Source organism: Acomys minous (assembly GCF_964271855.1).
Source record: "Acomys minous genome assembly, chromosome: 1".
Lineage (NCBI taxonomy): Eukaryota > Metazoa > Chordata > Mammalia > Rodentia > Muridae > Acomys > Acomys minous.
In genome coordinates, this window is record NC_140483.1 from 3,639,722 (window position 1) to 3,710,264 (window position 70,543).

Genomic DNA, 70,543 nt, shown 5'->3' on the forward strand with positions numbered 1-70,543 from the left:
GGGAAGAACAAAGGCTACATAGTCCTTGGGGAGTGGGTGGGGCACTCCCAGGATAGATGTCCACTAGGCGGTCCAAGGATGCTTGATTTGCATCAGGCAGTGAGCTCCTATCAAATGAACAGGAACACTGTACCTAATTATCCTACAGGCTCAGGGAGGGGGGAGCAAGCAGGGAACTGGGTCAAGGGCCACGTATCAGATGTGGTTGAGGCACCTACATCTAAAGACACTCTCCAGATGAGGCCAGGCAGAGATCAGGAAGCCCTGCTGGAGAGAGGGGGCCTTCTGTCTAGCTCAGTCAGAAAGGCTATCCGGGCGTGGAGGACTGCAACCTCCAACAGCAGGGTCCTTCCATCAACAGGCGTAGTCTGGTCATTTTACTCAGAGTCCCTAACTTAGGGCCCAAACTAGCACTGGGTAGAGCTACTTCCTCCTCATATGAGCTGAAGGTTGCTGTGCCCCACTGCCATTAGACCTGGTCACCTACATCCTTCCTGGGGTGCGTCTTCTCAGGGAAGGCCACAGAAATAGATGCAAGGCTTTGTCATGTTGATCTCTCTGGCTAGACACACATAACCTTGCCTGAGGCACATGCAGCCATGCAAATGATCACTCACTCACCTCACCTTCAACCCATACCTGCACGCACGCGCGCACACACACACACACACACACACACACACACACACACACACACACTTTACCTGACACGCTCCCACTCTGCAGATGGAACAAAGCAACTAACTCATAGGCTTGTGTAGTCACCTGATCAGATGCTTCTGGGAGCCGGCGCACTGTGCACTGAGCACTCTCTTCCAGCGTGATGTAGAGGAGCATGCCTGGTGAGCACTCTCTTCCAGCGTGGTGTAGAGGAGCATGCCTGGTGAGCACTCTCTTCCAGCGTGGTGTAGAGGAGCATGCCTGGTGAGCACTCTCTTCCAGCGTGGTGTAGAGGAGCATGCCTGGTGAGCACTCTCTTCCAGCGTGGTGTAGAGGAGCATGCCTGGTGAGCACTCTCTTCCAGCGTGGTGTAGAGGAGCATGCCTGGTGAGCACTCTCTTCCAGCGTGGTGTAGAGGAGCATGCCTGGTGAGCACTCTCTTCCAGCGTGGTGTAGAGGAGCATGCCTGGTGAGCACTCTCTTCCAGCGTGGTGTAGAGGAGCATGCCTGGTGAGCACTCTCTTCCAGCGTGGTGTAGAGGAGCATGCCTGGTGAGCACTCTCTTCCAGCGTGGTGTAGAGGAGCATGCCTGGTGAGCACTCTCTTCCAGCGTGGTGTAGAGGAGCATGCCTGGTGAGCACTCTCTTCCAGCGTGGTGTAGAGGAGCATGCCTGGTGAGCACTCTCTTCCAGCGTGGTGTAGAGGAGCATGCCTGGTGAGCACTCTCTTCCAGCGTGGTGTAGAGGAGCATGCCTGGTGAGCACTCTCTTCCAGCGTGGTGTAGAGGAGCATGCCTGGTGAGCACTCTCTTCCAGCGTGGTGTAGAGGAGCATGCCTGGTGAGCACTCTCTTCCAGCGTGGTGTAGAGGAGCATGCCTGGCAGGCAGGAGGGATGTGACAGTGGGGAACCATGTGACACAGCAACCAAGGAAGCAATGACAAGGCCCTTTTCTCTTCTCTCTTTACAAAGTCAGTACCTCCCCCTTCCTCAACTCCTGTATCCTTTAAAAAACCCCAATAATGTTACTGCAAATAGATTTGCATCAACACCGCACAAAGACTCAGAGATAAGGAAAGCCACCTCAAGTAGGCTGGACAGAACACAAGGTCCGTCATGCCCCTGCCATCACTGTGTGCTTCTTTGTTGAACCTGTGATCTTGGGGTACCCTGAATGGAGCATCAAGGGACTCAGAGCATGAAGGGGCGTTGCGCTCAAGGGTGTGACATCTGGGCATCTGGATACATCTGTGCAGCCCAGGCCTGGATTGCCCACATCTGACCTGCCTGGACATCTCAGACCCTGGTCAAGCAATGTGCCTGGCCCATTGGGCTCAGGTTTGTGTCTTACTCAGCTTTCATCCATCCCCCTGCCTCTGCCCAGGACTCTAACTCTGCAGGTCTTTGTAGGCCTTCCTGGTGCCCCTCTTAGGCCTGCCAGCTCCCGAACTGGTCCTCGTCTTGCCTGGCAGCTGGTGACAGGGCCCCTCAGAAATCCCTTCTGAGAAGGCCTGTTGCTCAGAGGACAGATGGGCAGGTCAGGGAGTGGGAGGTAAAAGACTCATCTGGGTGGGAGAGGAGTGCAAGGGGCACCTGAAATGTGAGCAGAGAGGTAACAAAACCCAAGTGGCAAGGACAGCGTGGGTTCCCTTGAGGAAGAAGAAACGTACTGCACTGTGGCACTAATTGTGCCAGGAGGGGAGCTAAGGGACAGAGAATGTCCTCTGGTCTCCTCAGGATGGTCCTGAGGGATGAGTGTCTTTGTCTGCTTGTTTGTTTTGTTTTTAGATAGGTTCTCTCTACATAGCCCTGGCTACCCTGGAACTTACCATGTAGACCAGGCTGGCCTCAAACTCACAGAGCTCTGCCTGTCTCTGCCTCCCAAGTACATCAGAGGCGTGTGACACCATGCCCAGCGAGGGGTGGATGACTTTACAGCAGTGGGAAGACCCCTACATGGGCTTTCACAGGATGGCTCATGGGCTCAGAGGACGCACCCCACCCCCAGTGTACAGGCATGGACCTCCTCAACACAACACCAAAGGGTGAACCCGCCTCAGCCTGCCTCATTGTGAGACAGGGTTCAGCGGGCACAGAAGCCAGGTGTGAAGGGCCCAGGTTTAGCCAACCCATGTGTCCTCGCTGTTCATTTAGAAAAGTGCCCACCTTGCCCTGGACCCACCTTCATCTCCTCCCCATTGGCCTTCCCTAGCAATGCCTCCAGAGGACCAGCCTGGCTTTCCTCTGTGTCCTTCAGCCCACTTACTCTTCCAGTCAGCCCAGGATCTTGCTGCCCTTAAAGCCTCTAGGGTCCTGGCCCCAGGAGTCCAGCCAGTGCCTGTAGTGCTAGTGACCCCACCTGCTGCTTCTCAGTGCAAGGTCAAGGGCGTGTCTCTTGTATGCTTCCTTCTGGGACACAAACAAGCCTCTTCGCCTGGCTTCTACCTCCATCTTATTTTTAACCATCATTATGTTCAGTGAGTTCTTCTGCAGACGGTCATGCTGGGTGAGAGCTGTTGGCATGCCACACGCTTCCTGGGCACAGCTTTACGGGACACACCCGTTGGGCATGGCCACTATGTCTTTTAATGCTTCTCCTTTGGTTTTCATACAGCATCGCTTTTCGTTTCTGAATTCTGTCATACAGGATTGCATAAGGCCATTTTCACGCAAGCAGGTAACTCAGGGTTAGGGTATAGAAGGACTGTCTCCACCTCTTCATGCCCCAGCTTCCTCTGCCTTCCTGTTGTGAGCACACCTGCGCTTTTATGCAGAAGGCCCACACCTGAGGGTGTGAACTATTTGTCTCTATGGGACTGATTTAATTCACTTTATAATAGGATTCTCTCCAGTTGCATCTATTTTCCTGCAAAGGACATAACTTCATTCTTCTTTAGGGATGGAAAAGGAATCCCGTTGTGTATGCACCCCGCTTCTCTTACCTGCCCCTCTGTCGCTGGACACCCAGGTTGGCCCCATAACTCAGCTGTTGTGAACAGAGCTGCAGGACACACCAGTTTGCAAGTGTCTCTGTGAAGGGAGGGATGCTGGCTGGAGCACAGCAAAGACAGCATGTGATGGGGGCTCTGTGACATCCTGTGTCAACCCCTCCCTTCTCAGAGCACCAGCTTCCCTGGCTTCCCTTTTGCATCCTTCTCCTGACTTCCTGACAGGGTGATGCTCAGGGCTCAGCCTTGACCTTGGTCCTGTCTACAGCATACTGCTGGGATGCCTCTCACCCTTGGCACAACCCCCACCTCCTCCATTGCTAGCCTAGACCTCTGACCTGTAGACTCTGTGCCTGCCTGTGTCTCACATGGCTGCAGCTCCCCAGCACCCACGCCTGCTTTTCTCCCAGTCCCCACCGAGGATTCTGCATCCCATCCTGCACCTCTGTGTAGCCTTGGCTGTCCTGGACTCACTTTGTAGACCAGGCTGGCCTCAAACTCCCAGAGATCCACCTGCCTCTGCCTCCCGAGCGCTGGGACTAAAGGCATGCGCCACCATGCCGGGCTGCCTAGCTGCACTTTCGTTGTACCTTCCAATTTCTCTTCCTGCTCCCTTTCTGTTCCTCAGATGCACCGGCTTCTGTCTCCTTCTCTTCAGTCTCTACCTGGACAGCTGTCCTAGGAGCCCCCAAGGACAAGGCTGCCCTGACTGCCCTGTCCAGATTGCAGCTGTTGCCAACTCTTGGCCACACCTGCTTAGATCCCGCTCTGCTCTAGCCCTGCCTATAGCAGCTAATTCACTCACGTTTACTGCCTCCCACCTCCACTAGAAGCAACCCGAGGTCAGAGATCGTCCTCCCAGGCATCTGGCACACAGTAGGACTTCGATAAACATCGGCAGAATCAAAGAGCAGGAGGTGTTTACTTTCTCCTCTGACCTCTGCACTGGAACTTTGTGAGGCAGGTCTAGGAGGCTGGCCAGGTGGACACGCATGCTGTCTTAGCCCAGTGACCTGGGAACAAGGAAAGGAAGGGCTTAACAGGACAGGAAGCTGCCCAGGGAAGTTTGGCTGTTCCCACCGACAAAGATAAAAGCCAGCTGCGGATTCCGCGGAACTAGCTGTGACTTTGGCATGGAGAGGACCCCTCCCTTACTTACTGCCCTCCTGTCCCAAACACAAGAGGCCCAGCAGGGCTTATCCAACAGTACCCAGCCTGCCCACACCCCCAGCCTGCAGTGTGCCCCACCTACTGCCCCAACCAGTTTCCTCACATTCAGTCCCCTGATGCTTCTCCAAACATCTCCAGAAGCCTTCACTCACACACATCAAAGAACATCTGTTTGATCTGAGCCAGTATAGACAACTTAACTAGCAGACAGACAGACAGACAGACAGACAGATGGGGACTGCTCTAAAGGCTGTAGGCTCCCTGCAAATTCTACCTCCTCTCGTAGGGAGCTCAATAAGAGAGAAGTCTCTGTGCTCCAAGGACTTTCAGAAACTCCACTGTCGCTGGGAGCTGTCTTGATTGTGTTTGTAAGAAAGCAGCTACTGTGCCCCATCCCCAGGCTGCTCACAAGGAAGTCACCCATCCTGGGCCACCATGTTGGTGCCAGGACTACACCTCTGGAACTGCTGCCAAATTCCAGCCCCCACGTGGCAGACAGAGGGGTGACATGTGACCAGGAAGGACCCTAGAAGCAATCCTAAATTCTTACTGGGAAATGAAAGACATTAGTTAAGAACACCTATTAGCATTCAAGAAATCTGTGGGGCTCACATGTGAGACCCCTGTAGAGTGTGTGGGGTGTGTAGGGGCGGGGAGGGGGCATCTGGCAGCCAGGCAACGTAGAAGAATGTTAATTCAGAACATGGCTGTTCTGGCAAGAGATTGCATCCAAAGATCTTCTAGGTCTGTGTGATCTGGCTGGAATACAACATGCCTTTAATCCAGGAGACTGAGGCAAACAGATGAATTCAAGGCCAACTTGGTATAGAGCAAGTATCAGGTAAAGAAAAGCTTAGATCCAGGCGTGGTGATACATACCTTTAACTCCAAAGAAAGGTAAAGTTAGTTTGTAGAAGGAAGCACCCATGTTTGAAAGTGATGTCTAATTGAGTGGCAGAAAAGATGATGAATCAGAGACGATTTGACAGAATAGGATACGCCAACTCTCACGAGAAGAGAGAGGAAAGGAAGCTACTTACAGTTTTACAGAGAGAGGAGGCAGTTTTACCAGGACAGCAATAGAGAGATAGGTTGCAGAGAGAGAGCTCAGGTGAAGATGGAACGAGCCAGAAAATGAGAAGAAGCAGATTGCTGAGTTAGTTTGAGGCCAAGCAGAGCAATTTCAGGCCGAGAGAGAAGCCAGATTGAATAAGCCAGCTGGGAGAGGAGTTTGAGCCAGAACAGCTGAGTTGAACCAGCCAGCCCAGAGCTCAGAAAGAACAAGTAAGGGTGAGCTCACTCACTAAGCAGTAAGTCTCAGAGGCTGAGAACATTCTAGGCCTAGATTAGATTGTGTGGAGGCCGGAAGCTTCCGGGACTAGGCCTAGGACAGCAGAAGGAGGCAGTTAGCCTCCCAGATAACAACTGAGCCAAGAGAATAAAAGTTACTTTTACAAGGCAACCCTGCGCCCAAACCTGGTCTAAAACAACGCACTGCTCTGTGCAAGGTTTACCCATCCCTTTCATCACATACTGGTGGCTAGGAATGTCACAGTATGTTGTCACCTCTGGGTCCTTCCCTAGCACCAGGAGAGTGCCCAGTGAGCAGGAAGGGAGGGCGGCATGCTGCATGTAGAAGTCTTGACGTCCAGAGAGCCTCAGGGCTGCTTTGCACCGTATTCTTGTTAAGCCAAGAAGCCATGGAACTTGTAACTTGCAGCTGTCTGGGTCAACTCAACCACATGTCTGGATTTTTATTTTGCTTTCTTGTTTTTGATTTATTGTTGTTGTTGGTTTTCCAAGACAGGGTTTCTCCATGTAGCCCTGGCTGCCCTGGATGTGCTTTGTAGACCAGGCTGGCCATGAACTCATAAAGATCTGTCTGCTTCTGCCTCCCAAGTGCTAAGATTAAAGGCGTGCACCGCCACGGCCCAGCCCCACAAGCCTGTTTTAGAAGCCATCACAACTGGGAGTCAACAATCAAAAACAAAAACAAAAACAAAAAACAAAAAGGAAAGAAAGAGACAAAGAAGAAAGGAGGAGCGCCCCACAGCTGTGTGCCAGTGCTCAGCCCCCTCCCCCTGCACGGCCTGTGTCAGCCCCCTCCCCCTGCACGGCCTGTGTCAGCCCCCTCCCCCTGCACGGCCCGTGTCAGCCCCCTCCCCCTGCACGGCCCGTGTCAGCCCCCTCCCCCTGCACGGCCCGTGTCAGCCCCCTCCCCCTGCACGGCCCGTGTCAGCCCCCTCCCCCTGCACGGCCCGTGTCAGCCCCCTCCCCCTGCACGGCCTGTGTCAGCCCCCTCCCCCTGCACGGCCCGTGTCAGCCCCCTCCCCCTGCACCCCTGCACGGCCTGTGTCAGCCCCCTCCCCCTGCACGGCCTGTGTCAGCCCCCTCCCCCTGCACGGCCCGTGTCAGCCCCCTCCCCCTGCATGGCCTGTGTCAGCCCCCTCCCCCTGCACGGCCCGTGTCAGCCCCCTCCCCCTGCACGGCCTGTGTCAGCCCCCTCCCCCTGCACGGCCCGTGTCAGCCCCCTCCCCCTGCACGGCCCGTGTCAGCCCCCTCCCCCTGCACGGCCCGTGTCAGCCCCCTCCCCCTGCACGGCCCGTGTCAGCCCCCTCCCCCTGCACGGCCCGTGTCAGCCCCCTCCCCCTGCACGGCCCGTGTCAGCCCCCTCCCCCTGCACGGCCCGTGTCAGCCCCCTCCCCCTGCACGGCCCGTGTCAGCCCCCTCCCCCTGCACGGCCCGTGTCAGCCCCCTCCCCCTGCACGGCCCGTGTCAGCCCCCTCCCCCTGCACGGCCCGTGTCAGCCCCCTCCCCCTGCACGGCCCGTGTCAGCCCCCTCCCCCTGCACGGCCCGTGTCAGCCCCCTCCCCCTGCACGGCCCGTGTCAGCCCCCTCCCCCTGCACGGCCCGTGTCAGCCCCCTCCCCCTGCACGGCCCGTGTCAGCCCCCTCCCCCTGCACGGCCCGTGTCAGCCCCCTCCCCCTGCACGGCCCGTGTCAGCCCCCTCCCCCTGCACGGCCCGTGTCAGCCCCCTCCCCCTGCACGGCCCGTGTCAGCCCCCTCCCCCTGCACGGCCCGTGTCAGCCCCCTCCCCCTGCACGGCCTGTGTCAGCCCCCTCCCCCTGCACGGCCTGTCCTCCACATCCCTCTCCTCACTGTCCCAGGCTGCATTTTCATGCTGAGTTGTGAACCTTCACATTTACAGTTACCATGACGTAGACTAGACTCCTGACGCTTCCCATGTCTCCTAAAGATTACTCAGACCCCTACCTCTCTCTCTCTGTTTCATAGGAAGCTGGCTTTGACAAATGCCTCTTAAAACTGTGCAAATGTTCTCAAGAAGACAACCCTGGCGTGTGCCGAGGAAGAGGCTTCTGCGTCAAAAGTGCAGCCGTGGGCCTTCCTTTTGCATTAAATGCTGTGTGAGATGGGAAAGGCAGATCCTCGGCCCTCCGTGCAGCTGAGCTCATGTCCACTCTGTCCTGGTGGGGAAACGGCCTTGTGTTTCCTGTTTGTCTTCTACTTCTGAACCCCTGAGAAGTGCCTGTTGGTTGTGGAGACCTAATCAGCAAACAGTTTCAGGAAATACTGTGAAGAGCAGAGAAGGAGCAAGGGCCACCATCAACTGCTGATCCAGAAGCTCTGTGTCCCTGGCCTTCCCTTGTCAGGCCACCTCCCCGTCAAGGGCTTGTCCTCCACCTCCCCTGCTACTCAGTCCCTGATTATTAGATGCATCACTTCCTGTCTTGTTTTGCTTCCTGCTGTTCTAATAAACCTCTCAGACCAAAGCAGGTTTCAGCTTGCAATTCCAGGTGCAGTTCCTCATGACGGAGAAATCACAGCGGTGGACCTTGGGGGAGCTAGTCACATGGCACCTGTAATGGGGGGGAGGGACACAGGGAACAAAGAATGCACATGCGCGTGTGGTGTGGTCCTCCTCTCCATTTTTACCTAGTCCTGGGTCCCAAGTAAGGGTTGTCACTACCTGTTATACAATGAAAGTGACAGCACTACCACCTCCCGCCCTGGGCGGGTCCAGAGGCCCTGGCTAGCCTCTAGATTTCTTCCCATCTTCTCGGCATCACACCGCCCACTCAGGCCAGCGTCCCTACCTTCCCAGGCCACTCCCTCTGGGTCCTTCAGTTTCTCAAGATTTCCCCTTCTCTTCCCCTCCCCTACCTCCCACGCCAGGTTAGGTGTGACCTCATTGATCTGATGACCTTAAAAAACAGCAGCTTTGGTTAAATCCTGGTATTTATTTCACACCTACTCCACATAGAAAGCACCTATGTGAAGCCAGGCATGGCGGCGCACACCTGTAATCAATCCCAGCACTCAGGGAGGCAGAGGCAGGCAGATCGCTGTGAGTTTGAGGCCAGCCTGGTCTACAAAGAGAGGTCAAGGCAACACAGAGAAACCCTGTCTCAAAAATCCAAAAAAGAAAGAAAGAGAGCAAGAGTGAGCGTGAGAGAGAGAGGAGAGAGAGAGAGAGAGAGAGAGAGAGAGAGAGAGAGAGAGAGAGAGAGAAGGAAAGGGAAAGAAAGAAAGAAAGAAAGAAAGAAAGAAAGAAAGAAAGAAAGAAAGCACCTACGTGGCTAACCACTCTGGCTTTGAACTTCTAATCTTCTGCTTAGAAACCAGAGTCTGGCCTCTGCCAAGAGGAGGGTCAAGAGGTGGAGGTGGGGTCGCATAGCGAGGACCTCATTAAGTGAAAGGAAGTTCCCAGCTGATCCAGAGAGGCCCTGAATGAGTTGTAGAGGTTATGTATGTTAAAAGATAGAAAACAGGGCTGGATCATGCGCATTAGTGAGGTGAAAACTTGGAGACCATCCGTAGCATAATGGAGTCTGCCCATTGTCCAGTGGGCCACTTAGAACCCAGGGTCTGTGATATCTACTCCATGTGGAGTAGAAGGTTCTGGCAGGCCAGTTGTGAGGTGGTTAACTTGGTCCTCAAGTCAGCATTTTGGCAATGGTGTGGCACCATTTCAAATTGAGATCTTTTCTCCCTCACGATTTGCCTTTCATTAGAACACGGCTTTGTCTTGGTCTCTCCTAAGGCAGCACTCTGACAGGATCATTTTTTGTCCCATCAGTCTTAGAGCCCTTCAAGTATTTCAGCTGATGATGGTGGTGGTGGTGGTGGTGGTGGTGTGGGTACACGTGCGTGTGCATGTGCATGTGTGTGAGCTCTTCCTCTGGAACATCCAGTGGCCATGTGAAATGCCCAGTGGCCACGTGGAACAAATACCCAGTGGCCACATGGATTTTGTATAATTCCAGATGCTATATTTTCCCCAAGCCACACTTCTGATGTCTTCCTATTTCTCCATGGACCAACTCCACCCCCATGCCCGGACCAGCATGGGGGGAGGGAGCAGAAAGTGCAGAGCCATGTCTAACTCCTGCATTTCCCTCACAGCCATAGCTGGTCATTGGGAAACCTGTGGCTCTATCAGTGAATTCTGGAGTTAGCCTCTTCTCTAGCTTTGCCACCAGGACTGACCGGAACCTCCGTTATCTCTACCCTACCCCCTGCTGCTTACAGGCTTGGGTGCTGGCTTCTGTTCTGCTCCTACAAAGCAGTGTGGGGGCGGCATTTAAATTTTAAATGAGAGTTGGGAGTGTGTCATTACTGGGTCCAGAACCCTCCAGTCAGCAGAGGGAGAGCCGGCCTGTGAGTGCCTGGAACACCTTTGACCCTCCCTGTTTGGCCTCGGCAGCCTCCTTGTCATTCCCAGCCTCTCCCTCTGGGGCCCGCTCTCTCCTCAGGTGTCTGACAGGTTTCTGTTCAGGGCTCGCCTCACTGGCAACGCTTCCTTTGTCACTCCTTCCACTTCATCTCCGTGCTGAACACTTCAGGCCATCCTACTGCGTAAACTGTGCTGTCTCTCTCTCCTGGGATACAAATACACAAGGACAGGGCTTCACCTCGAAAGTTCCCTGTACCCAGGGCAATGCCCTGCTCAGGCAAGGGGAGTGTTATCTGCTGCCTTCATTCCGTGACTGGGGGTGCAGGTGACAGGTGCGAAGTGAGGCAGAGGTGTGGGCAGGAGCCAGGCCAGCAGGCCCTGTCAGTCTTGCTACAGATCTGGAGGAGGGCTGACACGGTTGTGTTTGGAACATCTCACCTCCCCCCCCAGTGTCCCACCCCCTGGGTAGGGGGGAGGAGGTGGGGAGAGGACACTGCTACAGTGATGACTTTGGCCTATGGGCTAGTGTGTGGAGAATTCTGAAGATTTGCTTTCTGGAAAATTCTCTCCTTCTCAGAAGAAGCATTGGGAGTGGCTGTTGGAGCAAGAAGGTTCCTGCGTTTTTGCAAGACTCAGGTCCCCATGGGCCTGTAATTATGGATAATCAGCCCTGTGCTCTGAGTCACTTGCTGCACCAAACCCTACATAGGTTGCAGGGTGCTGCCCCTTGCCAAGCATCTCCTGCAGAAACTGGCCGCACCGTGCAGAGGCCTGCCCGCCCAGGGAGCTGAGCATACCAGTCCTTCTGTACCACCCCTTCTCCGCTCTTCAACCTGGGCCGAGTGCAAGGGGCTTCTCCACTGCCCAGGTGGTAGGAGAGGAGCCACCCAGGCATGGGGAGGGGACCAGAGGCTGCCTGCAAGTGCTCTAGGAATGGAGCCATTGGGGCCACCGGGATCAACCCTGGTTGTTCATAGCCCTAAACTGCCTCTCACCCCCACTCAGCTATCCAAACAAGCAGAAGAGTTACTCAGCATTTCCTCGCCCTGCTGGGCCCGCACATCACCTTCGCCTTCTGCACATGCCTTGAAGGCTCTGGTAACTGCTGGTAGAAACAGCAGTGCCATGTTGACTAACTTATCAAGTCAAGCCAAGGTAGAAGGATGTTTCAAGGGCCCCTTCCTTCTAGCTCAGCTGGACTTCCTTTGCAGAGGGTAATAAAACGAATTTCTACTTCGGCCAGCATCCACCTATTTAACTCAGCTTAGCCAGAGACGCAGGAATCCTGGCTGGAGAGGAGTCAAGCTCCATGCCCAGATACTGGGGAGTCAGGGCTCTTTTCCACCTTCTACGGCTGCAATGCAGCATTCCTGACAGTGTGTCCTCCCAGGACCTGCACTAGTGCCCTTGCTGTGCACGCACCACCTCACAGGCCTGCCAGGGTCAGAGGCCTGAGCCAAGTTACAGGGCAACCCTAGGTCAGGGCACCCAGGGAGGTGGAGTCCCGGGGACAGAGGAGATTAGGAGCAGCTCCCAGTCAGAACACTGTCCACACAAGAGAGCCTGCGGTACAGACCCTGTCACTCTCTGTCCCTGAATCTATCCCCCCAGGTGGAGCAGACAGATGCTCACAGCTGAGCTCCTTCTATGACGTCCAACATTATCTAGTCTGGTCCAGAGCCTGAGCTTGGGCTTGAACCTAGACTTTGCCGGTACTGACCACATTCTATAAATAGCCTTGTGCATGTGCAGGTTGATACAACTATAGGTCAAGGACATCCATTAAAAAACAAAAAACAAGGGGGCTGGAGAGATGGCTGGAGTTAAGAGCACTGACTGCTCTTCCAGAGGTCCTGAGTTCAATTCCCAGCAACCACATGGTGGCTCACAACCATCTATAATGTGATCTGATGCATACTGTATACATAATAAATAAATCTTTAAAAAACAAACAAACAAACAAACAAAAAACCCAAAAAGAACCAACTGTGCCTGAAGGGTCAAAAAGGCATCTCAGTGCTTCTGGAAGACCCAGGTTCAATTCCCAGCACCTACACGAGACAGCTCACAGCTCTTGTAACTCCAGTTTCACCAATACCCCCTTCTGACCCTCAAGGGTTTCTGCCTGTGTGAGCATCATCCTGTACATACACATACATACACACTCACTCAAACACACACATATACACACACATGCATGCATAAACACATGTATGCACACATATACACATACAACCCACACACATACACACACACTCACACACACATGCAGAAACACATGTATGCACATATATGACACACACACACAAATCTTTAAAAAAAAGAAAAAATTATTTAACATTGACAAAACTAGACAGAGAATTTGAAGAAAATCACAGGAGAGAGAATATTGTAACTAACTAACACAACCTCTCTAGACTGATACGCAGATATATGCAAATTAAAACAAAACTGCAATACCACAGACACCTTTGGACAAAAGACACAGTCTGTAAAGACTACGGGGTTGGGGCTGGAGGGATTGCTCAGTGGTTAAGAGTACCACCTGCTCTTCTAAAGGACCCGGGTTCAATTCCCAGCACCCACATGGCAGCTCACAACTGTTTGTAACTCTAAGATCTGACACCCTCACACCAGTACACATAAATTTAAAAATAAAAATATTAAAAAAAAAGACTACGGGGTTTTGAGTGTTCGCATATATCAATATGGGAGTTTAGTTGGCACTTTGTAGGGCAATTTGGCAGGTGCTGTGGTGATATTTATTGGGGGCATTGAGGAGTGAAGTTTCCTGCAGAGGGTACTGTGCAGCAGTTGCAGGTGAGCCAGAGCCCTGCAGACAGGATTCTGTCCGAGACAAAGCCAGTTGCAGAAGACTGGCCTCAGAAACACTCTATGAGCACCCTGAGAGATAACAGGGTGTCTCCCGCCCTCGGAGAGACAACAGCTGGTGCTCACACAGCACAGAAGAAAGAAGTACAAAGACCCGGACTGGCTACACAGTCTCAAGTGTCAAATGTGTGCTGCTGCGGAGGCATAGTAGACTCTTGAGGGCTGCTCTCCCCAGCTGTTCCCAAACAGTGGAGACAGACCTCTTGGCTGTACAGAAGCTTTAAAGCACAGGAACTGGGCAGCTATTTTGCTATTCTCCAGCTGCACACCCCATGTCACTTCTTGTCTGGGATGCTTCTGCCCATCAGGCCAGCCCTCATGGCACACGCTCATGGTCCACACTGCCCCACGGCGACTCCCTTCTCTCCAGCTTCCTCTGCTCCTGCTACATTGGCTGCTTTCTCTCTCCTCCACCCTGCCTCTTGGTCCCTCTCCGACCCCAAGCCCAGGGGCCTAAGCCACGCCTCCTTCTCTTCTGCCCAGTTACAAGCTTCTCGCTATTTTATTAACCAATTAACTTTATTTTTTAAAAAAGATTTATTTATTTTATTTATTGCATATGAGTGCTTTATCTGCAGAAGAGGGTATCAGATTACATTATAGATGGCTGTGAGCCACCATGTGGTTGCTGGGAATTGAACTCAGGACCTCTGGAAGAGCAGGTGGCGCTCTTAACCACTGAACCATCTCTCCAGCCCTAACCAATTAACTTTAAATTAGGTAGAGCAAAGCTTACATAACAAAGACCAATGTTTGTGAGAATGTGATTGTCTGGGCAGCAACCAGATCTTGAGGGCCAGTAATTAGCATCAGAATACATAACACCAGACCAACCCCCAACATGTGATTAAACATTAATTTACATCTTCAAATCCCAGAATTGAGACAATCACGGGTACCCTGACCTAGGGTGCAGTGAGCAAGGGCAGGCGGCTGGAACACAGGTTTTAATGCCTATGAGCCTTGCATGGCTGTGACCAGAGCAGGTTGGTGACCTCTCCGGAAGGTCCATCCCAGGCAGGTGACTTGCCCTCCAGCTTCTGCAAACTGGTTAGCTTGGGAGAGGAAGACAATGCTGAAGTCCTCCAATCCATCTCTTCCTGGGTAGCCACACAGGGCTCTGCAGGGAGACAAAGGATTCTGCAGACAGCTTCTGAAGGTCTGATTTAGTGAGCAGATGTTTTAGAATAGTGTAAATCTGTGTGGTTTTAAAAAAAAACATCATTTTTATGTGAGTATGCATGGCAAGGCTCGTGTCAGGGTAAGAAACAGACTTGCAGGCATCACTTCTGTCCTTCAACCCTGTGGATTTGGGGGCATTGAACTCTGGTCATCAGGTCTTTCCTTGCTGAGGCCATCTAGATGCACACCTTTAATCCCAGCACTTGGGAGGCAGAGGCAGGCGGATTGCTGTGAGTTCAAGGCCAGCCTGGTCTACAAAGTGAGTCCAGGACAGCCAAGGCTACACAGAGAAACCCTGTTTCAAAAAACCAAAAAAAAAAAAAAAAATAATAATAATAATAATAATAATAATAATAATAATAATAAATAAAAAAAAAACCAAAGATGTTATTCATCGAAATCCATTTGCAGATGATTTACCTAAAGAACAGCACAAAGCGACCATGATATCCTGAAGTTATGTGGGAATGACACCAGGCCCTTCTGTTAGGGGACAAGAAATCAGAGGCAGACCTAAGATAATTAGCCTATCCAACATGGCCCCGCCCCACCTCAGCCTCAGTCTTCAGGTACTCAGGGAGCAACGGTAGCCTGTGTTGTGCTCCTGGGCACTCAGGGCCCACAGTTTCACCAACAGCTGGATAATATGAGACCATGGACAGAACAGTGATGGCCAGACTGTTACCACGAGAGGACAAGAGGGCCAAAACATTCCCAGCGCTAGTTCACTGAACTTCTACCATGTGCCAGCACCGGGAGAGGCACGCACATCCATCACTTGGATGGAGCTCAGTGTCCAAAGACATAAACACCATGTCTTGGTCCCTCGGGTCAATACCTTGCTTAGGGTTTTACCTAACTTGAGAGCACCAGGGTGAATCCCTGTTTCTCTGCTTTCAGTACAGTCTCCTTTTTCCCGGGAGGCTTCTCGTCCTAGGGAAGAAATGTTGCTAGACAGTTCTGCCTCGAAGGGCTCAGGTGTGGAGATGCTGAGAAATGGCTGCTTCTCCCGGCTCTGTGGAGCTTCTGAGGGCCTGGGACAACTAGGGCTGGAGCTGGCCACCACTAGCTTGACTCTCCTCCTCAGAGCAAAGCGGGGTCATCACAGCCACCTTTATTACATAACAGATCAGAATGCTACAAAGCCAGCCTGGCTCCTAACTGCACAAGTGACCCAACAAAGGGACAGTGGCAGCCTAACCCCAAAGGTGGAGGGTCTGCTTAGGGGACAAAGGCTGCTTCACAGTGTGATCGGAGCATAAATAGATTCTTCTCAGAAAGCCAGTCCCACGCACAGCCTTCCTTTGCCTCACTATCTCCTGAGCTCTTCCTCAGAGACCCTGCCTTCTTCAGCTCTTACACACCCCTGTGTCTTTCATGGAAGCACTCGCGGGTTGGTGTGACAGCAGGCCTCTCCCCTGCTCTCCTTCCTTGCTTGGCCCACATCACAGCCTCATCTTCAGTCACTATACCACAGAGCAGGAGCTGACATCTGTGCTCACCACTAGATCCCTCAGCCCTGATCAGTGCCTGTCGCCCAATCTGGTGTTCAATAAACATGCGTAGAGAGAACCAGCTGCTCCGTGTGCCAGAGGACGGGCAGGCTGGGAAATGGCTGCAAGGGTTAGGTGTGGCATCAGTACAGGACAACAGCGACGCCCTCAGAGGCCAGGCATTGGATGGACAGATGAACCACTTAAATCTCACCATGTTCATTTTGTGGCTGGCCAAAGAAGGCTTATCAGAGGCTCTGGGGATTGTAGTGACTGGGCGGGAAATAGCACCAAGAGGCACAGCAAAGACTGTTTCCAGAGTTGTGCCTGAGCGCTGGCAACCATCTGGTATCCCTAAACAGTCAGTGTGGTTTGCCCAGGGCAATGAGCTCAGGAACAGATAGGATAGGACCAAAGTCCTGGACTGTGTTTCTACACGTCATGCCCTAACTCTTACATGATGCAGTTAATCTGTGTGTGTATGTGTGTAAAAGTGCTGGGTATAAAAATACTAGGGCCTTGTGGAGAAATATTGCAGATAATGTCCTTTTATTTCCTTCCTCTGAGCTTTCCACAGGATCGCTGTGGACCAATAAATGTTAGGTTATGCCACATCTGTCCCTGAGAAGAGCTGACAGTCATGGGCTAACACGCTGACACCTCCTCTGTCCTTCCAGGCTGGAGACTCTACGCAGCCTCGGAGAACGACAGTTCTGTCACTTTGCTACTTGCCCAGAGTCTTGGCACAAGGACCAGTTGTGCTTTTGCATAGAGCAGAAGAAAAATGCTTTAGGAAAACAAGAGCTTGCGGCAAGGAGGGCGGAGGGATGGCCAATCAGGAAAGGGATTGAGATGGTACTCAGTGTGGACTGTAAAGGAGATAAACCTGTTTCTGTTTGATCCCAAGTGTAGGATGGGGAAAGAGCAGGATGTTTACATTTAGATGTGAGAGCAGGATGGTTTTTCCACTTAGGAGTCAAACTACTTCATGGGGGGAGGGGGGCACTCGGTGAAAAACATCCTTGAACTGACTGAGAGGATATATATATGAGCCCAAACTGGGGCTGAGGGCTTTCGGTTGGGACTTGGGTTTTGGCTGTTCATCACTCCACTTTGAGACAGTGCTCCAGAGAAGGCTTCAAGGCTGTGGACTCCAGCTGAAGCTTTAGGTTCCAGTTGCTCCAGGTTCCAGCAGCAACTTTGGTTGAATTGCTGATCTGCTGAAATCTTGCTGACTAAGCCAGAGAATCGTTACTGGGAACTGATACCCAGGTTTAATTCTTGTTTTCCTTAATCTCCTTTTTCTCTTATTTAGGCTAGTCGGGTTATAAGGGAGGTACTGTCGGTTAATAAATTCATAATAAAATATAATTGTTAAGAAAATTGAGCCTACAATGGACTATGTCTGTTTCTCTTTTTCCTCTTTCCCTACTTTGGGCTTAGTTTACCAGCAGTGCCCAGGAATGTTCAATGCGTGTTTTTTTTTTAATTAATTTCTTTATTTTTTTATTTTTTCTTAATTTTTATTGTATGTGCATTGGTGTTTTGCCTGCCTGTATGTCTTGTGAAGGTGTCAGATCTTCGCGTTACAGGCAGTTGTAAGCTGCCATGTGGGTTCTGGGAATTGAACTCAGGTCCTCTTGAAGAGCAATCAGTGCTCTTAACCGCTGAGCCATCTCTCCAGCACCCTCAATGCATTTTTTTCAATGCTTGCTTGCATCTTTGCCTGAACATTTTCTATAGAACTAGATCCCTTTGGTGTTTTAGGGTTCCCCCCCCCCATTTGTTTGCTTTTGTTTTTGTTTTTGAAGGACTTGACCTTTTGATCTTGATGTTGATGGTTTTAAGTCTTTTCCATTTTTGGATTGATTTTTACACATTTTTGGCTAGGGTATCTTATATAAATCTCTCTCTCTCTCTCTCTCTCTCTCTCTCTCTCTCTCTCTCTCTCTCTCCCTCTCTCTCGTTTATGAGACAGGGTTTCTCTGTGTAATAGCTCTGGCAATCCTGGACCAGGCTGGCCTTGAACTGATGAGGATCCATCTGCTTCTGCCTCCCGAGTGCTGGGATAACGGTGTGTGCCACCATGCCTGGCTTTTAGATTTCTTCACTGGAACTTTTTCTTCAGTTTGTTCCTCATTAAAAATCATCATCATCAGAGCTGAAGAGGTGCCTCAGTGGTTAAGAGCACTGACTGCTCTTCCAGAGGTCCTGAGTTCATTTTATAGCAACCACATGGTGGCTCATAACCATCTCTAATGTGACCTAATGTGTACTGTATACATAATAAATAAGTAAATAAATCTTCTTTTAAAATCATCATCATCAGGCCGGGTGTGGTGGTACACACCTATAATCCTAGCACTCAGGAGGCAGGTAGATCTCAGTGAGTTTGAGGCCAGCCTGGTCTACAAAGTAAGTCCAGGATAACTCAGACTACACAGAGAAACCCTGAAAGCAGGAAAAAAAAAATCCAACAACTAAAAATCATCATCATCATCTTCATCATCCTTGTCAAGTTTTACTTTTTTCTGTGCAACCTTGTTACCACCTCCATGGGGAGATTGCTTTCCAGAGGCGTAAGAGTTTTATATCCTCCTTCATCTTCTGACTCTGCATCTTTCTCTGCAGCTACTAGGTGCTGCCCACTGATTGGCCAGTGGCCGCTGCTGCGCACAGGCCCTGAACCACACTCCAACTGTAGGATCACAGATGGTGCAATCTCAGAGCCCCCAAGGGAAACTGTTGGCTGTGCAGCCATTTTCACAGTGGCCGGCGTCACTTTAGGTGGACTGCCTCATAGCTCGTTACCTCGCCTGCACTGTGTGTCACCGCCTTTTGTCCCTCTCCCAACGGGTGCTTGGTTTCATCATTATCTACTTTACAGTGATAATCTCTGTCAGCTCACACCCGAAAAGGAAGTTCTGCGGCCTACGAAGGCTCGTGCCCAAGTCCATGGCGTCTTCCAGGAAGCAGAGGCACACACTCCGGTGTGAGAGGGTGTGAGAGCAGTCAGACGGAGAGATCTGCCCACTGCTCCTCAGAGCAGACACGAGGAGTGGAGTCTCACCGGGGACGGGGCGGTGCTTTCGCTCATCAAAACTGCTCTAAACTCCCTGATATTATCAAATGGAATACGTTGCTTGATAGAATTTCACTCATTTGAACAAGAAAAAAAATATATGTAATCCATACACAGATGAGTGCATGTTTATACCGTTGTTGAATTCAGGCTGACCCTGTGTGTCATCACCACGCAATGGATAACATGCTCTAAACACAAACTCCCGCACTGAAGAGATGGCTCAGGGGGAAGGTGCCTACCACCCAGCCTGAGGACCTAAACTTAATCCTGGGTGGAAGGAGTAGAATGAACTCCCATGTGCTGTGACCTTCATCCACACACCGTGACTTTAGTGTGTGTGTGTGTGTGTGTGTGTGTGTGTGTGTGTGTGTATGGGGGGGAGCCGACTCTTGTCCTCTGACCTCCATCCATGAACTGTGACATTCATGTGTGTGAGTGTGCACAAATAAAAGTGATAAAAAATTGAAGACACTACTTATATGCTTAACAAATCCTCTGTCTACACACAGTGTGTGTGTGTGTGTGTGTGTGTGTGTGTGTGTGTGTGTGTGTGTGTGTTTGCCTGTCTGTCTGTCTGTCTGTCTGTCTGTCATGGGGTGTCAGGGTAGCTAGTGTCTTGTTTTAAAGGTGAAGCAAGTGTTCCCCTTACACTCTTCTCTGCACACCCCACACAGGTGAGGTTCCTCTCGCCCAAACCCAGCAGTCCGTGTTGGATGGAGGCAGCGCCCAGCTCTGCCCTTCTGCATGTGTAATATCAGTTGAATGTCAGTGTGTCTATGTCTGTAAACTGAACAAAGTGATCTCAGGACACCAACACAGAGCAGACACGCGGAATCGACCAATCATTGATTCTTGTTGCTGGTTAACTTTTATCCCAAGTGGGTGTCAACTCTGCGGCACACATGCCTGGCAGAGCACACTGGCAATCCTAACAGTGGAGAGGCTCCGGCAGGAGGGCAGCCTGGGCAACACAGTGAGACCCTGTCTCCAAGACCAAACAAGCAAATATCATACTCACAGAAGGTTGGTGTCCCGATTCTATGAAGCCACTCTGATTCCAAGATGGAAATAGCCATGCCATGCCAGGAGGGAAGAGTTCCGCTGCAATTACACATGCAGAGCTCGGCACGGGTGTGTGCTCAGTAAGGAAGAACGGAGCAAAGGGGGCAAGAAAGGAGGAGAAGGAAGGAAGGAAGGAAAAGAGGGACAGGAGGGAAGAATAGAAAGAAAGAGAAGGGAAATGGGAAGAGGAGGAAAGGAAAGTGGTCCAGAGAGGACACAGACACAGTGGGACGGGCTGGAGTGGCCCTAACAGAACACACAGTGGTCACTGTCCAAAGGGAAGGAAATGAAATATGTGTGCAGTGGGAGTGCACTCATCACCTGAGGGTCTGTCACGGGAAAAGGCCAGTGTGCAGTGGGAGTGCACTCATCACCTGAGGGTCTGTCACGGGAAAAGGCCAGTGTGCAGTGGGAGTGCACTCATCACCTGAGGGTCTGTCACGGGAAAAGGCCAGTGTGCAGTGGGAGTGCACTCATCACCTGAGGGTCTGTCACGGGAAAAGGCCAGTGTGCAGTGGGAGTGCACTCATCACCTGAGGGTCTGTCACGGGAAAAGGCCAGTGTGCAGTGGGAGTGCACTCATCACCTGAGGGTCTGTCACGGGAAAAGGCCAGTGTGCAGTGGGAGTGCACTCATCACCTGCACAGGGACACAGTCTGAGTCCCTCATGGTCTGCAACAGTCATCACCTTCGATGAACACATGTACTGTGCACGTCACCAGTGAACGCCTGCGTTTCCTGGAAGCCACCACCTTGGTCTCCAGAGTCACTCATTTGTTTGACACCTCACTGGACTATGATTGTAAGAGATTCCTGGGCAGGGGGAGGAAGCAGAAGAGGGAAGGGCAGCATCAGTTCTAGAATTTACCTTGTGTCTGGGAGATGGGCAGTAACCAACATCTTTTTGTTCTTTTGTTTTCGACACAGGGTCTCTCTGTGTAGCTCTGGCTGTCCTGAAATCACTCTGTAGTCCAGGCTGGTCTCGATCTCAGATATCCACCTGCCTCTGCCTCCCGAGTGCTGGGGTTAAAGGTGTGCGCCACCACCGCCTGGCTAGTAACAAACATCTTAAAGCAAATCTGGATAAATTTCCAGCAGAACGTGGGGTGGTGGCTCTCGCCAAAACTCCTGAGCAAAATTAACTTGACACCAAAGCAAAGGTTCCAGCAGCCACATTGTCCCTGAACCAAGCTCATCAACCAAATGTTTAACTTCCCAAATGAGTGGAACTAGTTTCTGTATACCTCACAGTAAAGGGCTGAGCTGTAAACACCCATGCTCCGTCTTCTTCACGCTGCCAGCGTTTGTCCAGCAAAGCATCTGCTGCCTCATTCACACCCAGAACCCTACAGTAGAGACATCTTATCTACAGGTGACCAACCTGTCACCGTGCCATGCCCTGAGGCACAGAGGCAGAACCCTGGCACGCCCTGAAGATGAGGTCATCCAACCCCTTATTTACACTTGAGGGAACCAACACAAAGAGGGCAAATGTCCCCCATGGGGTTGTGGTCACCCTAAGGGCTACCCTGGTAGGAAGCTACACTGAATGCCACAACACATGCAGAAAGACCTGTCAAGATGTCATCATGTCCAAGCTTGTCTTTCACCGAGGTCACTACCAGGCCTCCCAGTGGCAGGCGTGTGGGCAGTGTGCTCTCAACGGCCATTGCCTCATCTCACCACCATCCTCCAACGGCCTACAGAGATTGTCGCAATTGTCCTTTTTGCTCCAGAGGCAACAAGCTCCTCCCTACAGCTCCTTACCCCTAGACCTGACTCATAGAATCCTGGGTGAATTCCTGCTACGCCTTGAGCTATGCCTTCCTTGTCACGGGGGTGGGGGTGGGGGTGGGGAATCTCTCACATCATTTGAAAAAATTGAGTGTTACCATGGAGTAAGATATGTCCATCAAAAAACTTAAGGATCAGTAACTGGGCTTAGGGCAGCATAGAAAGGGGAAAAAAAGAGGGAGGCGGGAAGAAGGGGCGAGCAAGAAACAGGACCAGAGTAAACATGGCTAATATTTAACACTGGGTACTGTCTCATGTATCTTCAAGGCAACTCTGAGAGAAACGTTATAAACATTACTGCTTTGATATTTTAGATGAGGAAGCTAAGTCAGTGAATCTAGGGTTCAGACCCAGGCTCCCAACTCCCAGGCAAAACACTCTGTGGTGCTGTGGAATGCTGAGTGGCCATAGCGCATGTGTGTTTGTCCAGTTCAGGGCACAGACCTGCCGAGCCAGCACCATGGTCTCCGTCCCTCCGCCTGCTGGGTATTTGAAGGACACTCATTCTCTCAGCCCCAGCTCCTAAGCCGGAGCTGATAAGGATGCATCTGGATGAACAACAGAGAGAGGAGAGGGGAAATGTAGGGGAAAAAAAAAGCCGGAGAGAGGCCAGCCGGGGCACACGACTACCTTAGGAGGCTGCTGGAGGTTTGGAAATGACTTCTAACCATGCCTGTTGCCCTTTACTGCCGGCGGGCGGGCTCCTCTGTAACATGAGGGAGCTTGGACTCTCACCCTGCCTCTTATTTATCCCTTTAGTTTGGTGTCTTAAAGATAAACCCACAGCCAGGCATGGTGGCACAAGCCTTTAATCCCAGCACGTAGATCTTTTCGAGGCCTGCCTGGTCTGGTCTACAAAGTGAGTCCAGGACAGCCAAGGCTACACAGAGAAACCCTGTCTTAAAAAAAAAAAGCACAACCCACAAGTAGAGTTAAAGAAAGCTGTCTTCGTATTTCACACCACCCCAGCCTCACCTTTCTGAGAGTCCAGATTCAATATAAGCTCTGTCCCCACTCATTGTGTCCAGATCTTATTCTGGTAAAATCTTATATATAAGTCAGTCTGTAATTTAACTCCAGTGAGAGGAATCTTTGTAAATAAAAGAGTGAGCATACCAACAATAGTGTTCATGTGCCTATTTGTGTGTTTTTCTTATTGCTGCCATAACTTTAGCAGCTTAAAAAAACAAAAGCTTAGGGCTGAAGATGTGGGTTAGTCGGTGGAACGTTTGCTTAGGGTGCAGGAGCCCTGGACTCAGTCCCCTGCCCTGCACATACAAGCAATGCCTTAGAAAGAGAAATTAGCCTGTCATTACACATTTTAAGACTATTCAATTTTATATCTTAAAGGTTGCTGAATTTTTAACTCCTTTTATATTGCCAGAACCCCACTTTTACTCTGTACTTCAAAGGAGCTAGCCAAGGTCTCCAGGACGCACACAGCAACACCTGCTTTCTTGGGCCGATGCTTTTCCTGAACACTTCAGGGGAGCCTTCCGCTACCTGTGGCAAGCCTTTATCAGGACTATAAACCTGGACATCCAACGGAGACCTTCAGTTTGACTCTCCAGAGCCAAGCTTGGTTCTTGGTGAAATCAAAGCTTGTGCAAGAAGAGATCTGGAGAGGACCTGCCTGCCCGGCCTCGCTTGGTCTCTGAAGTGCAATGCCACCTCTTAGGGGGTGTTCAGAGCAGGGGAGGTGTCCTGTCAGTGGGCAGAGGCTGGGAGAGAGCCACAGGAGTCTGTCGTGCTATGAACCTGATACCCTGATGGGTCATGGGAACATGGGATGGTCTGCCTGCTTACTCATGTGTTAAAAAGCAGAGGGTGTTCTGTGTCTCCCTGGCTGCGCACGCACCTGCTACCTCTGCCCCTCAGGCGCACGGCTGGGGTTCACCACCACCACTCGGCTACATGAGCCCCTGTCCCAGGCTCCAGCAGAAGCTTTCATTAGGAACACGTAGCCAGTTTCACCAAGATTACAAACAAATACCACCACCCTATTCCTCTCTCCCACATAATTCCAAAAACAAAACAAGACAAAAAACAACAACAAAACCGACACTCAACCACAACTTAACAGACGTCTAATTCAGAACAAGGTGCCGGTTTAAGTCCAGTGATTGCTTTGACATTTAAAGTATCAAATGATTTTTAAAAAACACCTCCCCATTCCTTTGGGTGGTTGTTCCTACTGGGCCAGACTCATTAGACTTCGTTGTCAAGCTCACTGGAGTGAACCACAGTCTTCATTTTGAACGTTTAGGCAGTTATTGAAAAGTCCAGGGAGACAGGAAACAAGCTGTTCCTATCCTGTCTCCGGCTGCATCACTAGGTGAGGTTTAAAAAAAATGTTTTTCAGAGAATTATGAATAAAGGAATACACCTGCTCTGCAAGGCTCAGAACGTATCTGAAGGGCACCAAGCGCTCCCACCCACATAGCTAATGCCGTGTCTTTCCAGCCCTGCCTGCCGTTCCGCAACAGTCATCCAGACACCTGCAAGTACCCGCAGCATCACCAGTCAAAGCTGCGGAAAACGGCACCAGCCTCAGTAGAAACGGCTTCTTAAGCAAATGCAGGTATCATAAAATGGCTGGACGGGAGAGATATGGCTGTATCAGAATCAGCACCAATCCTGGATGCAGAAGAAACACCTCAATTGTAAACATGGCTGACTTTCAAGACAACAGCTTTCAGCTGTTCGACCCACAGGGTTGTTTGGGGACAGATGGAGAGATTTTGGGACACTGTTGTCTCAGAGGGCAGTTTCTTCACAGTAGGTAGAGATGAAGAGCTGGCCAGCAGCAACTCTACAGTGTCATTGCCTGTAACTCCACTGTGAAGTCAGTGGTTTAGCAGGATGCTAGCATGTGCCGACCCAAGCCACGTGACACATGGGTGCACATGGATGTGTTAGGGCACCAGTGTGGGTGGCATTGCTTTCCATATTTATCACGTGCAGTCCTTTTTCTACTTTATCCACTCAAAAACTGAGCTTGGGGTGTGGAGAGATGCCTCAGTGGTTAAGAGCACGTCCTGCTCGTCTTGAGGACCAGAGTTTGGTTCCCAGGCCCCACTTGAGGAAGTACAGGCTCTCGTAACTACAGCTCTTACAGGCATTTGACCCTTCTTCTGGTCTCCACGGCCACTCACACATACACGTAAAAGTTTTTAAATAAGTATACGAGGGGCTTAAAGGGATGGCTCAGCAGTTGAGCACTTGTTGCTCTTGCAGAGGTCCTAGGTTCGAACCCCAACACCAGCATAGCAGCTAACAAAAATCCCTGTGCTAGAGGATTCTGAGGGCACAAAGCACAATGGTGTAGAGATACCTGCAGGCAAAATACCCGTAAGATAACCTTAGGAACATTTGAGTTTATTTTCCCCGTAAGGCCCAATTCAAGCTCACAGGTGTGACATGGCCTATGTCATCCTGCCCAACTGTCTGCCTCCCAATCCCACCCGGCCTTAGGCTCTGTCTTCTCTCATTACACCTACCCTTTTTTGGAGCGGCTCCTGTACTTGCCTGTTCCCCTGAGCATTTGCCTCCCACTTATTGTCTATTTATTTATTTAAATAATTTACATATTTTATTTGAATTGGCATTTTGCCTGCATGCGTGTCTGTGAGAGGGTTTCGGATCCTCTGAAACTGGAGTTGCAGACAGTTGTGAGCCGCCATATGGGTACCGGGAATTGAACTCAGGACCTCTGGGAGAACACCCAGTGCTTTTAACCGCTGAGCCATCTCTCCAGGCCTTATTTTTAAACCGTTGTCTCCCAGGCAGAAACACAAGTTCTTGAAGCTTTTTATCTGGTTATCTATGCTGCCCCAGAGTGGACTCACACTGAGGTGCTACCTTTTGCATTAGTTTTAGAAGCCATACAGGCATAAAGTAATTCCCATTTGTAACCTTGCTTAAAACCAAAAAATATAAATTACCAATAGAAGCAGGTTAAACATTAATGACACCCCACAAGTTTATGCTTATGCCCAAACATTGTCACAGCCCACTGGCCTGCAGTGAATGGACCCGCTCTGTCTCTATGACAGGCTTTTGGTCATTTGCTTTCTTTCACACCACTTGTCTCTTGTATGCTGGCAAAGTCCATTTCTCTTTTACCCACCGCAGTGTAAGAGGGGAGGGCCACATGAACAAAACAACCCAGATATTAAAATTAGTTTATTTTTCTACTTAACTTTTAATAAATGAGAAGAAACACAGTAGTCTTGTCTCATATAGAACACTTATAATACATAGTAATCCATAAAGCCTCATGATGAGGTAGGAACAGCTTTGGAAATAACACACAGTCATAAAACACACAGAAGTCGGGAAAATGCTGTCGCACTTGAGTTCTGTCTGCACCGGCATTCAGCGAGATGAGCGCCCATCAATTGCACTGTTGGCCCAGAGGGCAGGCCGCAGCAGACAAAACCAAGGCGAGGACGTCGCAGAGAACCACAGACACACTGACACTCCACTGTGCTGTTTCAAGGCAGACCCATATCATGGCGGTTTGTGTCTTTTTATATAACCACATATTAATTCTATGTTACATTCTCCTCAGCATCCTTTTACCAGACACTGAACCTTAGTATTTTTTGGTTTAAAAGTTTAAATTGATTAATGTACAAAAGGCTCTTGTGCCAGTGAAAATGACTGCTAAAACATTCCAGAGCTTGTTAGTAAAACAAAATAGCATTACCATATATACATCCGTATGTATATATGCAGCGCAGTTTCAAAATGGCGCAGTTACAGTCCCACTCTCCAGACCATGAAGCATTAGGACAGTTTCGATTACAAAGACAACAACAAAAGCCTTCCACCTCCTCCCCAAGACCTCTTAACACTGTTTATCACTTAACTCAAGTGCAGTATTAAAATAAATATTTTCTATTGTAGAATCACCCTCCACATTTGTGTATAACTACCTTAAGATAGCAAGTTAATGACATTTATTGTTCAAATAGTATCTGCTCATAAGACAACAAAAACATTCAAAACCATTTACCTACCAAATACTTCACATTACGTTTGTTTCCTTTCCCTCAAAACTTTCAGATACTCAAAATACCAGAACGGTGACAAGACAAACACACATAACCAGCTGCTGAGACTTTCCAAGGGGAACTTGATGGAAACCCTTCCAGTCACACATCTCAGCATAAAGCTATTCAGCATCTTTTGTTTTGAATGTGGAAATAACAGCCAATTGTTTGAGGATTGTTTTTCATGTTCTAGCTGTACTTCTACAATGTTCAATGCTGACCATGGGAAATAAGGTCCGGTGTTCCAAGGCTGCACACGGCCTGGAAGGACTTCTGGTTGAGTGGAGTTTCGGAGCACACAGCACCTCCTCACTCGGCTCCAGATGAGACAGGTCTACACTGACCTGGCTCAAACAGGAACAAACCAGGGAAGCCTCAGCTCTAGCTAGAACCCAAGCACGGAAAAGAAGTGCTTAAGAGGGCTAGTCCTGAAGAGGTCAAGGTAGCTCCTCATTCTCTCTCAAGAAATAAGCTATTTTGGAAAAAGACACTCAAATCCCACAACAACATTTAAATATAAAAACAGGGTTTTTTTTTTCTTAAAGATAATGCTAATATAGCTAAGAATGGGTTAGAAAGTGCATTGTAAAGAAATAAATACTTCTCTAAAACTCCAAGGTGAGTTGGCGCCCATGGGCTTTGATATGACAAACACCTTTGAAAAAAAGCCTACGGTACCACTTTTTACATAGAAGCCACTTAACCTACAGGCCACCACCACCTTAAAGCACGTCTGAAAAACGTATCGACACAATCCTTGTCCCACTTACTTGGGCCCTCCCACCCCACCCCCCACCCCGGAGCATTCTGGAGGGCACCCACTGGATGCCACAGGCTCGCCAGTTATCCTGCTGTACCATGTAGAAACCACTGAAACTTTCTACATGGTGTCATTTCAGTCAACTGGAGTCCTCTCTCATAAAGATCTCCCTTTTTTTTTTAAAGCAAACTTTTGCAAAATTCAAAGTAACCAACCACCCATCAAGGGGTTAGATCACACATTAGTGAATCATTATGTAAGTTGATGGTTGGCTCAGTGTAGTAAATGTGAACTTACAAACTGTGTTCCAAAAATTAAATTTCTCATCAGAAAACCCAGCTGTTCCTAAGCAGGCCCATTGCCAGCAACAGGCTATTACACTAGGGGCGAGACCATCCCTCAAAAGTAACTGTCATACTATAATACTTCTATTTTCAGATTATTAAACAATGAATTATTTCAAATCCCAAAAGTAGTCAGCTATAAAAGTTATTGAAGTAGTCAGAATACTTTGTCCCTAGAAAAATAGAGCTATACATAACTGATACTAATAATTACTCTTTTGAAGACAAAAATCTACATTTCCTTCACAAAGCATTAACCTTTCTCTATCAAGGAAAATATAACTTAAAAATCTTCAAATGTCTGCATTGGATTTGAAATCAGTGGCAATGGAAGGGCCGGGAGTGACTTCCTGGGTGCAAAGTGCGACCTCTTGCAAAATAAGCACTGGCGGACACTGAACGTGTCAAGACATGATGGCTTAAAGACCTAATAAGAAAGACCTTTTCTTATTAATTTTGCTTTCTAAAATAATATCCAAATTGCATGAGCTATCTGCTTTCTTTCTTTCAAGTCACTGGCCCTTGGCAAAGCACAAACTGTGGTGGATGTTCATAAGAAAGGTGTCCAACCCATCTGAGGGTTTTTTTCAAAGACACAATTTAAGATTAATAGTTTGCACTTAAGCCAAGACTAACTCTGCATTCCCAAAAATATTCATGCATTTAGAACCTTTTGTTTTAATTGCTAATAACAATCTTTGAAAGAAAGCAACACTGGCAAACATGTTTGGGCTGACTTTGGTAGAATAAAGCCATTTGAAAATTTCAAGATAATTTAGAGATGTAATCTTAACGTATAATCATCTACTTAGCTCGCCTTCTTACCCGCTCTTATCCCTTATGTGCTCCACTATGTGTAAACTGTACTCCATCCTGTGAATTATCTCACGGTGTGAGAGATTACTACTGAGTAAAAGAGTCCAGAATAGTAGCTAACCTTACTTCCTGGTAATAGTCATGAGCCATTCTGAAAATATGCTGTGTTTATGATCTCAAAGGGCAACTAGCTATTCCCTAAAACATCAGAGGAAACAAACTTGGTGATGTTAAAGGTCTAGCAATTATAATTCTAAGAAATAATATACAACAATGGTGGGGAAAGAAAAGCAGAGAAATTCCAGTAACAATTTTATTTACCCCTCCCCCGCAACTTTTATCATGGGAAAACCAGGAATCAAATGTCATCATATAAGGTTTATACTTACTTTAAACAACAATGTAACATAGTGTTAAAACTGGCTCTCAAAACATGTTACAGCACAGCTGCACTACACTGATGACCACAGGCTGTAGTGCAGAGCACTCTACTGTGCAGTCCCCTACGCTCTTACAAAAATAGAATTAAACTGTGCGACCAGACAAGGATGTCAGTTACACTACTTGGCAAACTTAGTATTTCAATGGAGTCTATTTTCTCTTGCAGTTAAAAAGCAAAAGTCAAATATCTCATCTTTTTCCTCGAGACTCACAAAGATGATTCGGGCTGCTTTTTTGGCACGTTTTTAATCTCTATCACCACAGCGGGGAGGCCGCCTTCAGGGTTAGTCCTTCGGGTCCTCTTCTCCAGGTTCTCGCTGAGTTCTAAACAAGAGATGCTGACTGTGGGGCCCTTCTCTGCATCCTTCCCTGAATGGACCTGAGGCCGCGTCCCGCAGCACTGCTTCAGAGCACACTGAGTTCTGCAGGCAAGCTCACACGGGACGACACTTGACTTGGAGCCGACGCTAGCAAATTCAGGCTGGATGGTGGTGGCGTGGATCCCGTGGTCGTGGAACACATCTTTAATGGTTTTGGCCACCTGCATGTACGAGGCTGGGTCTTCACATTTGATGTGCGCGGTGGCGATGATTCTACTTCCGGCGAGCTGCCAGACGTGTAACTCGTGGACTTCCTCAACTCCTTCAACAGCGCGGAGCTCCTTTACCAAATGCTTGATGTCAATCTGCTTGGGAACGGTTTGTAGAAGAATAAGAGCAGACTCCTTAAGCAACGGGTAGGTCGTGTAAAGAAGTATACAAACCATTATAATACAGAGAGTTGGGTCTAGGTAGAGAACCCAGCACGGCCCAGCCTCGTGAACTGGGGCCTGGGTGCTGTTGACTATCTCCACAGCCGATCTGCAGGGGTCAGGAAAACATGGGTTCATACAAAAGTCCTCTTCCGAACAGCCCTTCCAGTAAAAGAAAAATAGCAAGGCATTCACCACTACGATCACGGAGCCCAGGGCGTCTCCGAGGACGTGTAGGAACACCCCTCGCATGTTCAGCTGTCCGGCCTTGCTGTCTTCTGACTCCAGGCGGTCAGGCTGCTGGATCAGATTCCCGTTAACCTGTACATCCACTGGGTCATCGTGCCTGGACTTCTCTGGCTCTACAACGAAGCAACACGACTTGAATTAAACACACTTCAAGTGTTCATAGAAACATCATCTAGCTGTGAAGACAGGGAACCTTTTTCATAAGGCACAGTAACAATGTGTGGAGAGCCGTGCACAGTAAACTGACATTCTGTGCACTGCCGGGACGAACAGGAGAGACCCCACGGTGTCCCCTGGTTATTGTTGCTGTATGCTGCCTTCCACCCTCCCCCCCACCCCCGCCCCTTCTCTATTGGGCTGCTGTCCTGTAAACTTTCTGCTTCACTTTCCTGACACATACAAAAGAGAAATAGCATTTAAGGCTATCAGCTAAGCACAGCGGAGGATAAGTCCTATAACGCAAACTGACCTGATGTGGGGCTCTCTATGGAGAGTTAGTGGCACTACAGACTGAGACAAGTGGCTTTAACTTTAAATGTTCATCATGAATATAAAATTTAGTGTCCTGGCAGAGGAGGGGGGTTTTACAAACTGACAACTCAACAACCTGGGGCTATGGTGGGTGGCCACCACTCCCACAGCAAGCATCTTTGATCCCAGCACTTGGGAGGCAGATGCCGGAGCTCTCAGAGTTGCAGGACACCCAGGGCTACACAGAGAAACCCTGTCTTGGGAAACCAAAAACAAGCCAACAAGCAAAACATGCAACCCGAAGCTATCAATAATGCTGGAACCTAATAATTGCTAAGTGGCCTAAAAGTCCAAGTCGGAGTGCACACCCCAGCAGCTTCGTTTTCTTCAGAACTAGAGAAAAGCTTTCCTATGCACCATCTGAACTTCCTAACATGCTACTATGCACCGGAGAAGTTAAGCTGCCTCCTGATGTGATTTAACCGGATTTAAACGGCAAGAAAAACTGGAAGGGACACACAATGTTAGCATCGAGCGTGGCCAGCACTGGCTTGGTTCTTTCTCATTTTTTTTTTTCAACACTTACCTTCCAAATTTCCAGCCAAGAGCACACGTGCTCAAGACGAGAAACGTTCATTTAAAAAAACCACCAGGGAAATACATCACCATCAGGTCCAGCACCATTATGCCAAACCCTGTGATTTTTCCGGATTAGGCGGTCAATTCGGGGAGGCGCAGACCGCCGGTTCACAAAGGCCGCCTTTAACCAGGGGCCCACACACCCTCAACGCATCATTATCAAACTTGTCCGGTGGGCACCCAACCACCGCGCACCCGGGCGCGGGGCGTGGCACCCACCTCGGTCGCCAGGGGGCGCCCGTCCCGACCCCTCCGGCGCTCACCTGTCGGGTCCGCCTTGAGCCCGTTGGAACTGCTGGTGTTGGCCACCAGCGTGTTGGTCTCCTCCTGGTCCGGCGTCCGGCCGGGCGTCGCGCCCGCCTCGCCCCCCGCGCGGCCCGCCTTGCGCGCGCCCTTGGCGAGGTGGCCGTGGCCGTGGCCGTGCGAGTGGCCGTGGCCCGCGCCCTGGCCCTCGCCGCTGTGGTGGTGGAAGAGGCAGAGCCCCAGCACGTTGACCAGCAGCCCCGCCACGCCGACGCACAGCACGATGAGCGGCTGCTGCATCTCGTGGGGCTCGATGAAGCGCTCGACGGCCTCCAGCAGGATGGCGAAGCACAGCCCCGTGAGGAAGATGGCGTTCACCAGCGCGCCCATCACCTCAGCGCGGATCCAGCCGAACGTGTTCTTCTGCGTGGCGTGGGTCCTCCGGGCGAAGCGCTCGGCCACCAGCGCCACCACGAGCGCCAGCACGTCCGACAGCATGTGGAAGGAGTCGGACAGCATGGCGAGCGACGCGGTCACCCGGCTCACCACCACCTCCAGCACCATGAACATGAAGGTCAGCAGCAGCATGCACAGCAGCCGGCCGCGGTTGCGGCCCCAGCAGCCCATGGCGGCGGCGGCGGCGGCGGCCTGAGGCGCGGCGCTGACGCGGGAGCGGCGCTGTGGGGAAACCGCCGGCCGCGCAGCGACTCAGGCGCCGGCGCTCGGCCGGACGGGCGAGGCGGCGGGCGCGGGCGGGACACTGAACGCCCAGGGGCCGCCGAGCATCGGACCGAGGCGCTCGGGAGACGGTGTCTGCGGCGACTGCGCTCGTCCCGGCGGCGGCCGCCGTCTTCGCCCCCCCGGCCTTTGCAGACGGTTTACAAAAAAACTTTGCTTTGCACTCGGAACCCCCGTTTTCACACGGACCCGAGCGTGACAAGGCCCCGGCGCCCCGCCCCCCCGGCCCGGCTCGCTTCCCCATTGGCCGGGGCCGCCTCACGACAGCCGCGGCGTCCCGCCCCCCCGCGGCCTCTATTGGCTGGCGCGGCGGAGGGGCGGGAGGGGGCGGGGCGCGGCCGCGGGAGCTGGGGGCGGGGCCTGTGCACTAGGGAGCCGGGCGTGGGCCGGGGGCCGCGGCCGGGTGCAGCGGCGGGCGGGCGGTGCGGGGGAGGGAGGGTGGGCGCGGGCCGCGTGCAGCAGCGGCTGGCCGGCGGGCGGGCGGTGGCGCCGAGCCCTGGGGCGCTGCCTCGGGTTCCCGCTCTCCGCGCTGCGGGTCCCGGGCGCCGGTTCTCCAGCGCCGGGCCGGGCCGCCCCAGACTTTGATCCTGCTAGCCGGGTGCACGTGGGGGCGGCTGGGTGACAGGTCGGCGCCCCGGAGGGGCGGGGGAGGAGTGCGGGCTGTGCGGGCCGGCGGGGGCGCGGCCGAGCGCGGAGCTGAGCTCTGGACTGGCTTGCTAGTGGGCCAACCCCAGCCTCGGGAACACTTTCCATCCAGCAGGTCACCCGCAGGGCCACCTCCCCGGGGCAACCGTGTGAAGTCGGCCTGCCTGCCTGAGTGTCGGCTGACATTCTTTTTTTTGTTTGTTTTGTTTTTCGAGGCAGGGTTTCTCTGTGTAGCCTTGGCTGTCCTGGACTCCCTTTGTAGACCAGGCTGGCCTTGAACTCACAGCGATCCGCCTGCCTCTGCCTCCCGAGTGCTGGGATTAGAGGCGTGCGCCACCACGCCCTCGGCTGACACTCTTAAGGTGTGGAGTGCAGACTTGGGGCAGGAGCCTGCTGCGTGACTTGGGCAGGCCACCTAATCTCGCAACACCTGTTCATCAATAGGAGGAAGGGTTGGCCAAGTGGAACTCTTGCACTTCCTTCTAGCTAAAATTCCAAGGCTCTGTGATTTCACACTATTTATAGGCTGCAAACCTCCGAACCCTTGTGTGGGCTGCTTAGAGGGGGAGGGGCGGCCAGAATACAAAAGAGGGGAGGCAGGGAGGCACCACGAACCAAACACCCTTATGAGTTGGACGAAGATTCCTTGGAGTTGGTCCTCTAAGTGGTGGCTAGAGTCAGACGGGCCTCCTTTGGGCCACCAAACCTGACGAAGAATCGCCTAGGTGCCAGCCCTGCACTGAGATGTACATGTCTGGCGGTGTTCTTTTGCATGGAATATTCCTTTTTGTTTGTTTGTTTTTGAAAGACCGTTTTTTCTGTGTGGCTGTGGCTATGCTGGCACTCACTCTGTAGACCAGGCTGGCCTCGAACTCACAGAGATCCACCTGCCTCTGCCTTCTGCGTGCTGGGATGAAAGGTGTGTCACTGACAAAAATTCTTACTCCAAGATTGCCTGTGACTTTGTACACAATGTTTCTCATCCTGGCACCCAGCCTGCAAAGCGAGGTGGGTCCTAGTGGTCAGTTTCCGACTGACAGGAAAGCGAGGGGGGAATAAACGGCAGAACTGGGCTGCGACTGACTGGGAGGGAAGAGAGGGCAAGGGGAGAATTAACACTTAAAGGGGAAATACTGCCTTAAATGGTATTTTATTGGATGAGGAATGGGACCAGAAGCTGTTTTTAAGGGAGAAACACTGAGGTGTACTTTGAGATGCTGAATTTGTAATAATACCTGCATGGTAGAGGTGCTTGGATTGCTGGACTCGGGGGCTCCAGCAGTTGCCCCACACATCCACCCACCCACCGAAGTGCGGCCTCAGACTTCTAGCTTGCCTATATAGAAGCCTAAATTCGGAAAATATTTAAGGTTAAGGTATCCTTATGTGACTGGGCAGTTGGGGACCATTTTGCCTCCTACTGTGGCCCTTTATTGAGACACATTCCTTTAGAACAGTGGTTCTCAACCTTCCTAAGGCCTTGGCCGTTTAATACAGTTCATGCTGTGGTGACCCCCCCAACCATAAAATGATTTTCATTGCTACTTCATAACTGTCATTTTGCTAGTTTTGAATCGTAATGTAAATGCCTGGTTTCCAGTGATCGTAAGCAAGCCCCCTGCCTCCCCATGAAACGGGTCCTTTGTCACCCTCCTACCCCAAGCAAGAGGTGGCAACCCACAGGTTGAGAACCACTGCTTTAATAGCTCTTGCTAGCAAGAAAGAAACAGTAGGTAAATATATAAGGCAGGCTTGCCTTGACAACTGGTCCTTGTCCCCACAGGGGCTGGACAGGCCATACTGGAAGCCTTAAAAGCCATCACAACCTCAAACGGTAGCCACCTGCAGCGTTTCTCTGTCACATTTAAGCTGTCTCTCAGGGTGCTTTATTCCCTCACTCCTGGTAGGGGGCGGGGCAGTACAGTTCCAGGGTATGGAGAAGTCACAATGGCCAGCCAGCTCCAGAGATTAAGGCAGGGGAGGGGAGCAGCTCAGGGTTTGAGTGATTGCAAAGGCCCTGACCTCTGAGAGAACACAAGCCGCCTGACTGTTCAGTCCAAATTACCTTCTCCCTTATGTCGTTTTTTTCAGTTTTGGTTTTGGTTTTTTGTTTTTGTGACAGGATTTCACTGTTGTTATCCTAGCTGGCCCGAATTCTGTGTAAACCTGGCTGGCCTCAAACTCAGGGGCACCTGCCTTCTGTACCCAGTGTTTAGGATTAAAAGCTGTGCACAGCCTTGACCAGCCCTCCTCTCCTTTGTGTGAGCAAAAACAGCCCAGTAGTTTGGCCCAAGTTTGTTGTTTGTTTTCCTTTTCCATGAGTTGCCCTAGTAATTTAGGTTTCTTCTTGTTTGGTTTTTGTACCTGAGGCAGGATCACCCCGTGTGGCCCAGGCTGGCCTTGAACTCACCATTCCTGAGGATTTTAGCACAGTGCAGAGTAGGTTTAACTGGAGGGCCATGTGAGCTCTTGCTGGCACACCTTGGGAATGTGCCCCTGGTTGAGAAAAACAGCTTATTCTTCCTCTTCCCAGAGACTTTGCTTGATAATTTCTTCACATCTGAGCTGACTAAATCTAACACGCTTTAGAGGTAAAATACAGGCAGTTTGGGAAATTGTCAACATGACTGAAAGGAGAAAGTACACCGGCATGCTACACCCAGCCCTCTGAACCTGCCCTCTCTCCTGGTGGGATTTGGGGAAACTTTTTTTTTTTCCTTTTTTTGAGACAAGGTTTCTCTGTGTATCCTTGGCTGTCCTGGACTCACTTTGTAGACCAGGCTGGCCTCAAACTCGCATCAATCCACCTGCCTCTGCCTCCCGAGTGCTGGGATTAAAGGCATGCGCCACCACGCCTGGTCTTGGGGAGACCCTTACAGGATTGTGAATGCCCCAAAATCAGTGTAGGTGAGTGTGCTAGTACTTGTTTTTAACCCCTGCCCTTCAGAGACAAGCAGGGGGATCTCTGTGAGTTAGATGTCAGCCTGATCTGCAGAGTAAGTTCCGGGCCAGCCAGGGCACATAGACCCTATCTTTTCAAAAAGAGGAAAAAAGTATAGGGCCAACAAGATGGCTCAGCTGGTGTATACACAGAGCCTGGTGACCTGAGTTTGACCCCAGGGTCCACATGGTGGAAGGAGATAACCAGCTCCCTCAACTTGTCTCTGACCTATGCACACATATTGGTTTCTGTTTAAGCTTTAAAAATCACTGTGTAAAGTTGGGCCCCACAGAACCGTGTGAATACCAGATTGCATTTGACTTCAGTTGACACCAAGTCACGTCCAATGTTCAAGCTCAAAGGAAAGCTGGGGGGGGGGGCAGGGAGAGGAACTGAGTTTGTTTATTTCTGTCTTTCAGAAAGCACTTGAGATCTCTAGCAACAACAGGAGCGCCAGGGTTTGATATTTGTTTAGCTGCCTCAGAGGAATAAGCAACAGAACAAAGAGTAAACTGGGAACAATGCAGCAGTAAAACTCAGGAATAGCACAAAAGGTCTCAGTGGTCCAAGGGAAACGTGTCCAGAAACCTGGAGCAAGAAGCCGACTGGAGCAGAGGGGAAGGCCAGCTGAGCGGAGCAGACCTGTGTGGCCACGGCTGGGAGGGTCCAGCTCTTGTCTCCCTTGCAGCTGAAGGGCCACTGGGTGAGGCCAGCAGCAGAGAAATGGTTGGTTTGGTTTAGTTTGGTTTGGGTTGCGTTTCCCCAGGAATACTGAAAATGGAGCCCAAGTTCTGCAATCACGGCAGGAGACCAAGTCACTGGCGCCCGTATACCAAGGCTCACTAGAAGACTTAGGGGCTCAGGCCTGTTAGCCTAGCTGCTCTGGAGGCTGAGGCAGGAGGCTTGAGAATTCTGGATCCGCGCAGACTACCGAGTGAGTTTTAGAATGGCATGAGCAGCTTATCCACACCCTGTCAGCAAACAGGGAAAGAGGAGCTGTGGCTTGGGGGTGCGCTGGTTGCCTAGTGTAGGAGGCCGTGGTCCCCAGCGCCACAAAAAAAAACCATATTTGTGAATTTTTTGTTGCTTTTATCTGTGTGCACATGAATATAGAGGTTCCAAAGACAGCTCCTGTGAGTTGGTTCTCTTTCTTTTTTTCTTTTTAAGATTTATTTACTATTTATATAGTGTTCTTGTCTGTATGGACACCTGCACACCAGAAGAGGGCACCAGATCTCATTATAGATGGTTGTGAGCTACCTTGTGGTTGCTGGGAATTGAACTCAGGAACTCTGGAAGAGCAGCCAGTGCTCCTAACCTCAGCCATCTCTCCAGCCCCGAGTTGGTTCTCTTCTACTGTAGAGACTCCAGGCCATGAACTTAGGTCTTGGTGGCAAGCATCTCTCCCCACTGAGCCAGCTCATCCACCCTGTATTTTAGGGACTGTATTGTGAACAACAGAAGCAGGTGAAGGCGCGGGTCATTGGAAGGCTTGGAGTGCTCATACATCTCTGATCATGGTGGTTTGGGTTTTGGTTTATTGTTTATTTTTGAGACATGCTTGAGATAACAGCCAAGGGTAGCCTTGAATTCATAATCCCCCTGTCTCAGCCTCCCCAGTTCCGAGATTACAGACATGAGCCATCACACCTGTCTCATCTTCTTCTATAGTCTTTTCCACTCTCAAATTTTGGAGGTCACAAAGCACAAAGGCTGTGTTTTAAAAAGACATTTGTCAGGCATGGTAGTTCAAGGCCAGCCTTGGACATATCATGTCCCCTTCTCAAAAACTAAAATGAAATAAAGTGTCTTTGGGGGGCGGGGGGAGTGTAGCTCAGAGTCTGTGCCTAGCACATACGGGTTTAATCCACAGTACTGCATAAGCTTTGTGTCTCATTCCTGTAAGCCCAAAACTAGAGAGGTGGGGAGGCGAGAGGGTCAGAATTGCAGTGTCAGCCTTAGGTGTGCTTGAGGCCAGCCTGGGCTATCTGACACCCTGCCTACGAAGGACAGGAGACATGCCCTGTATAGAGAGGACACTGACTAGGGGAAGACAGCACTCTGAAGAACTGTAAGAGGGGATGGTGTTGGCCCTGAAAAGCTCCTGGGTGTCTGTGCACAAGTTATTGAACACCCCCGAGTCCTTGAACACCCCGAGTCCTTGCCCTTTGGGTGAGGGATACTTGTCTTCTGGACTGGGCACTCGGGATACCCCTTTGGGCTCCCTGTGTACTAGGGGGATGCTGTACCACCAAGCTACAGTGCCATGGGATAGGCAGCCCTGAGCCTATGATGAACCTTCCACCTCAGCCCCTCCAAGCATCTGGGATTTTTAGACCTGGCATCAGGCCTGGCAAGGTGGCTGCTTTATTGAAGTTAAGAGATGGGGGGACAGAGTCACCTGACTGGTGCTCTTACTGCCTTTTAGGCCAACTTTCCTTGGGGTCCCTGTGAACCCAGAGCTGAGTTCTCAACTAGCAAATCAGAAACTAGATGCACCTTCCCCCCAATTTCTCTTTCAGGAAACCGGTTCTCAGGGACCCAGAAGGATAGTTTGTCAGCCACCTCCCTAGCTAGCGCCCCTGACTACAGCGGTGGCTCCTGGGCTACAGCTTCCTGATTTCCCTTCTGGTGGAAGACTGCTCGGGAGGACAGAGCTGGTCCTGGAGGGGCACCTTCTGTGCAGGGCAGTCTTCCCAGCCTCTGTTCTAGGTCCAGGGTTGCCTTCCTGCTCCCAAGCTGCAGCTGCCACAGTGATCTTGGGACGGGACATGGTGGCACACACCTTCAACCCCCAGCACTCAGGAGGCTGAGGCAGGTAGATCTCTGTGAGTTCGAGGCCAGCCTGGTCTCCATTGAGAGCTCCACGTCAGGAAAGGCAACATAGACATTGTTTCAGACAAAAGCCAAAAACCTAGATCCAGTCACCAAAGACCCTCCTCCAGTCCCATCGTCGTCGTCGTAGCACAGTACAACCTGATTGATGCTCCAGACTGGCAGTCCTGCTGTCCTCTCCAGCCGGGGACCAGCCTCTCCTACTGCTGTCAATCCAGGGACACACTTCCGTCCCTCTCCCTGGTGAATCTCACTCATCCTTAGCGGTCAGCGCCGGGGTCACTTCCTGGCATGTCTCCCGACTCCCACCAGCCCCCCATTGGAGTGCACTGCTTTGCATCCTGCTCTCTTCGCTGTGCCTGGCAAAGATGCGTTCTGACGTTTATCCGAAGGCTTGCAGCGGGCTCTAGCTTGGCAGTATACACATGATACCCAGCCTAGCATGACCAGGCATGACCAAGCCATGTGCCAGCGATGCCATGGAAGGCCAGAAGTTGAGAGTCATCCTTGGCTACATCGTTCAAGGCCAGCTTGGGCTACATGAGACCCTGTGTCCGGCCAACCAACCAAGGATCACCGGCCGTGCTAGGCTAGCACCCTACTGCTGCCCTGCAGCCCCACACTGTAGGCTTTCCACAGCTTTCTGTGTAGTTGTTTGTTTTCGATTCATGACGCTGCTGTGAATTTGTGAGGCAGAATATACAGGCAGTGGGTGGCGATGCCATACAGCTAAGAAACTTGATCCATGCCCCCACAGCTTGTGAGTGTGGGGTGACTGGGGGGGGGTCTATGGCCATGAACTGTGCCTTGTTTGTAACTTCACACCTTTACTGTGGTGGCAGGCCAGTCTGGAGCTCAAGGCCACAGGAAGCCCTACAGACTCTGGCCCTCCTGTCCCCTGCTGCTCTACACAGCTGGCTCTGTGAGTCTTTTGTTAATTTATAATTACTATAAGCACTAAGGGGAGGCGGCCTACTTGTGAGTGACACCTCTCTTTAACAGGTCACTCCAAGGTCTGATTCTCTAGTGATGTGTCCCAAAATTGGGTCCTGTTCACACGCAGTTCTGTAGGGTGAATTAGTGTTCTGTCAGTGTAACCACTCCTTGCAGTTTCTTTGACAATCTGGATGTCTTCCAAAGGACTTGGTGAAAACGCTGTCATCTCTGCCTCCAGCACATGCACCGAAGTCACCTGGGAACTTGCTCGGATGCAGATTCAGATCCTGAAGGTCTGCAGTGGGGCCTTGGACCCTTATTTCCGGCTCCTGGGGTCTGTAGTCCGCAGGCTATACTTTGTGTCCCTACGCAGTATAAATTCATAGCAGCTCATTGTGTTCCCGGGCTGCCTTGTCGTCAAGTAATTCCTCACAGCAATGCGCCTGCCTCTGCCTCCCGAGTGCTGGCATTAAAGGCGTGCGCCACCACGCCTGGCTCTAGGCACTCTATAAGGAGCACAGGTGACCGCTACCCTGGAGGAAGTGGGCCTTATTGTCCCTCTTGCCTGCCTCCTGGTGTCCCAGGTAGAAGGACAGAGAGCTACCCTTGATGGGAGAGAGTCTGTCCCATGCACCAGGATTATAGGAAGAACACACTCCCGAGACCGAGGGGACATTCACAGCAATCTTGTGAGCATTTCCAGGAAGGCCGCGTGGACCTCCTGCAGTCTCCTTTCTACCCGCTGCAGGCCTTTCCTTAGCATTTCCATACCTCAGTCTGGCAGCAGTGATATTCTTGTATACAATGGACCACAGAGAAATGGGAATTTCCCCAGGAATCTCACACTGGGAGAAGGAAAAAAAAAATGTCTGTCAGAAGAGGAACTTGTCTCCTGGAAAGAGATTCTATGGTTGTGAAAACTTGCCAGCCCATCTTACAGGACAAGGAGGAAACTTAGACAAAGCTAGATCAGTGGTGAGCAGGGCCACACCTTGACTGGGACTACAAAGCCTGGGCCTCCTAGGTAAGCTTTTGTTCGTTTGTTATGTAGACTAGGATGTTCTAGAATCCACAGAGGTCTGCCCCTCTGCCTCCCAGTGCTGAGAATAAAGGCCTGTGCAGTCGTGCCGGCGCCCAACTTTAATTTCATTTGTGGACCCCAAAGACAGACTTGGAGGGCTCCCTGGTTCTCCTCGCCCCTCTTCCCAATGCGGCTGCACCAGATGTCTTCTTTCTGCTCTCCTCTTTTAGTCTGGCTCTTTTTGTTTTGTTTTGTGGTTTTATTTGTTTGGCGTTGAGAAAGGTTTACCTGTATAGCCCTGGCTGTCCTTGAACTACTTCAAACTCAGAGATCCTCCTGCCTCTGCCTCCGAGTGCTGAGATTAAAAGTGAGTACCACCAGGCTTGGTTTGATTCTTTTAATTGGTTGGACCTGGCTTAGGATACAAGTTTTGGCTCTCAACTTTGAAAACAGTCTTAAGCAGTCTTCTCAAACTTAGTTCGTACAGCTCCTCTCTCCAAGACCCGCCTCCAGCCGCTGGCCTGTGTGATGCTTCCCAGTTACTTAATAGGCCCAGAATAAAACATATCTCATTGGCTCGTGTGGACTGAATCAGTTTTTAAACACAAAATGCTTAGCACAATATTTGCTAAATGCAAAAGGCCTGAAGTGGGTTGAATGACGGCACCTAAGGCTATATATGCCCGTGTCCCAACTCCTGGGAACTGAGGGTGTTGTGACGAAAAACCGTTTTCTGCGGATGTAAGGGTCTTGAGATGAACAGACCATCCGGGATCATCTAGGTGGGCCTGAACTTAATCCCAGGTGTCCTTACACACAAGGGAGACTGTGAGGATGGAGGCAGAGGCTGGACCAATGCAGCCATGATCCCAGGAAAGCTGCCCACCTTTGGGAGCTCAGAGCATACAAAGAAAGGCTTTCTCCCTGGCCCTCTGAAGGGAGCAGGGCCTGGCCAACACCTTATTTTAGACTTTCAGCCTTCAGAACTGTGAGACATCATGTTTCTGTGGTTTCTAAGCCATCAGGTTTGTTAATAGCAACCATTATAAATTGTTCTAGGGCCCAGTTCAGTTTCAGCTACTGCCCCTACCCCAAGACAAGGTCTCACTGTATAGCCCTGGCTGTCCTGCAACTCACTGTGTAGACCAGGCTAGCCCTGAACTCACAGAGATCCGCCTTCCTCCTCCTTCCAAGTGCTGTAATTAAAGGCATGTTCCACTATACCTGGTTTAGCTTTTAGCCATCATTAACAGATCATATCATATCATATTAACAGATCAAACCAAACAAATGAAATTTATTGATTAAGTGAATAGGCAAATGGATGAATGAAAATCCTACCCCTACCACTGGCCACACATCCTCCCTGTAGCTTTTCCTAACCACTTGCTCGGGAGCATTGAGGACTGGCATTTTGATTTGTTGCCCTGCAACACATCACTTTTGTGAGCTGCTCTCCCTCTTCCCAGAATTCCTTGGGACAGGCAGGGGAGACCTTTTGTGTATCCATAGGGCCTAGCACACAATAGTGATTCCAGATGGCAGTTGACAAGCCAAGGATGTCCCTGCTGGGCCACCTGCCACACAACACATCCCCAGTACAGGTCAAATCCAAGCTCTAAAGGTGGGTTACACATGCTGGTCATTCTGAGTGGAAAATGTTAAGTAACATTTCCTCCCCCCTTTCATCCCAGCACTTGGGAGGCAGAGTTCAAAGACAGCCAGGACTACACAGAGAAACTCTGCCACAAAACAGGAAAGATTTTCCCGCCTAGAAAAATTTCCCTAGCACACTTAAGATGTTGGTTTTCCTGATGCCTTTGTGTGGGTTTTGTGGTAATCCAAGTGATCTCTACTAGGTTGGTATTTGCTGAGCTGCTAACCAGAAAACATCTCAGCCTTGAGCTGAGTGACAGAGATTAGCATCATGGCTTCATGCCAGGCATCCTCCCTGATGCCACCCAAGAACTCTGCTCCGACCACCACCCCGGGAGATGATGTCATGGTGATTGGAAGAGAAATGGCTAATCTGGACATACAGACGGCCATGGCTTACCGTCATCTCCTGACTGTGCAGGCAGGCACTCAGTAGAAACCATACTCTGGTTTTTCTGATTTGGGTATTTCCCACACTTTGAACTGGCCCTTAAGCCAAGCTCCTAGGAGGATCAGCAGCCGGAGGGGGGGTGGGTGGGGGGGGGGTTGCTTGTCTGGTTGGTAGCTACTGCCTTCTTGCCACAGCAAAATCCTTGACAAAAGCCACTTAAAGCAGGACTTGTTTGTTGTGGCCGCAGCTGGAGGGCACAGCCTGTCCTAGCAGAGAAGGCCAGGCAGCCGGAGCTTGAGGCCCTGGGGCCAGGAAATGGAGAGTATCATTGGTGGTGCTCGGCCTGTGGTGTCCCTTTCCTTCAGTCTAGGACCTCAGCCCATGGGATGGTGTCATCCCATCTCTGTCAACGCCATCTAGAGACTGCCTCACAAACATGCCTACAAGTTTGTTTCCATGGTGGCTCTAAATCTGTCAAATTGACTATCAACATTAGCCATCATGGGTGTGTTAATTATATTTTATGATGTTTCCAATTTACAGTGAGTGTATTGAGAGGTAACTCCACTATAAGTCAAAGAATATCTGTATCCCAAGATTCAGAGGATTTTTACCCAGGCTTATCCACTGTTTGCTTCACTTGGGCTTTTGTGCTTACTCTCCCACACGTTTGTTTTTGCTTTGAAATAGGCTCTTGCTGTGCAAATCCAGCTGTCCTAGGACTTGCTAAGTAGACCTGGCTGCCCTTGACCTTGCTGCAATCCCCCTGCCTTCATCTCCTGAGTGCTGGAATTACAGATACCATGCGCACTGTCTTTGTCGCTTTAGAGGGATGTGAAGCAAGACACAGTTTATAAGGAGAGAACCAAATCTCAAAAAGTTGTCCTTCAATCTATACACACACACACACACACACACACACACACACACACACACACACACACACAGAGTAATCCAAATGTAAATACCTGAGTATGCATCTCAGGAAAACAGGGCTATTCTGTTACATAGCTGTAGTGCATTTGCCAGCTTTGTAAGTTCAGGTGACACTGTAAGCCTTTCGCCATTTGAGGCTTGTCTGGCTTCTCTACTGTATAGTCAGTTTTTTCCCCCTGAACTGAGAAGCAGTCTTCTGGGGAGTTGCTTTATCTTATCCGTCAAACAGCGTCAGTAGTGGTCCCAGCCTGGCTGCACCGTCGCTTCCTGCTTCCCCTGGCTCAGGGTCTGTCAGTGTTCTGAAAGCAGGTGCTCACCATGCCTCCACTCACTCAGCTCCTGATCATCAGTAAGTGCCCAAAGATCCCCGGTTCTCAGTGGCTCATCTCTGTGCTTGTGTTGGGGTCTGCCTGAGAACCTCACTGAGCTGACTGATGTCAGATAGCATTTGACGAGTGTTTCTGGTTTTTGATTGAATGAGGAAAAAATCAAGGGGTCTATAGTGATTCTGTCCACCCTAGCATGACCGGAGGAGACCCTACAGCAGCAGTCCAAGACTTGGAATTCAGAAAGACGCTCTCAGTCCTGACTTCTCTGTTTCTAACTAGTGGGTCTTGGCTAGGCTGGACACCCTTCAGTTTCCCTGCGGCAGGAGTTGGCCATCAGGACTAAATGAGATAAAATCCATGCTTCAGAGAATGACTGACACACCAGTACCTCACAGGTGTGAGTCTGTACACTGTCCTGGTTCCTCGTATTATATAGTTCATGCATGGACCAGTCATCCCTGCTCTTGTCCCTGCTGCTCTAAAAGTCACCCCAAACTCACTCATGTCTGCCCCTTTCCTACAGCTTGGCTAATCCAGAGATAACTAGCCTGGCTACTCTTTTCGTGGAAAGTGTGGGAGTGAGATGGGGAGGGCAAATGGCTCACTCCAGGCCACCCACGAGGAGCACCCATCTCCTGAAACACACCTAGGACCGCCGGAGTTCTCTCTCCCTCGCCATCAAGGGCTGCACACGCTCCTCGCTTCTTTTCCCCTGTGAAGGGTGTTACTCAGAGCCGCAGTGGGAGAGCAACTCGTTCTCTGTGTGACTCATCCTCATCCCGGGATAACGCGTTCCACTTTCGTTCCCTGCCTCCCACTCAGTTTCACATCCCTCTTCCGAGCCTCCGGACCCCTCTGTGCTGCATCTGCCTCCCACGCCCGTCCCCACCCTCTGCTGCTTTGGCCTCCGTGCCCCAGACTGCTCCACCACCCTCAGATTCCACTGGCTGCTTTGGGCGGACTCCGGTTTATGGCAGGGCATGCGTTGCTGAGATGCCGCGCTGATCCGTGTCGAAAATAGCATGAAGATGTACAGGGACAAGTGTTTGTGTGTCCAGCGTTCTGCAAGGATCTAAGCGCCGCAGCAGAGCCAAGGGCTGGGGCACCCCCATTTCATGTCACTTCCTCCAAGCCCCTGGGAGTTCTTCTGAGCCCCCCGGATGCTGGTGAGCAGAATAGAACTGGGAATAAACACGGTAGGGGCCTGGCCTGGGGGTGTGCACATTGTGCCAAGATCTCCAGTTTCGTGATTTTTTTTTTAAATGCGCTCTGACCTGTATAATTTGAGCTTGCTCACATCTAAATGCTAATAAAAACAACTGAAATATTTACGGATGAGGTGATGTGATAATTCATTTCAAAATTATCCAGGGGGCGAGGAAGAGGGTGAAGAGGTGAGGGAGGTTCTCGGGGGCCAAGCCAGGTTAGTAAAACTCTGATAAAGGATGAAGATGAGGGAGGTGGGTGGCCTTGCTTTCTCTAGGGTCCAAGAGATGGGCGGTGATGCTTGCTACTTTACGTTGTGTGGTCCCAGCTGTTTCATTTCTTTTCTTACCGTTTGCTTGGTTTCTGCTCTGCCCGCCCTGCACCGCCCCCCCCCCTTTTGACTTTTCTGGGTAGCTGGTTTAGGCTGTGTACTTATTAAATTGCTGGCTACTGTGCTAACCTACTGACTGCAGTGCCTCCTCTGCCTCCCACACCCATACCCGTGCCAATCCCGTTCTGCCTCGCCCTCCTGGCCCCAGACCACTCCACCACCTCATAAGGTCTCCTCCACCATTCAGAGCTAAATGTCTTTTTCCTTACACTAGCACCCGCTGTGGACTATGGCTGTTTTACATCCCCGCCAACCTCAGTAGTTCTTTTTACATGTGTAGTGTTTATCTAGTGCTGCTGGGAAGCAAAGGGTCTCCCTCACAGGTGCTAAGCCAGTGCACTCTACTACAGAGCTACACCTCTGGCACATTTTAATTTTATTTTAAGACAAAAGTCTTGCCAGCACCCGGAGCCTACCCAAGACCAGGCTGGTCTTGAATTTCCAATCTTGCTGCCTCAGCTGGGGCTAGCTGGGGTTACAGACAAAAGCATGTCCAAAGCCAAACACTAGACCTTGGCTTCCCTCCTCTGCCTCATCCTCTTCTCCTCTTCGTGTCTCTCCTGGTCCCCCACACTTTCAAGGGGGGAGCTTTTAGCCTTGTACCTTGAGCTAAGCCCTTCCCTGCCTGGAGTCAGCCGGGCTCAGGCAATACCTGGAGACTGCTGGTGTGGCGCCCAAGTGGCAATTTGCCTGGCTTTTTTCTTTAGTGCTCTTTTGCATAGAGTTTGAAATATCATGTTTTACCTTTGGTAAAACTGGCTTTCAGAGAAGTTTCTTTGCAGTTAAAGCATTTCATGGTAACAGCTGAAAAGCAACTGATTCATACACTCGTGGACAGTTTACCCCTAAAGGAGGCTCCACAAAGCAAGCTCTTGTGTGTGGGGTCCCCTCAGAGCCCAGGTCTCTTCTCCCAGCAGCTTCAGCTGGAGAAGGTGGGAGGGTGGAAAAATGTCAAGAAAAACCAAAAAACTGGTGGTTGTAAGTGTTCAAAATTTGGCCTCAGCAGCTGAAGAGCTTTGCGTTTCAGGCTTGTCCAAGCTGGTCCAGTACAGGGCAAGAGCCACAGTCAAAGAGGGTCTCCTTCAGCTGTGGTTTGCCTGTTAGTTTCCACACATGCTGCTCTTTCGAAATGCTTTGAATTGGTGCTTTTGAAGATAGAGGGAAGAGCCACTGAGAAGCCAGAAGGCGTTTCAGGCAGGTCTGCCCATCTTCCTCCACTTTAGAATGCCTTGAACCCACTCCAAGGGCCAGACCGTCTCCCATCAGCAAGCCTTGTGAATCGGAACCCAGCGTGTGAAAACCCTCTTGTCAGGCCCAGAGCCCTGCACCCTGCAGCTCACTGTGGCCACGGACGCTGTTGCTCAACCCTGAGAGGGTGGATCAAGGAAGCGCCTTTGCCTGGCGTTGAGGCTGAGCATAAAAGAGTCCACATACAGAAACATCTGCCCTGCTCACCACAGAGCCTGCCCAAGCCGGTGGTTCGGGCCTTCTTGGGAGCTGCCTGTTAGAATAAGCACACGCTCTCCCACCAGAGAGACCCTGTCCCTGTCGAGGTCTGGCTGGGAGGGTGGTGAGAGCAAGCGGCGCTGGAGCTGGATATGGAGCACAGGTGAAGGGTGGAGGTGCTCAAAGGCCTTTGCTCCCAGACAATCATTAGCTCCGGATAGGTTTATTGTCCACCATAGAGAAGCAAGTGACCCAGTGGCCTCTTGCAGTCCTGTCTAGTATTGTGGCCTTTGATTCTAGAAGCCTAGCAAGTTTCCCCTTTGCTCTGTTGTACTCTGAACTCCATGCCGGAGATCTTGGTCAGGTCCCTGCTTTCCTCAACTGCCAAACATAGGAGTCCACGTGCCCAGGGAGGTACAAGACTCACGGTAGCCAAACTTCCGCTGAAGAAGGTGACACTTAGGACATGGGTGGCAATGACATGTGGCTGAACTAGTAAAGACCAGCCTGGCCTAGAGAAGCTGCACAGAGAATTTCCAAGGGGTCCTTTGTGGTGCTCCTCTGTAGCCCACTACCACAACCCCAGGTGCTTCCAGCCCAACTGGATTAAACCAAGGCGGATGCATACAAGTCCTCTCTCCTGGTTGCATTCACTTTTTAAAAAACCGCGGTCTTGCTGTGCAACCCTGGCTGTCCTGGACTCACTGAGGTCCTCCCGCTGAGACTGAGCGCGTGCACCACCGTGCCTGTCATCCGTGGATTGTCAGCGCTGTCCTTCTGTGTCTCTTTGGGATGAACTCTGACTCCTCACTTCACTGGCTCACACCAAGGCAGCCTCCAGTCCACCATACTCCAAAGTCCGGGTGTGTTCTGTTTCTCTGCAGTCACTTAGTTTTTGAATGGTGTTTTAGGACGTGTCTCCTGCTTTGGGTCAGGACAGCAGCAGGCATCTCTATGGGACACAGGAGCATAGATGGTGAGTTCTTTTTTCAGTGGAGATTTCAGCTGACCATGGTTTTGAGTCAAGTTCTCAACAGGCAGGTACAGCCACAAGCCACAGGGTGTGACGCAGCATGCACAGGAAACTGGGAGAGATACACACAGCTCTCTCTCTCTCTCTCTCTCTCTCTCTCTCTCTCTCTCTCTCTCTCTCACTCACTCTCTCTCTCTCTCTCTGTGTGTGTGTGTGTGTGTGTGTGTGTGTGTGTGGTGGGTGTGTATTTGAGTGTTTGTGTGGGTGGATGTGGTATGTTATATGGCTTTATATGTGAGAGTTTGTGGTGTGTGTGTGTGTGCGCGCGCGCGCGTGCGGGGGTGGGGGGGCGGGGACGGCACATGGAAGCCAGAGATCAATGTCAGCTGTCTTGTTTAATTGTTCTCCACTTTATGTTTTGAGACACAGTCTCTCGCTGTACTCAGATCTCATTGGTTCAGCTAGGCAGTGTGGCCAGAAAACTAGCGAGTTCCCCTGGTCTCTGTACTGCTGGAATTGGAGGTGCTCATTGCTGCGGTTGGCTTTATGAAACTTGGGCTCCCATGCTTGTCCAGCAAGTACTTGATCAACTGAACCGTCTCCCCAAGATCTCATCTCCATCTTGTCTACCAGTGGGGTACAGCCAGCACACGTGGCCACTCAGCAGCTGCTGGGTCATGACAGGCTCCCAAGCGCAGGCTGCACCCTGCTCCATGCTGCACGGTGTCCACCTGAGCCATGGAGGGTCACGTGCTGCCGAGGGTCAGAACGACGGCTTCCTTGCCCTTGTAGAAACCTGCATCTTTGATGACTGGCTGCTCTCGCTCTAGGTCTTAGCTCCAAGCCTGGGACCCAGGATGGTCTTAGGCGGCGCGGCAGCGTCTCGGATTCCGACCGAGACCGACTGGGTCAGCTTTCAGGAATGGAATGTGACAAGTCACACAGCCAAACTTCCTCAAAAGACTGTGCCGCGCACATGGCAAGAAGCTCTGTGGGGCAGGGCACAGGGCTCTGCCGGGTGCTCTAGAAGGCAGCTGTGGAAAGCTGACAGTTCATCGCCTACCTCAACTCCTTCTCAAGTGTGGTCTGGGCTCTTTGCTCATCGTGTGGTTCTGCCAGACTTGGTGTGGGGAGCTTGTACTGTGGCGCGGGTGAATACCTTAATAAATAATTAAGATAACTCTGCGATCACCAGACGTGACTTCATGAGCTGCCCTTGTGTTGATGGAATCTGCTGAAGGAGCCTTTTCTAGTCCATTCTGGCGATAGGATCTACCAGCTCAAAATTTCCTATGAGAAACTTTGGGGAGCCATCCGGCTGAGCTAGATTCGTGAAGCAGGGTTACACCCCCAGTTCTCACCTGTGAAGTTTCTCCAGGAGGCCTTGGCCACGTCTGCATCTGTCCAGTCCTTGTGAAAGTAAGGCACTATTTGGCCAGAGCGTCCAGGAAACTTCATCCCCCGTGTGTGGGCCAGCGTCTTCTCCCCACAAAGTCCCCAAGAACAAACAGCAGCACTCTCTGAGCCTCTCCAAGGAGGAGCCCTTGTAGTCTGAGGTGTGAAACGGTCTCCTTGCTTCTTGCTCTCTGTCCACACCTGGCCCCAGGGCTTTACTGTGACCAGTGGAGAAGAAGGTCTCGGCAGCAGGAAAGTGTTACAAGACTCTGGATGTCATGGCGACAGGAAATTCACATCCCTCCAGGAGCAGAGCAGCTCTGGACTCTGCTCCAAGCCTGCCAAGGGGAGGCAACCACAGCCTTTTTGTCTTGGCACCCCATGGAGGAGCCAGAAGGGGAGACTCCAGAGAGGCTAGGGGGAGGCCCTGGCACCACAAGCCATTTTGTAGCTCTGACCTGTCAGTACGTGTGCCCTCTGTCTCTCTCCCTGCCTTAAGCAAAGGCTGAGTTTCTGCTAGATTCACGTCATCGGCCTTGGGTTTTTGTTGCTGTTCTTGAGATGGGTTCTTACCCTGTATCCCACATGAACTTGGACTTCACCGTGTGGTCCAGATTAGCCCTACATTTGGGTATCTGAGTATTTCTCCTGCCCAAGCTTCTGAGCGTGGGGTTGCAGGCATGAGTTTGCTTCACAGAACTGAAAAGTTTAGATCTACTGAAAGGCATGCCACTGTCTCTGTGTATGTGTACGTGTGCTGCGGCCACCGAGGCCATCAGAGGGACAGGCTGTTTCTAACCACCACTGACGTCAGGGGCAGCTCTCTCACCTCTCTGCTTTGCTCTGCGCTGACAGAAACCTCGGCAGCGTCTCTCTACCGTGTCTCCCAGCTGCTCCTCAGCTGCAGCTAAGCATTGAGCTCCATATCCGGGTGCCTCTCACTGGTCTCGCTCTGTGGGTGGATTCCCACTCTCTGCAGGCTGTGGGGTTGCGCTGACAAGATCCCCAGTCTCTGCAGAGGGATGAATGGGTTGACAGGGGAAAGCCACGAGGCAAGGTTTGCTTAGACAGCTGGGAGGTTAGGGTGAGGGCTGTTAACTTGCCTCTAGCTGGCTGGAATCTTACAGTAAGGGCTTTCGGAAACACTTCTCCTAAAAGCCACTTACTTCTGGTTGTACAACCTCACAAATTCCCATGAGAAAGAAATTTGTTTTATAATAGGCCAGAGGTTTCTGTGTTGTGTGTGTGATACCTATTATTACAGTCACTTTGTGATGTGTTCTAAAGATACCAGCTATATTAGGCAAGTCTGGGGTCCTGGCACTCAGATGGAGGGGGGAGGGGTGGAAAGTTCCAGGCCAATTTGATCTACAGAGGGACAGAGGGAGGGAGGGAGAGATAATGAATGAATGTTGGCCAACGTCTCATATTTATGCTATATTATGATACAATTGTTCCATAGTATTATAATGGAGTTGAAACTTTTTTTTTTCAAATTTTCACTCCTGTAAGCAAAGCTCCAAAGGCAAGTCCTGAATTTAAAAAAGAAATATTTATTTTTATTCAAATATATGCCTGCATACGTATATATGTTTTGCCTGCATGCATATCTGTGTACCACACATATGCCTGATGCCCACTGAGGCAAGCAGAGGGCATTGGGTCCCCTGGAATGAGGGTTACAGACAGTTATGAGCTGCCATGTAGGTGCTAGGAATTAAACCCAGGTCCTTTTGAACAATAGCAAATGCCCTTAAGCACTGAACCATCTCTCCAGCACCCCCATATATTTTATTTATTTATTTATTTGGTAAAGAATCTCATAGTGTGGCCCTGACTGGCCTGGATTCAACCAGTAGACTAGGCTGGTCTCGAAATCAGAGACCCACCTGCCGCTGTCTCCAGAGTTCTGGGATTACTTCACTTGCTCTTGAATATTTATTTTTTTATATACTTCTGTAAAGTTATTCCTCTATGATAAATGTGTAGGATGCCCTTGCTGAGATGTTTTACAAATGCACTTAACAACAATGTTTATCAAAACTGGTTGTTCTTTATTGACTTGTCCATTGTCTTGTTGGTTCGTGATAATTTTTATATTGTTAAGGATGTTATCTTAGATTGAGTTCCAAAGAAATAGGCTCTGAGACAGAGTCCCATAGGCGTTAGTGGGCAGGTCTTAGTATCAGCTGTTTCATGTTGCTGTGACAGAACATCATAACGGAAGCAGCTTGGGGAGGAAAGGTTCCTTTGGCTTACAGTCTGTCGTCAGGAGGAGCCAGGCAGGACCTCAAGGCAGGATCTGAGGCAGAGGCCATGGAGGCGGGCTGCTCACTGGCTTGCTCTATGTGGCTCGTGCAGCCTGCTTTCTTATAGAACCCAGGACCACCAGTTCAGAGATGGCACCGCCTACTGTGAGCTGGGCCCTCCCACCAATCATTAATCAATACTTTTTTGTTGTTTTTGTTTTGTTTTGTTTCGAGACAGGGTTTCTCTGTGTAGCCTGGGCTGTCCTGGAACTCACGCTGTAGACCAGGCTGGCCTGGAACTCAGAGATCCTCCTGCCTCTGCCTCCCAAGTGCTGGGATTAAAGGTGTGCACCACAACCATCGCCTGGCTTAATGCTTTAAAGACTTGCAATCTGATGGGGCCATATTCTTAGTTAACTCTAGCTTGTGTCAAATTGAGAAAAAAACTAATCAGGACAGTGTGTGTGTGTGTGTGTGTGTGTGTGTGTGTGTGTGTGTAAAAGCAGTAGGATAGGTAGAAGGAAGGTCAATTCCAGCACCCAAAATGGTGCAATTGACCATTGTAACTTCAGTTCTAGTGAATCTGACTCCCTCTTTCGGCCTCTTTTGATACCAGGCATGCATGTGGTACACATATATACATGCAGGCAAAACATCAAGGCACCCAAAAAGAAAACTTACTGCCACACATACACATATACTTACAATGTCTGTTACCTCAGTTAGGAGAGTGAAGTGACCTTATCATCTTGCTCTTTCTTCCCCCCCTCCCCCCGCTTCTTGTTAGTCTGAAGTGGCCTTAAACTTGCTAACCGATCTTCAAGAAAGCCCCTGCTCCTGAGTCCATATGCCTCTCAAGCCTGAACCACAGGTCACCCAATAGCTGCTAATGTTTGTGACCTTGCACGTTGTCCCAAGTGCACAGCAAAGAGCAGGTGTCTCCACCATTAGCTGTGGAATCCCAAGCTCTGTCTCATGTTCATGGAACAGTGAAGACCCGGGCGGGGCCACTTCCTCTGCCCTGGGGCCCAGGTGGGGCCACTTCCTCTGCCCTGGGGCCTTGGGTAAACATGGCTTCCTGAAAGCCGGGGCAGAGGTCCCTGGAACAAGGTCTCTGGTAAAGTGTGCACGGTCCTGGAGAGTGGCTGTCGGTGACTGTTCTGCAGGACAGGGCGGCCTCAGATGTGGCATTCAGTGTATGTGCTGGTGAAGGCCTCCCCTTTCAGGTTGGAGAAGGGTCTGGGGACTCCTGGGGGTCTTGTCTGGAGGCGGTGGGGGCGGTTCCCACGTTCAGTGGGTGATAGCATACACTCCCTCACTTCCCTCAGAGGGTCTGTGTGTCCGTCCTCTCCATTCCGGGGCCTCACCAAAAATTGTCTTGTTCCCTTTTCAGTAGATTTCCTTCAAGCCCTTCCTTTGAAATGAATCCTGCAGCGTCAGGCACTTCCACCCCACTTCCAACTGGGAGTGCAATTATGCTGTTTATCCACTTGGGTCTACAGCACTGAGGCCGGGACCTCGGGGACTTCCTTTTAATTTGTTTGTCACCTTCCGCTAATTGGATAAGCTAAGTGAAATGAAGTGGTTCTTGCCGCAGTGTCTTCGCTGATGTCATGGTGCATGTTCATCAGTGGCATCCTCTAGTGCTGAGTAAAGGCAGAGGGACACAGAGGAAAACTGCCCTGCCCATCTCCTCCTGTGCCCCACAGGACTGTGGTTTTGTGTCATGCCTGTGTCAGGAGAGAGCCAGTTGGGTTTTGTTTGTTTGTTTGTTTTTGTTTTTTTTGAGACAGGGTCTCTCTGTGTAGCCTTGGCTGTCCTAGACTCACTTTGTAGACCAGGCTGGCCTCAAATTCACAGCGATCCCCGCTTGCTTCTGCCTTCCAAGTGCTGGGATTAAAGGCCTGCGCCACCATGCCCGGCTAAGAGAGCCAGTTTTAAGGCTTCTAAGGCCCCTGGCCCCCAACCTTTTCTGCCCACCCCACACCTTCCAGTTTACAGTGGCATGGCTTTTGAGCAGGACACTGCTGCGCCGCAAGTTGTGTCGTTGTGGTGGGAAAAGAGCTCACACAAACGGGCTGCAAACTGTGGCAGCGAGATGAGGAACGAAGGCTCTGAAGAGAAGCCAGGAGGGAGCTGGGGTTTGGAGGGGCTACATGGTACACGGGCTTCTTAAGATCAGGCATAAGGGAGCTGGAGAGATGGCTCAGTGGTTAAGAGCGACCTCCTGCTCTTCCAGAGGTCCTGAGTTCAATTCTCAGCAACCACATGGTGGCTCACAGCCATCTATAATGTAATCTGATACCCTCTTCTGCAGATAAAGCACTCATATGCAATAAATAAAATAAATAAATCTTTAAAAAAAAAAAAAAGATCAGGCATAAGCCACTGGTGCTTTCAGGGCCAAGTCAAGAGTTCAAGGCCAGCTTGGTCTACAATCAAGCTCCAGGACAGCTAGGACTACATGGAGAGACCTTGTCTCAAAAATGGGAATGGCAGCACTGAGGAGATGACTTACAGGTTAAAGACACTTGTCACCAAACCTGAAGATAGAACCAAATCCCCAAAGCTGTCCTCTAACCGTCTCCCACACTGCAGCGCCATACACAGACACAGTCTCTCTTTCCCTCTCCCTCTTCCTCTCCCCGTCCTCTTCCTCACACTGCAATGGCACACATCTCTCTCACACAAACACAATAAGTAAATAGATGTTTGGTTTTTTTGTTTGTTTGTTTGTTTGTTTTTTAAGGAAGGAGAAAGCAAAAGTTAGACCCACAAAATTGGTTTCCATGGTCATTGAGGGAGCTTGAAACCTCAGATTCTTTTTTTCTTAGAAAGAAAGAAATCTTATCTCCAAGTATATCATAACTCGAAGGCCAGACTGTGGTACACAAAACCTCATCCAGAAATAATAAATAAAAACGAAGGGAAAGGCCAGCCTGGGATATGTAAATCCTCATCTAAATAAGAAAGAAAGATCCTCTTTAACACGAGGCCTGATAGGGCACAGCTTCCTAAGCCCCCTCGCTTTATACCACAGGCAGTTTGCTCAGGACCCTGAGTGGACAGGTCTATAGAACAGGTGTGCAAGTCAAACATTTGCAGGTAGCAAGTCGTAAGGAAACGCATGTGACCACAACTCTTTGCTGTGCATATAAGTTCACCATTTATTAAAGCTGAGTTCTAATATCCAGGCGCTTGACTGTCTCACATAGTGAGTTAAGTCTTACCTGAGGATTCGCTGGGATAGGGCGGAGGTGTGTTTGGCATCTTGCAGAATTAATCAGTCTGCTGATGTCACTGACCATCAACCCTGAGGACACCATTTCATGTAAACATGGAGTGAAATGGCACAAGTGTGCTCAGGCCTTTTCGGAAAACGTTGGAAATTCTGTCCCAAATTTTAAGCCAAAGACTTTTTCTTTTCTTTTTTTGAGACTAGGATTTCTCTGTGTAGCCCTGGCTGTCCTGGAACTCCCTCTGTAGACCAGGCTGGCCTTGAACTCAGAGATCTGCCTGCCTCTACCTCCCAAAAGCCCTAACCCTAACTCTGAGTGCTAAAGGTGTATGCCACCACTGCCGGGCAGCCTTTTTTTTTTTTTTTTTTAAATGAAACTCAAGTCAACTAAAATCAAACATTCCAACACAATACAAAGCAAAGAAAGGCTAATTTGCTATTACATGTTAAAGAATTACGATAGGAAAATATCCAAACATCTTTGTAGCTGGACATGATGGTGTGCACCTTTAATCCCCGCAGAAGACGCAGAGGCAGGGGGACCTCTGAGAGTTCAAGGCCAGCCTGGTCCACTTAGCCCAGTCCTGGACAGGGATGTGAGTGCGCATGCTGTGATTTTTATGTGCCACAGTAGTGAAGCTGAGCCCAGGTGTTCCGGGCAGCGCTGGTCGGCACCCTGTGGTGGGATGTCCTGTGAAATCCTATGTTCTCAGAGCTGAAGCTGCACTGAGGTCATGCATGCTGTCACATGCACGATGCTGAAACACACATGAATTAAGAATTAGTTGTGCACTCAGAATCCCTTACCGTTGCCAGATTTTTCATTTTTCAAGTCTTAAATCCCAGCTGGTGATCTTGGGTAATTTGCCTGGCCCTTCCCTGCGAGACGAGAAAACAGGAGGATAAAATCCACTTTACGTGGTGAGTGAGGCATCCAGAGATGAAGCCGTGTTCAGCACAGGACCAGACCCGTGACAGGTGCTCAGCACGGTCCCCATCACCAGGAGAGCAGCTGGTGCTACAAGGCCCCCTCCTAGCCACAAACCCCACTATCCCAGCAGCTCCTTACAAAGAGAATGAGGTCCACGTTGCGCACGTGCGTGCGTGTGTGTGTGTGTGTGTGTGTGTGTGTGTGTGTGGTGTTGTGTGTGACTGTGGAGCTCAGCCTCCGTGTAACTGTCATGTCACCTAAGGGGACAGTGAATGAGCCCCCTGCCAAGAGCTGACTCCTTCTAAGGTCATCACACCATCTTAATGGGTAGGCGTGTCCAGTGAGCTCAGCCTTCCTTGGGTGAACTGTGAAGTAAATACACTTACACCTTTTCCAACGTGCAGTTGTTGGATTGGTGCCCACAAAGAAGGCCACTTGGAAACTCTTACATTCTACCCTGTGTACTCATGCGGCACATTGCTGACTTGGATGCCAGGGTGCCCTTGTGATGTGGGTAAATAAAGCTTTCATGTTGATAGTTTTTCACTTTTTTTTTTAAGACAGGCCCTCGTGTAGGCCAGGCTGGCCTCAGATTCTCCATGTAGCCTAGGATGGCTGAAAACTTCCAATACTCCTGAACCCAACTCCATAGTGCTAAGTTGTGGGCGTGTGCCCTGCGCCCTGTCCTATGTGCTGCTTGTGGGGCTGAGGGTGTCTTGAATGCCAGGCAAGTGCTCAGCCCACTGAGGTACGCCCTGGCCCCCAGGTTACAGAATTTAAACTTTGTGCTCTCAGGGCAGTTTCCTTCCCTCCCTCACCTTCTCATCCTTCCCCCTTTTTCCTCTTTCCCCTCCCTCCCTTTAATTTTTTGACATTTATTTACTTTTTACAAATGTGTGTGAGTGTGTGTGTGTGTGTGTGTGTGTGTGTGTGTGTGTGTGTAAAACTTGGGTTGTTGGGCCTGGTAGCAAACTCTTTTACCCACTGAGCCATTTGGTTGGATAAATTCTTCCTTTTCAAGTGAAAACTCAGCTAAAGAAAAGGGAGAGGGAAGGACTTGGCGGGTGTCCTTCTGGCCCATGGCGGGCATTGTCTGGGCTGTCATGTTCTTACCCAGTGCACCCTCCCTCTGAGGGGAAAGGGGGGAAGCTGTTTTCAGGGTAGAAGCTGCTACTTCTTCCCCTTGGAAAATTTCAAAGTCTTAGTGGCCTTGGAAGCCTCGGATCTCCCTGCGAGGCTGATAAGCAAGGTGTGACGGGGTAGCGGGAGCGCTTGGGAGGGGGCGCAGGGTTCATTTCCAGTGTCCACCTCTGACCAGCCCAAGTAGCCATTCTTTGAGCAGAGGCCGCATGCTTGCTGGGTAAACAGGACTCCAAGACCAAATTCCAGCTGACTGCAGGCTCCCCGCATGCAGCACTGACTAGGGGACAGGTTATAGCTCCCCCTCACACAGCACTGACTAGGGGGCAGGCTGCAGCACCCCCCACACACACACACATATCTTGCAGTGCTGACTAGGGGGCAGGCTGCAGCACCCCCCCACACACACACACATATCTTGCAGTGCTGACTAGGGGGCAGGCTGCAGCACCCCCTCACATACACACACATATCTTGCAGTGCTGACTAGGGGGCAGGCTACAGCACCCCCCCCACACACACACACATATCTTGCAGTGCTGACTAGGGGGCAGGCTGCAGCACCCCCTCACATACACACACATATCTTGCAGTGCTGACTAGGGGGCAGGCTGCAGCACCCCCCCCACACACACACATATCTTGCAGTGCTGACTAGGGGGCAGGCTGCAGCACCCCCACACACACACACATATCTTGCAGTGCTGACTAGGGGGCAGGCTGCAGCACCCCCCCACACACACACATATCTTGCAGTGCTGACTAGGGGGCAGGCTGCAGCACCCCCCCACACACACACATATCTTGCAGTGCTGACTAGGGGGCAGGCTGCAGCACCCCCCCACACACACACATATCTTGCAGTGCTGACTAGGGGGCAGGCTGCAGCACACACCCCCCCCACACACACACACATATCTTGCAGTGCTGACTAGGGGGCAGGCTGCAGCACACACCCCCCCACACACACACACACATATCTTGCAGTGCTGACTAGGGGGCAGGCTGCAGCACCCCCCCACACACACACATATCTTGCAGTGCTGACTAGGGGGCAGGCTGCAGCACCCCCCCACACACACACATATCTTGCAGTGCTGACTAGGGGGCAGGCTGCAGCACCCCCACACACACACACATATCTTGCAGTGCTGACTAGGGGGCAGGCTGCAGCACACACCCCCCCACACACACACACATATCTTGCAGTGCTGACTAGGGGGCAGGCTGCAGCACCCCCCCACACACACACATATCTTGCAGTGCTGACTAGGGGGCAGGCTGCAGCACACCCCCCACACACACACACACATATCTTGCAGTGCTGACTAGGGGGCAGGCTGCAGCACCCCCCCCACACACACACACTATCTTGCAGTGCTGACTAGGGGGCAGGCTGCAGCACACCCCCTCCCATACAGCACTGACTATGGGCAGGCTGGAATGTTCTGGTGACAGCAGACGGTAGTTGAATTCTCTGAGGAGTAACGATAAGAGCTTATTTGTTTCAGTCTTTCATTGTTAAGATGCTAATTTCCATCTTGCCTAGTAGATGGACCGGCCCTGTGTAAATGGTCCTCTCATGCCGCCATCGTGAGCTGTAAGGTGGGACTGCGGACTCGCCGTTTCTCCCACCCTCCTAGGAGCTCAATATGAATTTGTCACATGATTGAGTTGAGGAAGGCCATGAAGGGCAAGAGGGTGCTAGCAGGTCTAGGGGAGTGAGGGCTGGAGTCAGGGCGGGTCTTAGAGCCAGGCACAGTGGCTGGACGGAGGGAGCATTTGTTCCACGTCCACTAACTGCCATAATTAATAATGAGGTAAGGCTTGGAGCCAGGACTGAGCCGAACCAGCTCACCAAATTGCCCTTGCCTTCATCTGTGTGCAGGTAGCTGGCTCAGAGCCTGGGCCAGGAGACTCCGAGGCTTCCAAGCATCGCGCATTTAGATCCATTTAAAGTCATTATGCTCTGGGAGATTCTTACTATCAGCCAGTCTTCAAAGATGTCGTAAGTGTTAATAAAAGACACATTTAAGTTGGAGGAGCCAGTGAAGAATCTAACTCACTCATCAACTCCACCCTACCCCACAGAGCCCAGGGCCTGTAGGGTCATGCTCTCCCCCTGAGCTGTACCCACAACCCCAACAGACACTCCACAGCATGTGCTGCTTGGCCGGCTCTGCAGATTCTCTCAGTGAACTGTGTCTCTCTCTCTCTCTCTCTCTCTGTTTATCTCTGTCTCTCTCTGTTTATCTCTCTGTCTCTGTCTCTCTCTGTTTATCTCTGTCTCTGTGTATGTCTCTGTCTCTTTCTCTGCTTCCAGTTCCTCTCCCACTCCCTTTGACAGAGTCTCACTGGGCTTGGACCCTGGTCCTCCTATCTTACTTTCCAAGTGCAAGGATGAAGGCTGTACTCACCAGCCGTTTGGATACAGTGTTGTACACTCAGAGGCACCTCCTCTGATTTCCTAGTGGTTCCTGAGAGACATCTCCTCTCAGGAAGGAGTCTAGGGTATGGGCAGAAACCCCAAACGTTCCCCCAGGTCAGGAACCTTGGCACCACCTTTGAATCACCCCCCCCCCCCGCCCCATACACACTCGCCCTGCATCTCCCTCCCCATGGCTGGCAGGACACCGAGTCCTGACTTCTCTTGACTGCCGTCTTCTTTCTTCCTTCCTTGCTCTGGCTCCTGAATGCGATCCTCACCATCTCCCTCCTGCGTCTCCTAATAAAACCGCACTAGAGTGCCTTCTTTCATTTCTGTGGTCAGACTAATCTTCCTGAGACACAGTCTGAAGGAATTCACTTCCAGATCAAAAACCTCCAGCGTTACCAGGCTGCCCGCAGAATCAAGTCCAGCCCTGGCTACCCAACACTGTCCCCGATAGTGATTAGCCACACTAGCAAGAGCCTCTCAGCCACATGTGTGGGGAATGACCTCAGGAGTGGGCTGCAGTGGTTTATGCACCAGTGTGGCTGTATTGCCATGACACCTGACAACAGGCTTGAGAAAAGCCATGAGCCAGGTCAGGGACAGCCAGCACCTGGATGGCATGTGTCCCCAGCTGTAACACCAGCATGAGCTGTGGGCTTCCTGCCAGTCAGACTGGGGCGCAGAGGCTGTTCTCCTTCTGGATGTGAGCCAAGAGGCTGGTAGTCCAAGGCCACGGCCAACCACTGTGGTTCTCAAAGCAGTTTTCCTAAAAACAGCTTCCTGAAGCCGGAGCAGGGTGGTGCACGCCTTTAATCCCAGCAATCAGGAGGCAGAGGCAAGCAGATCTCTGAGTTCGAGGCCAGCCTGGTCTACAGAGTGAGTTCCAGGACAGCCAGGGCTACATAGAGAAACCCTGTCTTCAAAACAAAACATACAACAAAAACAAAACAAACAAACGAAAACCCTGAACCAACATTCTGAAAGCCAATTTCTAACTCAAGTATAAATTCTGAGTCACCTCTTTGTCTTGAATATTTCTTAGAGAATGTTTTTTGGCTGATACTGATCACGCAGCAGCTGGGTTGAGAGTTAGGGAGGTGGGTGAAATCAGAAGAGGCCTCTTTTGGAAAGAAATGAGGTCCTTGGCTTTGAACCCTGGCTGCCTTTCTCTGAAGCCCACCACACCTACTGTCATCTCCCAAACGTGCGGCAGCCGTTCCCATATGTGTGACCCGCGTGTTTTCTGTCAGCAGCAGCTGAAAGCAGCCAGACTTCCACAGTCTGTTTTCTCTGAAGCTGTCCACACTCCATCCATCTACTCCTCAGCTTCTCAGCCGGAGTCCTGGTGTCTGCCCAGTCCTTGTCGCTTTACCATGACGCAGCAGCTTTCCTGGGCTCTGCAGGGCCTGTGTATTCCTGGTGTTCTGGACCAGCGGCTCCCTTTCCTGGCCAAGCCTCCACAGCCCCGCTCCCTTCTGCCGTCTTGGGTCACTGAAGTCCCTACCGAAGGCCACCAAGAAAGGAAGTAGATCTGCAGTAGCTCTTTCCCGGCTCTCCCCTGAAACCTCAGTTACTCCCCTTGATTTAATCTCTTCACCTTCTTCTGACTGAGAACCACTTAGGCGACAGTGAAGGATGTCTGGGGACCTCTGCAAGCGTGTCTTCCAGAGGCAGTTGCATCGTGAGGGCTCTGACCAAATGAATGCCAGTCCATTGATGGAGTCATCAGACGGTGGCACTGTAGGGATGTGGTGAAAGGCAGGAGGCAGGGCTCTGTTAAAGGGTTGTCGTGGTTACAGCTTGCCTGGCACTTCCCTGTATTTCTCCCACTTGCTTCATCGTCAAAAGTGAAGAGCCGTGTGCTCCCTCCTCCAGTGTTCTAACGCAGCGCCAGACTGAACCCTCTGAAACTGTGAGCTGAAATAAATCCTTCCTCCTTTAAGTTACATGTCTAAAGTATGAGGGTACAGCAATGAGAAAAGTAACCAGCACCCCCACCGCGCTGTCTGCTGTCTGTGTCTCAAGCTGTAGTCCCAGAATGCCTGGCTATGGACACGGCAAGGTAAGCTGGCCTTTCAGGGCGCTGTCCACGTGCCCCACGTGTGCGCTGCCATCTAAGCCATTTGAGATCTGGGTTGTTGTCTGGGAACTCAGGTGTTTGTGTTGTATCTCTTCATCTAGACTGTAAATCTCCCCAAGGGTTGAGAGGTGGCCCCAGGCGGCCCCTGGGCGTTGACTGGGCACTCCAAGCGTCTCCCTGCTTCACCAAACCCAGACACCATCTCTCCTCACGCCAGCACGCCTCACGCGAGGACACTGGAGCCACTTCACAAGGGCCAGTCCAGGGTGGTGACTCAAGCCCAGCCAACTGGACTTCAGAGTCTGTTGTGTTTGTGGGGACTGTTATAGGTGTCGCACTCCCCTTGTGCTGGGTGTCTCTTAGTCTGTTGTGTTTGTGGGGACTGTTATAGGTGTCGCACTCCCCTTGTGCTGGGTGTTTTTCTCTCTGTCCAGTACGTTCTGCACAAGAATGCCTTTTGGCCCAAAGCCACTTTTTCAGAGTTAGCAAGTGAATGCCAAACAAATACCAAAGCAGCCCAGGATAATCCCTTTTCAGACTCACAACTCCCTCTTGGCTGAAGCTCACTCACCATCCAGAAAAAAAAAAAAAAAAAAAAAACCCGCCGCATGTTTCTCCGGCACAGCTTTGCCTAATGTCCATTCACAAAATGGCTCCTATGGGCACAGGCAATGATAGATAGTGTCAGGCTGCAGTGCCAGCCGGAAAACCACTTCAGAGGCTTCCATCTTCCCCACCTGCCAAGCTCAAGGGCCAGGGAAGGGCAGTCCAACCCTGGACTCCCTGAATGGTGCCAGGGACCCTGGTACTGGCATGTTCTCACAGAGCACCCCAGGTCCCCAGTGACACCCAGTGATGCCCTCTCCCTCAGCTCCCTGGGTTGTCCCACCAGTCTTCTCCTGAGGCAGAAAGGCCACGCTGGAGAGCCGAGAGCCACACAAGCCCGGATGGCTGTGCAGGGAGCTTTGGAGTTACCTCATGCCGGCCAGCCCTCTCTCCTCACCCTCATCCCCACAGGCCAGAGTCTGTGGGTGACCAGGACCTCCTCGCCCTGCCTGGGAAGATCCGGCACCAGAAGAGGAAGCAGAGATGGTGCCTCACAGTGGAAGGCATGTCTCAGGCTGGAAAACCCAGCCAGGGAGCCCCCACCCCCACCCCAGTGAGGCGATGGGGAGGCTGCGAGAAAAGTCTGTCTGGAGAAAGGAGAAATACTTCTGAGGAGAAAGACCCCAGCTCTCTTTATCTATCTTTACCACAGCTGCCCACAGAACCCTGCAGCAGCTGAACCTGGGCCCACCTTAAATGGTGTCAGGCATCCTGGAGCTGGCCACTGGGCTATTCCCATGGGAACTTCTGCCTACCTCTCAGGTCAACAACAACACCCCCAACAACAGATCAACATTAGCTGAGCAGGCACACAGGACCAAGAACTCACCTTGTTTAACATTGTCTACGTTGAGGAAACTGAGGTCCAGAGAAGATGCGAGTCTCGGTGTCTTTACTACACACCAGCTGCCTGCCATTCACCATCCACACTGGAGGCCTCCACAGGGCCGGAAGAACACCCAGCTTGTAAAGGGCAGGACGTGTGAGCATGAGGCCCTGAGTTTGAGCCTGAGAACTCCTGTCTAAAAAGCCGTGTTAGATGGTGCACACGTGTGACGGTGCACACTTGCAATCCTGGCACCAGAGGTAGGGGGACAGGTGGATTCTTGGGGCCAGGTGGCCATCCATCCCAGTCGGCTTGGCAAGTTCTGGCCTGTGAGAGAACCCATCTCAAAAACTGATGTGGATGGTACCCGGGGAATGACACTCAAGGTTGATGTTTGGCTTTCACACACAGGCACACGTGGGACACACACGCACGCACGCACACAGAGAATAGAGCTACTCCCCAAAGCGGATCAAGTTTTGGTCTCATCTCTTCAGGCCCGTTCAGGTGGCTCCTTGAGGAAGTGTGGTCAGTGGAGCAGCCACAGTGTCCCTGCCACACACAGCTCTGCTGCCTCGTCTGCTGGGCCACTTCATATGCTCTGTGGTGTGCAGAGCCCGGCCTGACAGGCACACTTCAGGAGCAAACAGCACGCTGCTGCACACTTCAGGAGCAAACAGCACGCCACTGCACACGGCTTCTGCCCCTCCTCCCTGCTAGGCATAGGGACATTTTCACAGGGGGAGGGGGTTTTGCACCCCTGAGAAGATGCTGGATTGGGGTCTCATGGCTTCCCTCTGAGAACACCACAGAAACATGCCTTGCCCTCTAACTGAAGTTAACAGGCCACCGTCTTAAAATCTCAATAAATCTAGAAGTTCAGAACCTTTTAGGCTCTGGTCCATAGGTTCTCAACCTGTGGGTCTTGACCCCTTTGGGGATCAAATGACCTTTCCATGGGGCTCACATATCAGACTCCCTGCACATCAGATATTTATGTTATGATTAAAACAGTAGCAAAATTACAGTCCTGAAGTAGCAACAAAGGTAATTTTATGTTGGGGGTCACCACCACATGAGGAATTGTACTAAACTGTTGCAGCAGCATTAGGAAGATTGAAATCCACTTTTCTAGTCAGCACCCAAGTGAACTTGCTGTCTCTGGGGAGCCAGCTGGTGTTAGGGGGCCAAGAAGGATGAGAGGCAAGACATTAGGCTCCCATTCAGAAGACGCGAGGAAGAGTCAGGGTGTGTATACCCCAAGACAAGGCTGTTAACAGTACCCCAAGACAAGACTGTTGTTAACAGGTCCCAGGCAGCCCTTGCTTCCTGGGTGAGCATGAGTCAGCAGCCGGGAAGGCTCACAGGGGAAGTGCCGGCCGTGAGTCTGCACTTATGAGTAACCTCTACTTGGTGCCACTGCTGTCACTGCACGTGACCTTCCAGCTGGTGCATCCATCCCCGGGTTGTAAACCTCAGTTCCGAAACCAGAACTTAAAGCTGTGCATCATCCAGAAAGCCTTGCCCACTTCCTCTGTCCCCATCCGTTCCCTGGCCAAGCCTGAGAGGCTTCCCTAGGGCACACACAGCTTTGGTGGACCTGACTCCTGCTGACTCCTGGGGTGCCACTCTGGTTGCTCTCTATCTCTGTGATGCCAAAAGCCACCTGGGGAGCAGAGACTGTTTCCGCTTACGGCGTGTAATTCATCACTGAGGGAAGCCGAGTCGAGGACTGACACAGAGGCCGTAGATCGCGCCCTTCCTGACTTCACCTCACGGCTTGTTCAGCCTGCTTTCTTCTACAACCCAGGAGTGGCACCACCCACAACGGACCGAGCTCTCCCACGTCAACCATTAATCACAAAAATGTCCCACAACTAGCCAACAGACCAATCTGACGGAGACATTTTCTCAATTGAGATTCTTTCTTCCCAGATAACACTAGCTAGTGTCACACTGACAAAAACCTACACGCTGTAGATGTCCTCCTAGTGTATACGGGCCACATGCCTCCCAGCCCCAGGCCCTGTGCCAGGCAGTTTTACTGTTGTTATCGCCAACACTTTGATTCCTCCTTCACAGATGAAGAATCAGAGCTCAAGGGGGTTAGCCTGAGATTTCTGTTCAAGGGGTTCAAGCCCCTGACACCTGTCAAGTGTCTAGCTGTGCCAGAGGCTTCTGCGGCTTCTTAACACAGAGACGTTTATTTTACAAATGAGAAAACCTAGACTCACAAGGACCAAGGCAGCTGTCTCTCTGCTCCAGGCTGCCTGGCTTCTGCCTCCCTGGGGACTGGGCGCAGCCTGTGGACCCCGATTAGGGTCTGTAAGTCTCGCTGGTCAGTGCCACGAAGGATCCTGCACTTTATCCTTTTAGGAGGCAGACGAGTTAGGAGAGCAAGAGTTGAACAGTGGCAGGGCGGGGCGGGGCGGAGTTCATTGCTGTGACCAACCCCATGACCACATGGGCAAAGCTTGCCATTAGCCCCAGGTTTGACCAGGGTGGCTTCAGAGATGACCACGACCTGCTCATCTTTACCACAACACACATGTTCTGTGGCTCGTTGCCAGAAGGCGGGAGCATTCATCTCACTGGAGAGGGTGTGACTCACACACAGGACTCCTAGGCGGGCATTTGAAACTCTGATTCTTATCAGGCTGGAAAGATGGCTCAGAGGTTAAGAGCACTGACTGCTTTTCCAGAGGTCCTGAGTTCAATTCCCAGCAACCACTTGGTGGCTCACAGCCATCTATAATGTGATCTGATGGCCTCTCTGATCTGCAGGTGTACATGCAGGTAGAGCACTATGCACATAATAATTAATAAACCTTAAAAAACAAAACAAGCAAACATAATGCATAAATAAATCTTAAAAAAAAAAAAAAAGAAACTCTGATTCTTAAGATGCTGTGGGCAGGGGGATCACTGAGCGTCTAGGATGCTTTGTTACCTGGTGAGCTTTCTTGAGCCTGTTTCCCCAGCCACCCTAACAAAAGATGGCCCTGCTCCACCCGCCCCGATTCGCTGTGCTTTATTTCCCATGACTCTTTCAACTAACACATCACATTGTAAATATTAACCCATTTCTTTCCTCCCTGCATCCTGTGAGGAAAAAAGGTGAAGACGGTGGACTCCACGCTTCGCTCGCTCCTCTTTTCCTGACACTGGAACAGTGAGATGCTCCGGGGCTGGGAAGAAGGCTGCGGCAGCGTGAGTGCTGCCCAGTGCCTAGTGCCTGCATTAAAGGTCCCTTGTGATTCCACAGCTGAGGAGATGGAAAGAGGCAGGTGTCTGGGGCTTGGTGCCTAGCCAGACCAGCCTACTTGGTGGGCTGCAGGCCAGTGAGAGGCGGCAGGGCCCATGAGATGGCTCAGGCAAAGGTGCTTGCCACTAAGCCCAGGAACCCAAATTCAGTGCCCACGACCCACATGGTAGACAGATCTGACTCCTCTGGGTGCCTCTACATGGGTGCCATGGTAAGCATGCGCCCACACACATAAACATGCACACATGCACACAAACAAAATGAAAGTGTGGTGGGAGGAGCCATAGTGGTGGCTCACGTCTTTAATCCCAGCGTTCAGGAAGCAGAGGCAGGCGGGTCTCTGTGAGTTTGAGGCCAGCCTGGTCTATGGTGCAAGTTCCAGGACAGCCAAGGCTACACAGAGAAACCTGTCTCAAGCAAACAAATAAACAAACAAAACCCAAGGTGGATAATTCCTGAAGAAAAACACCTGAGGTGGTTCTCTGACAACCACACACATACATATGTGTTACACACATGTACATACTCACAATCTGAGTGAGCAAGTCATCGAGGAAACTCTCCTGAGAGTTGTTGATGCGTGCTGTCTCCTGTGTAAGAATTCAGAGTTTTCTAAAGACATTCCCCATCAGTGTTGTCTGGAGGAGTCCTCCAAGTCCTGCTTCTTCCGGGAGGGAATGGGGCCAGAAGATGAGGGAGCCTTTGTTGAGAACAATTACAGGACAGAAGAGACACAGCCCCACCAAAGGGAAACCTCATTCTTCAGGGTTTCCTGACAGGATGGTGGGAGGTCTGCTCCCAGAGTTGGAGATCAGAGACGCTTTCTGAAAAAGTCCATCCCTGGAGATTATGGCCTCCCGGCCCCACTGTATGCATCATGCCCAGAGGAACAGCTAAGATGAGCAGTGGGCAGTTGTGGCAAGTGTTGTCTTCCCAGACTCCGCTGATAAAGAGCCCCTTGGCGTTCTCAGGTAGAACGGTGTTCTCCTTGTAGAGGGCTGGGTTGCCAGACAAGCTCCCTGGAGTAGGAAGCCGGACTGTCAACTCATGATCCCCACTGTTGTAGAGTTTAAAGACTTCCTGTCAGAGAGCAGTTCTCCTGAGCCAAACAGTGGCGATGGTTGGCTTGAGGCCATCGTGCTAGGCCAGCTTTTTGTCAAAGCTGGAGCAATTGGCTCCCCTTTCAGCTGATCCACGCCAGGCAAAGTTCAGGCCAAAACAGCCCCTTGGGGAGCGCAGTGCTTGGGCATAAGTGCTTTCCTGGCCTCCTCAGCTGAGTCCAAGGTTTTGAGAGCAGCTCCTTGGTATAACCAATGGGACGGACTGAGGCCCTTGCGCGCTTGGCTTTTGCCGAGGCAACCCTGAAAATGTCTACTGGGTGTTAACAAAGCAAGCAGACACACTGAGGACCCAGATCAAGAGAATCCAAGAGGTGGGACAACTCCCCTCTCCCCCAAATTACTTCACCACGAGCCTGAGCCAGCTAGAGCCCGGGCTCCTGGCTGGTGGCTAAAGATTAAAGCCACTTAGCGACTTCACAGGGAGGCAGAATCCAGACTCCACCCTGGCTTCCTGGCTAGATTAACCTGAGGTATGTCTGGGCACCATGTACATTCCTGGTGCCCACAGAGGGGGCACTGGGTCTCTGGAACTAGAGTTGCAGATGGCTGTGAGCCCTCATGTGGGGCTGGCAACTGAAGCCGGGTCCTTCGGAAGAGCAGCCGGTGCCCTAACCACTGGGCTATTTCTCTAGTCCCCGTCTTCCTTTTTAGAATGTATTTATGTGTGTATATGTGTATGATGTGTACGTATACGTATATGTATATGTAGTCTGTGTGAGTGAACACCACATGTGTGCAGGTGCCTAAAAAATCCAGGGCCCATGGCACCTCCCGCAGCTGGAGTAGCAGGCACTTCCGAGCTGCCCAAGATCTGGGTTTACAAAAAGCCCCCATCGTGTGCCAGGCCTGACACAGCTCCTGTGGGTGCTATGACAGGGGAGGTGAGGTGGAGCGCTGAAGGAGGAGTCGGGGAGCAGCCATGCCTGACCCAAGGAATGTCCTGGTCCCTAAGCCAGCCTTGGATGAAAAAGATGCCCAAAGAGGCACTGGTAGCATTGGTTCAGACCCAGACTGAGCCAAACTCTTGACCAGACTGTCCCATTCTGTCTTCATGACAAGGTTCCTCAACACTGCTCACCCATAGAACTTTCTGGAATGATGACAATAGTCTAGGTCTGTACCCACTATTGTAGGAGCAGATGCCTGGCTAGGGAGAGGCATTCCTGCCTGACCCAGCTGTGTCTGTGACTTCTTCTAAGGACTGTAAGACTTGACTGAAGATGGCTTGCCTCTCCTGGCACTTCCATGCGGTAACCCATTGTACAGAGGAAGAAACTGAGGTTCCAGAGGACAATGTGACTTCTCCAAGGTCCTACCACCTAGTGAGCAGAGGAGCCAGCAGCTAAATTCAGAGTCCAGTGGCTCCAAGGGCTGACCCTGTCACACTTGATATATACGGTCTTTAAGGGGATGACAAGGAGACGGAGTTACTTCATGCAGACAGACAAGGAGGCGGGGTTGTTTCAGACAGACAGACAGACAAGGAGGCGGGGTTATTTCAGACAGACAGACAAGGAGGCAGAGTTATTTCATACAGACAGACAAGGAGGTGGGGTTGTTTCAGACAGACAGACAGACAGACAAGGAGGCAGGGTTATTTCAGACAGACAGACAGACAGACAAGGAGGCAGGGTTGTTTCAGACAGACAGACAGACAGACAGACAGACAAGGAGGCAGGGTTGTTTCAGACAGACAGACAAGGAGGTGGGGTTATTTCAGACAGAGACAGACAAGGAGGCAGGGTTATTGACACAGTGAAGAAAACAATGGGGCTAGCTGATCTTAACAGGAGCACTCTCTGTAGGGGAGCAGTTTCAGGCCATAACTATGGTGGAAGCCGGGGTGGACATCTGCATATGGTTGCCACCCACATTTGGTGCCCCAAGGAAGGCCTTACCACCCCTCTGAGCATCATCCTGTTGTGGGGCAGGCGCCTTTGCCATTTCCCTCTGGATCAGAGGCTCTGGGGTCATGTGCTTGGCTGTGCCCACATCTCAGGGCGTCACTCCTCAGGGTTGCCTCCAGGCCCAAAGACATAAACAATTTTGGTTAATTACAATTTTTTTCATTTAGGTGAATTAAATTGTATGTATGATGCAAACATGATAGCCAGTATACAGAGTAAATCCCCTAGGTGTGTATTGAAAGAAAGAAAGAAAGAAAGAAAGAAAGAAAGAAAGAAAGAAAGAAAGAAAAAGGTGTGCACTGCCCAGATTGAAGGCTGGGGACGGGCCAACTCCTTGGAATACCACAGAGCCCCATGGCCTGTATGGGACACGTGTATTCGAGGGATGGGTCAGCAGGGAAGACAGAGCCTAGAAGCCGTCGGTCCTTTTAGACAGAAAGGACTCACTCAAGAACCTCGAGCCTGAGCCCTGTAAAAACAGTCTCTTCCTCTCACCAGCCATCACCCAGGAAACAGCAGCAGGGCCCACTGCGTGAGTCACGTGCGTTCTTCAACCGGAAGGCCCCACCACCTGGGGATCCGCTTACACACACTTATACACCACTATAAACCCTTTTCACACCCACAGCCCCACACCCCACATCCCATTTGCATAGATGTATACGTGTCACACACTAGCACATCCACATGCCGTGCTCCCACATGCTCGCTCTTGCCTCATATGCTCACGCATGTACACATGCACACTCATAAAGCCCCCACTCTCTCAAGTAAGCACGCACCCATTCGCCCACAGTGTCACACACAGTCAGAACGGGGTCTGAGTTGGTGATAGAGTCCTGACAGAACTTTGTCCTTTTGTTGTTTCCAAGAGTGTGGGAGACTTAGGCTCTGCCCCCCTCTTGCCCTTGAGGACGGGGGAGCTGCAGCAGTGTCTACCAGAGTCCCCCATGGGAGCAAAGAGGTATCTGGCCTTGACACGTTGACCTGCCTCATGCTCAGGAAGGTGGCAGGAGCTGCCAACCCTCCCCTACTGCCTGCCTAGCCACCCACACTCCTGTGGCCTCCCCTGGACCTTCTATGCACACAGCTTGGAAAGCTTAGATGAGACCAGAGGCTCACCCCAAATAGTAGTCATGGGTCCCCCATGATAGCAG

At 51.1% G+C, this 70,543-nt stretch overlaps 1 protein-coding gene and 3 long non-coding RNA genes across 5 annotated transcripts in view; 1 reads left to right on the forward strand and 3 right to left on the reverse strand.

The window, feature by feature from the left end:
• Positions 1-8,059: 8,059 nt before the first annotated feature.
• LOC311597562 lies at positions 8,060-15,615 on the reverse strand. Of its 2 annotated transcripts, none has more exons than XR_014779259.1 (3): positions 15,401-15,615; positions 14,966-15,028; positions 8,060-8,654 (listed from the first exon to the last, which is right to left on the reverse strand). It is a non-coding gene; the product is annotated as an uncharacterized lncRNA (long non-coding RNA). The 2 variants fall into 2 exon arrangements; XR_014779260.1 differs by lacking the exon at positions 8,060-8,654 and adding an exon at positions 13,883-14,561.
• Positions 15,616-29,255: 13,640 nt separating this feature from the next.
• On the reverse strand, positions 29,256-32,513 carry SLC30A1 (solute carrier family 30 member 1). The gene is made up of 2 exons (XM_084779530.1): positions 31,771-32,513; positions 29,256-30,510 (listed from the first exon to the last, which is right to left on the reverse strand). Exons 1-2 carry the CDS (start codon positions 32,375-32,377, stop codon positions 29,606-29,608), a joined length of 1,512 nt encoding a protein of 503 aa, XP_084635656.1. The 5' UTR covers positions 32,378-32,513; the 3' UTR covers positions 29,256-29,605.
• LOC311596272 lies at positions 32,187-41,442 on the forward strand. Its single transcript, XR_014778794.1, has 2 exons — positions 32,187-32,324; positions 36,494-41,442. It is a non-coding gene; the product is annotated as an uncharacterized lncRNA (long non-coding RNA).
• A 24,962-nt stretch (positions 41,443-66,404) lies between these two features.
• The window catches only part of LOC311596281, a 10,667-nt gene continuing 6,528 nt past the window's right edge, over positions 66,405-70,543 (reverse strand). The window contains exon 3 of the long non-coding RNA XR_014778795.1: positions 66,405-67,377. This is a non-coding gene — a long non-coding RNA (uncharacterized lncRNA). The remainder of the gene's footprint in view (positions 67,378-70,543) is intronic.

Bases quoted from the DNA above. Each gene is read 5' to 3' on its own strand.
- SLC30A1 (XM_084779530.1), bottom strand. From the start codon at position 32,377: ATGGGCTGCTGGGGCCGCAACCGCGGCCGGCTGCTGTGCATGCTGCTG. The intron at 30,511-31,770 runs GTGAGCGCCGGA...GCTTCGTTGTAG, and splicing joins GCTCAAGGCGGACCCGACAG to AGCCAGAGAAGTCCAGGCAC.